At 39.1% G+C, this 72,089-nt stretch overlaps 1 protein-coding gene across 4 annotated transcripts; it reads right to left on the bottom strand.

Moving 5' to 3' along the window:
• Positions 1 to 18,048: 18,048 nt before the first annotated feature.
• LOC101616776 (glycine N-acyltransferase-like) lies at positions 18,049 to 39,449 on the bottom strand. Of its 4 annotated transcripts, XM_045142207.1 has the most exons (7): positions 39,333 to 39,377; positions 34,388 to 34,483; positions 34,045 to 34,101; positions 31,879 to 31,986; positions 21,596 to 21,722; positions 18,945 to 19,116; positions 18,049 to 18,545 (listed from the first exon to the last, which is right to left on the bottom strand). In XM_045142207.1, exons 4-7 carry the CDS (start codon positions 31,963 to 31,965, stop codon positions 18,143 to 18,145), a joined length of 789 nt encoding a protein of 262 aa, XP_044998142.1. In that variant the 5' UTR covers positions 31,966 to 31,986; positions 34,045 to 34,101; positions 34,388 to 34,483; positions 39,333 to 39,377; the 3' UTR covers positions 18,049 to 18,142. The 4 variants fall into 4 exon arrangements, with proteins under 4 accessions (XP_044998142.1, XP_004667759.2, XP_044998144.1 ...); XM_004667702.2 differs by lacking the exon at positions 34,045 to 34,101 and having other exon boundaries at positions 39,333 to 39,449; XM_045142209.1 differs by lacking the exons at positions 31,879 to 31,986; positions 34,045 to 34,101 and having other exon boundaries at positions 39,333 to 39,449.
• Positions 39,450 to 72,089: the final 32,640 nt, after the last annotated feature.

Raw genomic sequence — 72,089 nt, 5'->3', positions numbered from 1 at the left:
CAAAGCAACCTGCTAATGGGTTCCTACTTTGAGATCACTCAATTCAGTTTTTATCTTGGATGTCGTTCTTGCAAATCTTCAGTTCAGAAGACACTTTGCATGCATAGCAAACAGTAACATTCAGATAAGTAAATGGTGGCTGGAGGAGCCCAGCACACAGTCTGTTCCTTTGAAAACAAGCCACCTGGTTTCATGTTGGACTTCAAAGGGCGTCACACATGAACTGGCAGGGAATTATGGAGGTACTGAGCTCTCTGGGGATGCTCCCCAAGAGGGCATCTGCAGGTTCTCATTCCTAAGCATGAAGCAATTAAACTACCTGCTGGGACCAACCTGGATATGAGTGTGTCCACATTTTTATAACTTGTTACATTTTTCTATTCTAATACATATGTAACTTATAAATAGCAATATATAAACTTTCATATATACCTTAAATTTTTGATCAAATGTCCCTTCATGTTAGCACTACCATGATCACCTGTAAGAAATATTCTTCTTGCCGGGCGTGGTGGGCATGCCTTTAATCCCAGCACTCAGGAGGCAGAGGTAGGAGGATTGCCATAAGTTCTAGGCCACCCTGAGACTCCATAGTGAATTCCAGGTCAGCCTAGGCTAGAGTGAGACCCTACCTTGAAAAATAAAAATAATTAGAAAAATTTTTTTTTCTTTGTGACCAAGCCCTTCTCTACCCAGTGTACTTGGAAAACACTAAACCATTTTGTCCATATAATTTTGAATTGCAATAATAGCCTTAACTAGACTAGTGGTGTATGAACACATTTGCTTTGTACTTGTCACTTACAATATTGTGTTTGAGTTTTGTTTGTATTGTTGCCAAACTATAATATAATATAATATGATATGATTATAATATAATGAAAAGAAACACAGTCATCAGATTCACCTCAGATAAATATTTGACTATTTCCCTTCACGATAAAAATCACTCAGTAAGTGAGGAATACAAGTGAACACCGTAAACTATAAAGAACATTTATTAAAACACATGGCTGGGCTGGAGAGATGGCTCAGTCGTTGAGGCACTTGTCTGCAAAGCCTAATGACCCAGGTTCAAGACACTCTGTACTCATGTAAAACCAGATGCACACAAAGTGGCTCATCCATCTGGAGTTTGTTTGCAGTGGCTAGAGGCTGTGATGTATGAATTTTCTATCTCTCTCTCTCTTTCTGTTTCTGTGTCTCTCTGATTGCAAATAAATAAATAAAAATATTATTTTTAAAAAATAACCCGTGGCTAATGTTATACAAAAACTGAAAGGATAAAAACCTCTTATGTAAGATCAGGCATTCTCACTTTCACCATTTCTATTCAAACTTGTACCAGAAGCTTTAACCAAAACAAATAAGCAATAAATAAATAAATAAATAAATAAATAAATAAATAAATAAAAACACATCATTGGAAAGGAAGAAATAGAACGATAGCAATGATTGATCCTATGCATGAAAATCCCTAAAAATGTACAAACTATATTAGCTAAGACCCTCTCCTATCTGCCATTTCTGTATATTACTGATAAATAATCCAAGAAGAAAATTAAGGAAATTATTCCACCTATAGCAGAAGCTACATAAACAATACCCAGCCATAAATTTGAACAAGCATTTAAATAACTGCAAGAAATGATCTAAGTAAATGGAAAGATATTCTCTGTTTATGAATTGGAAAAATTAATATTGCAAAGTGACAATACATTTCATTGTAAACTATAACTTATGAACCCTTCATCAAAATTCCAACATGCTATCTGCCAAAACAGAAAATCCAATACAATAGTTTATGTTAAAGTTCAAGGGCCATTTACTAGACACATATTATTAAAACAAAGAACAAAGTATGCTGGCTCACACTTTCCAATTTCATAATTTATTATGAAGCCAACGAAATCATAGCATTATGAAACAGATCAACAGTAGAGTAATAGGGCAGGAGAGATGGTTTAGCAGTTAAGGCACTTGTCTGTGAAGCCTAAGGGCTCAGGTTTAACTCCCCAGGACCCATGTAAACCATATGCACATGGTAACACATGCATCTGGGGTTTGTTTGCAGTGGCTAAAGGCCCTGGTGCCCCCATTCTCTCTATCTCTTTCTCTCTCAAATAAAAAAATAACAATTTTAAAAAGTAGAGAAACCAGTGCAACAGAATAAACTGTACAGAAAAAAAGAATTTGTGCACTCTAGGCTACTGCATTTTTGACAAGTATATAAAGTTCATTTGATAGGAAAAGAATACTCTTTTCAACAAATGGGTTAAGGACAAGTGGCAATTAATGTGTAAAAGAATGAAATTGATCACTACCTTATATCATATACACAATGAACTTAAAATTTATTCAAGATCAACAAATTCCAGTTAAAATCATAAAATCATTAGAAGGCATAAGGATATAACATCATGATTTTGGATTTGGCAACAATGTTATAGATACAACACACAAAGAAAAAGAAAAACATAAATGCCCTGGACGTCATTAAAATTCAAATCTGTATTCATCAATGGGTGCATGATGGTTAATTTCCATGGTCAGTTTATTAGATTAAGAATTACCTAGAGCATTAAGTAAGGCACACCTTTAGGAGTAGCTGTGAGAGTGTTTTCAGAAAGGATTGACATCCCCTCAACAAGGACAACACCATCTAATGGACTGGGGTTTTGAGCTGAATGAAAAGTCATATGATTACGACAGTCCCTTCTCTGACACCTGATCCTCTCAGACGTGGGTAAGCAGACACATGTTCTAAATGTCAGCCAGGAAATATTCATACCACTATCATAGACTGCATCTTCAAACCATAAACCAAAATTAAGCCTTTCAGCTTTGTCATATATTTAGTCAGAGCAATGAGAAAAGTTCCTCATAAAAATTGTCAAGAGAGTGCAAAGATAAACAACAGGAGAAAATATTTGCAAATCACATATCTGATGAAGTTTAATATCCAGAATATATTATAAACATTTACATGTCAACAACCATATATACAATTTAACATAAAATGGGCAAGGGACTTTGGTAGACATTTCTCTAAAAATGACCTACAAATGGCAATGTATGGAGTTAATTTCAATCAAGTATATAAGAACAACATGTGTGTTCATAATTCTGATGAGTGTTAGCTAGGCCATTATTATTATGAGGGTGAAAAATAGACTGTTTTGTTTTAAAGATATTCTAGAAATTTTTTCTACCTCAACCAATAATCTTACTATCCTGTGAAAGGACACTCAAATGAACTCAACAATAACTAGAAAGTTGTTTTTTGAAAATATTCATTATGAAATGACTTCCTAGAATCATCAGAATCCATGAGCCTCAAAGATGAACAACTTGCTGTGGGACCCACCTCAAAGAAGAATAAAACATATGAAAGTTGTAAGAGGTGTTAGAAAAGAAATTAAGATATGAATATTATGGATGAGTAAACTGAGTCTTCTCTATCTTAATCAGATTACCATACTTCATAGCAATTGTAGAAGGACTGGGAAAAATCAAAGAATCTTCCTCCTATCTTTTCTTGTTATTGATAATGATGCTGATAGGTAACATTTATTATCTACTGTGATAAGATAAGTATATATTTCACTTTATATAACCAGCTCATGAAATACTTTTAAGAATACTTTTAAGTGTTTTCTCATTCAACATGTGAAAATTTTGTCAAATTATATTATGTTCACATGTAAAAGTCAATAAAAATTAAAACCTTCCATTTAAAGAGCTTATAACTAAATATCAGAATTCATAAGCTGAATTTAAAGTACAGTCCATCATTTTTCACTAGCATTTCTCAGCTATGGTCCAGAGTAATGGTTCTTATCACACATGGTCCAAGGAAGAGTAAGACAAGTCCACAAAGATTGTCTGATTTGTAAGATCGATACCTTAAGGTCTTATGGTAATGTCATCAACAACAGATCTTTTCCCTCCCTGTGGTCAGTTGAATGTGAAATATCCTTCATAGTCTCATGTGTTTATTATTAAAACTCTCAGTTAATCTCCAGCTGGTGGCAGTTTGAGCAGTGGAGCCTTGCTTGAGGAGGTGTGTTGCTGGAAGCAGTCTTAGGTGTATTATTGCTCAGCACCCCATTTCTAGGGATAGCTCCCTCTTGCTCCTACCTCCCAGCTGATGTGATAAGATATGATGCTCAGCCTCCGCTGTGCCGTGCCATGATAAAATTGCCCTCAAAAGTGTAAACTCAAATAAACCCTTTCTTTCAATAAGCTACTTCTGGTTGTTTTCTCCCAGCAATGAGAAGGTAACTGCAGCAGAAAATTGCTACTGAGAAGTGAGGTTGTTTCTAATATAAAGTTGACTATGTTGCATTTTGTCTTTTGGAACTGGTTTGCAGAATGAATATGGAAGGATTCAAAACTTTGGACTAAAGAAACCTTATAATATGGTAAGCAGAGCTTAATAAATCCTTCTGATAAGAGTTTGAAAGATCGAAACACAGAAACCACTGTGTACTGTGCAACCTTGGCTTATGAGGTTGTAGAGGGGCAAAAGGACTTTGTCTACACTAGACTAGAGTTTGTCTAGAGGCAGTTCATGTAATATTTTGATTATGTTTTGCCTATGTACTGAGTTTAATACAAGGAAATTTGTATATAAAAGTAATGGACTGGTGTGTTTGACAGGGAAATGTGAGCAGGTTAGGATCCCAGGCACAGAAACTCCTGCTTTAGCTGTGATAGTTTAGATATTACCACTATTGAGGATGGAGCAGGTTTCTTCACTGGGACAAGAGAAGGATCGCTGACTCCTTTGAGAGGCAGGTACCTGAAAGAAGAATGATAAATAAACTTCTTACTTCTCAAAATTGACTTTATCTACTCACGGATTTACAATTGTGACAGCTCACCTGATACTGGTTTTTGGAGTATGACAAATGCAGTAAGTAGGTCCATGGAGTATAGTCCAACACAGTGGGAAAGCAGGGTTATAGACGCTGCATGGAGACTCTGTGGTACAGAGCTATGAAGCTATGGGTTTCAATAAAGACTCCAGAATGATGGAGATGCCAGGGTTATGGAACAGCTGCAAAGCTGGACAAGTGGAGTTGTCAAAGCCTTATGGTGGAGTTTCAGGTGCATGAAAAGGAGATACAAGAATTTGACATTTTCCCTGCTGATTTTTTGTCTTGCATTAGTTTAGTTTTCCCTTGCTATGCCTCCTTTTTGGAAATTGGAAGAAGACTATGTTGAGTCAGATGAGACTTTCGACATAAGGCTTTTGAACAATTTTGGGACTGATAAAGATTATGGGTATTTTGAAGTTAGGTTAAATGAATCTTGTATCAGGAAATGGACCTGATTCAATGGAAACAAGGGGCCGAATGTGGTGATTTATACTCACTGGACTATGTCCGGCATAGCCTCTTGTGTTTGTGATTAAGCCAACTATTTAGTCCCCAGCTGGTGGCAGTTTAGAAGATGGAGTCTAGATGGAGGAGGTGTGTTGCTTGGAGTGGACATGCTGTAGCCAAGCTCTGCCTTGCCAAGATAGCTCACTCTTGTGTTGCCCAGCCTCTGCTCTGCCATGCCATGATGAACCTTCCCCTCAAAACCATATGTGGAAACAAACCTTTTATTTTCTTAAGCTGCATCTGGTCAGGTATTTTGTCCTAGCAATAAGGAGATAACTAAAACACTTCCCTTCCCCATGTCTACCTTCCTCAAGTGTCCCCAGTGGTAAGGTAAGCAATACCTTCCCTGGAATTTACAACTATAATGTAATGGATAATAAATATAAAGAGAGAGAGAAGAGATTTTATAAGGAAGCTGACAATTCCATAATAAAACAGGACTTCATGTCAATAGTTAGACATCAAAAAAACCTAAACAAATTGAAAGTTGACAAATGCTTTATTCTCCCTCCTTTGAGCATGTCTGCATTGTGGGCATGTCTTTCAGTGTTCTGTTCTGAAGTCTTCTGATTTTGGAGTATAAAGCAGGGTCTATTATTCCTTTTGTTCCCCTGTGCTCTTGGCAGTCAGATATTAAAGTCTCTTTCCCCATGCTGGTGTCATAGGTGTGGTTTCTTTACCTATGACTCCTATTCCTTCCTCAATGTCACAAAGACTATTTCCATGCTGACTGCAGGAGGACTTAGCTTGCACTCACATGGAAGTGACAGCTTCTTATTTTGATGTCCTAGAATTAGGATGTATGTTTTCAGTCTATACATGGAACCTTAATCACCAAGTCCTTTCTGCAATACAGCCATTATAAACATCAGTACCTTACATGTTAATTCTGTTGGTTTGCTGTTTATTTCCCAACCCAATATTCTTATTTGTACATATTTCTAATGTGGACATAATATGACTAACTAAAGTACAGAGCATAGAATATTCCTATCATTGACAGAGCCACTAAAAAAAGAACTGAATAAGTAAAAGACAACTTCCCTTTGCAGAGGTCTCCAACTTAGTTCCCAAAGAACTCTCATGACTGTAGATGGTAGATGTAGTTGACTTACAGTGATGTGAGTGAGGCTGTAGTCAGGCAGATAGAAAACTTGGCTGGCTCCAAGCCCTTGAATTTGGATACCTGGGAGACAGGAGTAATCTCATTCTGAGTATGAAAGTTTCTTCCGTTTTGATTTCAAAGACCCCAGAAAAGTCCACATTCTTGTTAGATAATAGTTAGCATTATGAGGTCAGTGTTTTCCTACTGAACAACACACCACAGATTGTCATATTTTTTAATCATTACTATAGCACTATTTATAGTTTGGGGAATATTTATTGTTTGAAAAATATGTTTATATTAAAGAATAACAATACTATTAAACTTAAGCAATTATTTCATTTCAAAATAGCATATTTAGCTATTATAATATTTGGTGATCACGAAATGCTTTTTTAAATGAATTAATTTATTTTTTATTTATTATTAACAACATATTTTGTATGGATACATCATGTGTTGGTATGCTCTTTTTCCTCATCCCTGCCCCTATTATGCTGGGGATGCCCCTCCATGGGGTTGTAGGTATTCTGCATGGGACTGTGGGTCATGCATTGTGGAAGCACCAGTAAGCTTATTGGGGGAGGCAATGCCTCTGTGTTTGACATCTGTGGTGTTTTGATTCAGGTGACCCCAGAAACTTAGGTGTTCTGAATGCTAGGTTCCCAGCTGATGGAGAGTTGGGAATTAATGTCTCCTGGAGGGAGTGTATTGTTGGGGGCAGGCTCCTGGGTGTTATAGCCAGTTTTCCCAAGCCAGTGTTTGGCACACTCTCCTGTTCTTATTGTCCACCTAATGTTGGCCAGGGGGTGATGTCCACCCTCTGCTCATGCCATCGTTTTCCCCTGCCATTGTGAAGCTTCCTCTCAAGCCTGTAAGCCAAAATAAACCTCTTCCCACAAGTTGTTCTTGATTGGGTGATTTCTACCAGCAATGTGAACCTGACTGTAATATCCCAAACTGTGCCTCTTATAATCTTTCCACGCCCCATCCATAAAATTCTCTGAGCCATGGTAGGTGTTTTTGTTCTAATCTACTTCAGTGATAAGCACTTAGGATCCTCTGGATCTCATCTTTGGTAGGTGTTGAGTATACTCAGGGTCTGTCTTCTTCACCCTGATTATCAGGTGTGGATTATCAGGTTCAGTATGGAAGCAGCACTCTTTATTTTAAAATTAGTTTTGTATTCAGCAAATACAGTCAGTTTGGTACCATTATTAGGCTCATCCGTGACCCACCCCCTCCCCATTGGCCCCTCCTTGCAGAGGTATATGGGTCATGCATTGTGGAGTTAGCCCACAGTTATTGGTATGATAAATGTCTCTGCATATCATGACCCAACATGTGGCTCTGACATTCTTTCCGCCCCCCTCTTCCGCAAAATTTCCCTGAGCCATGTTGGGTTCATTTTTGGTCTGCTTCAGTGATGAGGTGTTGGGGGCCTCTGAGGCTCTGGCTCTCTGATTTGGTAGGAGTTGATTTTTCTTTGTGTTGATCTCCTTCCCCCTTGAGCTGGTATTGCGTTCATCAGGAAAACCATCATCATCAGGAAAGCACCCTTGTTTGTTTTGCCAATTTTCCTTAGTTTCAGCCAGTGCCCTCTTGAGGTATGATGGGGTGACTGTCTCCTTAGGATTTACATCTATCTGTGAAGAGAAGCAGATTCTCCAATGGAGAGTAAGGTAGTCTGTAACTCCCAGTACCAGAAATTGGTTGTTACCCACAATAGGCTGTTGATCAGAGACACCTATGAGATCCTCAAAACAAGCCAGGCTTCAGGCAAACTTGCATACCTGCCTGAGGCAGAAGGTAAGACCCTACTGCTGAAGACACCACATGCTACCAACACAGAGCATGAAGAGACTTGCTGGGAATCTGGAAGAGAGCCAGTCCCCAGAGAGCCCATCTAGTGCTAGAAAGCACTACATGAGCTATTGGGGTAAAGTGGCTAACAATGATCTGAGCAAGCAGAGGTTTAAGCTACTCAGAAGCAAACACCCTGACAGGATATACTTGCCAGTGCAATAGTTGCACCCAGCCTTGGCGGGTAACCAATAGCTTTCTGATTGGCTAAGAGATCTGCTCAGTATAAAGGACCCATATCTGGGATTGGGAACCAGATCAGAATCCTATGGAGACAACGATTACGCTCTCCAGTGTCAAGCTCTCACTAGTCTTTGGCTAAAAGAGGGGTTACATACATCAAATTCCTCATAAATTAATAATTTTTGTACCACTTAAACTATGCTGATTTCACTCTCTGTTGAAGAATCTGTTTTTCTCTTAAAAAAATAGTGAGACCTGAGGATATTAAACTGCCCCTCATACTTCAGCCAAGCCATAGATGAAACCACAGAGGAATTGGGGAGACAAGTAAGAGTGCTGCTTCCGAGAGACCTACAAGGCAAAGACGATAATGATGGTGGTAGGGGAAAGGGAGGGTGGGGGAAAACAAAACAAAACTAAATCCAAAATGAAGTGGTACCATAATAACCTTTGTCTCTGAAGATAGACTAAAAGATATAACACTCAACAGGAATAAGGGGGAGCACCTGAAAAGAAGGAGCCTGGAGAGGGTGGGATGAAGCCTAACCTTAATTTCTTTCTTTCTTTTTTTTCGTCTTTCCCTGAGTTGCCTATCAGGGATGCCAGCAACTCGAGCTGGTACAGGTTAGGAACTGCAGATGTGAGAGACCATGCGATGTTTGTCTTTCCGTGATTGTATGAGTTCACTGACTACGACCTGTTCCAAGTCTGTCCATTTTTCTACAAATTTTATTGTATTGTTTTTCTTACTGCTGAGTAGGATACTTCACTATCCATTCATCCAGTAATGGGCATCTGGGTTGATTATGGTTTTTAGCTATAATGAATTGAGCAAATATAAACATGGTTGAGCAAATATCTCTGTAGTGAAGCATGGAACATTTAGGGTAAGTGCTCAGTAAGGGAATAACATGGTCTGTTGGTGGCTCTATATTCATCCTCTTTAGGAACTTCCATATTGATTTCCAAAGTGGTTGCACAAGTTTACATTCCCACGAACAGTGAATGAGGGTTCTGCTTTCCCCATATCCTTGCCATTGTTGCTATTCAATTTTTAATAATTACCATCCTTAGTGGAGTAAGGTGGAATCTCATAGTTGTTTTAATTTGCATTTCCCTAATGGTTAGGGATATTGAACATTTTCTTAAGTGTGTGTTTTTGCCATTTGTATTTCTTCCTCTTAGAACTCCCTATTCAGTTGTCTGCCCCATTTTTCAAGTGGTTTGTTTGATTTTTTTAAATTGTTTAGTTTTTTGAGTTCTTTGTAGATTCTAGATATTAGGCCTCTGCCATCATAGAGCTGGTGAAAATTTTCTCCCATTCTGCAGGTAATGTATTGGCTCTGCTTATGGTATGCTTTTAGCTTCATGAGATCCCATTGGTTGAGTAATTGTTTAATTTTCTGGTTTGCTGGTATTTTGATCAGGAAGTCTTACCACATTCCTATATCATGGAGAGTTCCTCCTAATTTTTTTTCTTCCAGTAGGAGAAGAGTTTCAGCCTTATAATGAGGTCTTTACTCCATTTGGACTTGATTTTTGTGTATGGTGAGATGAGTGGGTCTAGTTGCATTTTTCTACGTATATTTATCCAATTTTTCTAGCACCCCTTGTTTTAGATGCGGTCTTTTCTCCATTCTACTTTATTGGCACCTTTGTCAAAGATAAAATAGCTGTGGTTACTTACCCTAAGATCCAGGTCTTGAATTCTGTTCCATTGGTCTATCTTTCTGTTCTTATGCTGGCATCATGCTGTTCTTGTTACTATTGCTTTAATGAAATAAATTAATGAAATAATAAAATAAAAGGTGTAATACAGCTTTAGTTCAGGTATGGCAATATCTTCAAAGGTGTTTCTTTTGCTGAAGATATGTTTGCATATCTGAGGCCTACTGCCATTCCATATTAATTTTGACATCATTTTTTCTATGTCTGTGAAGAAAGATCCTCTAATTTTTATTGGTATCCCATTAAATCTGTACATTGCATTTGGTAAAGTTGTCATTTTCACAATGTTAATTCTACCTATCCAGGAGCATGGGAGGTCTATCTATCTTCTCAAGTCCTCCTTGATTTCTTTCTTGAGTTTTTTATGTTTTCATTATATAAGTTTTTCACATCCTTGGTTAGTGTTATTCCAAGGTATTTTGTTCTTGTTGCTGCTATTGAAAATGTGACAGCCTAACTGATTTCTTCCTCTGTATATTTGTCCTTTGCATATAAAAAGGCTACTGATTTTTATGTGTTGATATTTTATCCTGCCACTTTACTGAAGGAATTAATCACATTTGGAAGTTTTGAGATGGAGGCTTTTGGGTCACTTATGTATAGGATCTTGTCATCAAAGTAGGGCTAACTTGACTTCTTCCTTTCCAATTTATGTCCCTTTATTTCTTTCTCCTGTCTTCTTATTGGGCTAGGACTTCTAGTACAATGTTGAAGAGCAGTGGTGAGAGTGGGCACCCTGTCTTGTTCCCAATCTCAGTGGGAACTCCTTGAGTCTTTCTTCATTAACTCTTATTTGGACTTTAGTTGCTTTGTATATAGCCTTTATTGTGTGGAGATATAAACACTCCACACCTATTCTCTCCAGCATTTTGATCATGAAGTGGTGTTGTATTTTGTGAAAGGCCTTGCCTACATCAATTAAGATGATCATGTGTTTTGTGTGATTAAGTTTATTTATGTGGTGAATTACATTGATTGATTGTTGTGTATTGAATCATCCTTACAACCCTGGGATGAAGCCTACTTGATCAAAGTGGATAATGCTTTTGATGTGCTGTTGAATTTAGTTTGCAAGGATTTTGTTCAGGGTCTTCACATCTAAATTCATCAGGGATATAGGCCCATAGTTTTCTTTCCTTGTATTTCTGCCTGGTTTTCGTATTAGGGTGATGCTATCTTCATAAAAGGAGCAAGATAGAATTCCTTGCTCTCCTCTTAATTGAAACAGTTTGAGAAAACTTGGTTTCAGTTCTTCAATGAAGGTATGATAGAATTTGGCTGAAAAGCCATCAGGATCTGGACTTTTCTTTTGTGGATGTTTTTGATTACCTTTTCAATCTCCATAGCTGTCATAGGTTTGTTTAGAAGATTAATCTACTCTGAGTTTAGTTGTGTTAGGTGGAATATGGCTAGGAATTCATCCATTTCTTCCAGGTTATCCAATTGTGTGGCATACTATGTCCTAATGATTCTTCCAATTGCATTGATGTCTGTTGTGACCTCTCCTTTTTCATGTCTGATTTTGTTAATTTCATAGTTCTCTTTCTTGGTTTTTTTTTTTTTTTTTTTGCTTTATCAAATTGGCCTGCTGTTTATTTTTTCAAAGAACCAACTCTTCATTTCATTGATTCTCTTTATTGTTTTCTTAGTTTCCAATTCATTAATTTCTGCTCTGATCTTGATTATTTATTTCCATCTGGAGCTCTTAGGGATTTATTCTTCTTGTTTTCCCAACACCTTTAGGTGGACAGTTAGGTTATTAATTTGGAATTTCTCCATGTTTGTTATGAAGGCATTGGTGCTATGAACTTTCTCCTTAGGACTGCCTTCATTGTTTAAAAGTGTGCTGTTCAGTCTTCAGTAGCTGGTAGAATTTGTGATGTGTTTCTTGTTGTTAATTTCTAGCTTTAAAGCATTGGGATCTGATATGATGCAGCAAGCTATTTCCATTCTAGGTCCTTCTGGCTACCAGAGTTTCTATTGAGAAATCTGAGGTAAATCTGGTAGGATTGTCTTTGTATGTAGTGAGTTGTTTTTATCTCTTTTTATTATTTTTCAGTTTTTAGTTTTTTTCTAGGTAGGGTTTTACTCTAGTCCAAGTGACCTGGAATTCACAGCATAGTCTCTGGGTGGCCTCAAACTCATGGTGATTATCTTACCTCTGCCTTCCAAGTGCTGGAATTAAAGGCATGTGCCACCATGCCCAGCTTAGTTGTTTATCTCTTCCTGATTTTAGCACTCTCTCTTTGTTTTCATTGTTTTAACTATGATATCCCTTGGAGAGTTTCTTCTTTAGTCCTGTTTGTTTGGTGTCCTGTATACTTCTTATATCTGGATGGGCCTCTCTTTTGTAAGATTGAGAAATTTTTCTTCATTAATCTTGTTGAATAGAACTCTATGGCTCTGGCCTGGATTTCCTCTCTTCTGATGATCTGAATGTTTAGTAATTTTTAGAGTTATTCTGTTTGCATGATTTCTTTTTTTTTTTTTTTTTTTTTTTTTGGTTTTGCAGGGGTAGGGTCTCTTTCTAGCTCACGCTGACCTGGAATTCACTATGTAGTCTTTAGGGTGGCCTTGAACTCATGGCAGTAATAATACTTCTGCCTCCCAAGTTTTGGGATTAAAGGAATGTGCCACCACACCCAGCTATTTGCATGGTATTTTGAATTTAGCAAAGTTTTTTGGCCTCCCAATCAATTTCTTCTGTCTTTGTCCCTAGCTCATGGGTTCTATTTTCCATATGAATGACTGGTAGTGAAGGGTTCTAGAGTGATTTTTAAAAGCTGTATTTGTTTTCTGTTATTTTAAATCATGCCCATTTTTTTGAGGTATGATTTCAGCTTGAGGTCTGATTTTCTTTCTTTTTTAAAATACTTTATTTTTATTTATTCATTTGACAGAGAGAAAGAGGGAGAGACAGGGAGAATGAGAAAGAATGGGCATGTCAGGGCTCCAGCCACTGCCAACAAACTCCAGATGCATGTGTACCCTTGTGCTTCTGGCTTACGTGGGTCCTGGGGAATTGAGCCTGGGTCCTTTGGCTTTGTAGATAAATGCCTTAACTACTAAGCCATCCCTCCAGCCCCTGAGGTCTGATTTTCTCTTTGCTTCCTGGAATTCATTCTTGCCTTTGATAATGTCTTCATTTAGCCCAATCAGCTTGTTATTGAGATCCTCTATTTGATGACTCACCTTTAATTCATTTATATCTCTTTTTAGGCTTTTCTGGTTTTCTTCAAGGTAAGCCTAGTGAAAAAAACTGAGTGCTTTAAGAAATGATTTAGCTCAATTTCATTGATGTGATTTTTGGTTTCTTGATGGTTTGCTTCAAGTTCAGCAATTATTTTGATCTGTCTTACAACACTTTTTTTTTAATTTTTGGGATTCAATTTCTGTTGTTTTCTCTATGATATCATTGGATGCTTAAATTGTGGGACTAGGCATCCTTGGTGGAGATGCCTGTTTTCTGACTTTATTGTTTTCACATTATGGTCTATCTATGTTGGGGGAATCTTTTATCTTATTGATGGGGAAGCATGTATTTGATCTTGTAGGATCTTCAGAGGGTGTTCTGTTTTAAATGTGAACTGGATTGGTGGTGAGCAGCAAGAGTTTTGGGACCAGGGAACTGTGAGGTAGGAGATGAGCTGGGAGGTTTGGCCTATTACTTTGGGAGTGTGCATTTTTTTTTTTTCCATTGGTTTTTCAAGGTAGGGTCTCACTCTAGCTCAGGCTGACCTGGAGTTCACTATGTAATCTCAGGTGGCCTAGAACCCACAGTGATCGTCCTACCTCTGCCTTCCAAGTACTGGGATTAAGACGTGTGCCACCATACCTAGCTTGAAGCTCTTCTTTTTAAGTAAGCCCTCTTCTATTCTGAGGTGAAGGTGATCACTTTGTTTGCCCTCCAGTTATGCAGCTCACTGGCTCACAGGTTCCAAGTAGCCCTAAGCCAGCATCAGGGAACCAGGACCAGGCAACTGGGAGGTGGGGAAGGAATTGGGAGCTCTGGCCTACTCACTCCGAGCCTGCATCCTCTGGAGGAGGGGATCACAGAGTTGGGGACCTACTTTTTCATTATTAAAAGTGTTTCCCCTCCCCCCCCGTGTTTTCTAGTCAGCAGACTTCATGATAAAGTGGCACAAAGTAGTTGGGCATTCCTAAGTATTAGTACCAAAAATCACATTGAAGTAGATTTTTAAATCATACTCTGAAAACTATAGAAGTTGGGAGCTGTCTGTTAACCCTTTCTTGCTTTCCCCACATAATCATTCTTAGAGCTTAATAATGACAATAATATATGTTTACCACAACTATCCTATAAGTTGGGGAACATTTCATAGCTGAAAAAATTGTCATGGTTGAGTCAATGGCAAACCCCATATGTATATCTCTTAGAAGACTGACCTGGTATTTCCTACTATACAATCTTATTACACATCCTTGTAAATGATGTGTGAATGTTATCATAATTGATGTATAATGTGTCAGTAAATGACTATGGAATATAAACTCCAGGGAGATCTTTCTTTTGTATATACGTCCCGTGTTTGTCACATAATAAAACTAATAGCTTAATGATTCTGAAAGATCTGGATATATGTTGCCAACATAGGGAATGGCACTTTATAAATGAAAAGCAAAAAGTTCAAAATGTGCCTTGACCCTTACCTTTTCAGATGAAGAAAACAAGTTTAAGGAATCAGGCATGGTGGCACATGACTATAATCCAGTTTGGGGGAGATACAGATAGGAGGGTCAGGAGTTAGGCAGCCTAAGCTGTATAAAATCCTATAAGAAGGAAAAAAGAAGGAAGGAAGGAAGGAAGGAAGGAAGGAAGGAAGGAAGGAAGGAAGGAAGGAAGGAAGAAAAGAAAAGATAAAAGGAATGAAGGGAAAAAACAAAAATAAAAGCCTTGGCTCACTACCAAAAAAAGCTAAGGCAATGATGGTATTACAGTCAGATGAAAAACTTTGTTACTGGGACTGGAGAAATAATACAGTGGTTAAAGGTGCTTGTTTGCAAAGCCTGATGGCCTGGATTAGATTCCCCAGTACCCATGTAAAGCCAGATAAAAAAAGTGGCACACATGTCTGGAGTTTGTTTTACAATGCCAAGAAGCCCTGGCATGCCTATGCAATCTGTCTGTCTCTCAATCTCTCAAATAAACAAATAAAAATCTTTTTAAAAATTTGTCATCAAAATGATGCTTTATAGAACTTTTTAATTTAAAAAAAATTTTTAATGTCAACTTCCATGATTATAAACAATATCCCATGATAATTCCCCCCCCCAGGCACTTTCCCCTTTGAAACTCCACTCCCCATCATATCCCCTCCCCCTCCCAATCAGTCTCTCTTTGATGTTGATGTCATGATCTTTTCCTCCTATTATGATGGTCTTGGGCAGGTAGTGTAAGGCAATGTGAGGACACGGATATCCAGGCCATTTTGTGTCTGGAGGAGCATGTTGTAAGGAGTCCTACCCTTCCTTTGGCTCTTACATTCTTTCTTTTTAGAAGTTTTTATGAAATAAGTTCATGGATCAACTATAAGTTGCTATTGTTACTACCAAAGTAAAATTAGGTATCAAGTAAAGCAGAATAGAATATGAAATTTCATCTGTAGCCTGGGGGATAAGACATGTTCTGTTACTTCCCTAAACAAATGACTCTCAAAGTGTAGTCACTGGAAAAGTCATTAGAAATGTAAATTCTTGGGGCTGGAGAAATAGTTTAGCGGTTAAAGGAGCTTGCTTAGAGTCTTCCCACTCTGGTTTGATTCTCCAGTGCCTATGTAAAACCAGATACACTATGTGGTGCGTGCATCTGGAGTATTTTTGCAGCAGCAAGAGGACCTGGCATGCCCATGCTTGATCACTGTCTCTCTCTTCCTCTTCCCCCTGTCTTTCCCTTTCTTTCACACTCCCTACCCCTCCTTCCTTCCCTCTCACTCCTGCTCTCTTTCTCTCTCTCCATCCCTCCCTCTCTATCAGATAAATAAAAATATTATTAAAGAAGGAATGTAAATTCTTGGGCTCTTATCATGTTCTATTATGTCATAGATGCTCTGCAGTGTGTTGCAACAGATCTTTACTTCTTTCCCACCATATTTTCCTTCCTCCCTCCTTCCATCCTACCTATATTCTTCTTTACCTTCCATTATTCTTTCCTAGCTTCCATTATTTGGTTACAGACCACAACTGAACTTGTCTGTTTAAGGAATCCTACCTCAGCCTCCTGAGTAGCTTGGACTACAAGTGTATACCTGTACCTCTACTATGTCAGGCAATTTTGATGAACAAATAAGTTTGAAATCCACTGCTACTAGCCAGTGGTTTTCAACTAGAGGCAACTTTGCCTGCAGGTTATATTTGTCAATATCTACAAACATTTGCAGTTATCAAAAGGGTGATGGAATATGGTATTGTCATCCAGTGGATAGAAGCCAAACTGCTACCATCCCACACTGTGTAGATCAGCCCCCAGCACAGACTGAACCTCCAATACCTAGACTTCTATGAAATTCAACCTTAGCCATTACATTAACCTCGAATTCCATAGGCTATTGCAAACTTAGGAGACAAAAAAGAATGATATATATATATATATATATATATATATAAAATTTTTATTTGCAAGGAGAGATAAAGAGAGAATATGGGCCTCTTGTCACTGCACACCATTTCCAGATCTTGTACCATCTTGTGCATCTGGTTTTTACATAGCTGCCGGGGAATCAAACATGATATGGCAGGTTTTCCAACTAAGTGCTTTTAACTGCTGAGCCATCACCCCTAGCCCCATGACTGAAGTTTCATTTTTAATATTTTATTTATTTATTTGAGAGAGAAAGAGAGCGACAGATAGTGGCAGACACAGAGAGTGAACATGGGTGTGCCAGGGCCTCCTGCTGCTGCATATGAACCCCAGGCACATGTGCCATTTTGTGCATCTGGCTTTACATGGGTACTGGGGAATTGAACCTAGGCCATCAGGCTTTGCAAGCAAGCACCTTTAAGCACAGATCCATCTCACCAGCCCATGAATGAAGTTTTGAACTCAGGTGGTCACCTTCATTCCAGAGCACTTTTTGCTACTCAGTGCTATTGATGGCACAGAGGACTGTCTTAGCACACGCGTCCCAACCTAGAAGAGCTCTCTTGTTGTTTCCACCAACAACAGCCTTCCTCATGAGACGGCTTTCTGCACTGCATAGAGTTCAGGCATCCTGGAGTAACATGGCAAGGTCAAGGGGCACAGCAAGTATCCTTGGTGTATTTCATGTTCTCTCAGATCCTTTCTGGGGGTTCCTAAGTTCTACTTTACATATACTCTTGTGCTCTCCCCATCATAAACTATTAGCTTATACTGTGCACCAGCCTCAAAATCTCTTTACTCCTTCACAGTTGCAATGGTATAGGAAACTAAGTCTTTGGAAGCAACATTAGATCATTTTGCCTAGAATGGGAGCTGGGAGAGAGCAGGTTAACATCACAAGTTAGTCTTTTTGTTGTTGTTGTAAGAAATAACATGCTATGTTATCTCATTCTATCCCTCTTCTCTCTAGCTGTCCCTACTTGCAAATAAATAATTTTTTTTTAAATAAAGAAGTGCTGGTGAGATGGCTCAGCATAAAATGCTTGCCTGTAAAGCCTAACAACTTGCTTTAAGCTGAGTAACCTAAGGCAAGGTCATAAATAATTTGAGACCTGGGACCAGTGCGGGTTTGGTGACCATTCAATGCTTCCCCAGAGTACAAACCGAGTCCACTCCTTTGCTGCTGACTATAGTTTATTCTTTCTTTGTGCCCACCTTCCACGCCCCCAGTTACATCCTCAGGCCCACCAGCACCACCTTGTGTTTGGAGCGGTTTCACAGAGGAATGCACTTCCACTGGTTCCAGGCACAAGGCATGGGAACATGACGCACTTGGTAACTCATTTTTTGCATCGCTTTGTTGCTCTTATCTACGTGAGAATAAATAGGAAAGCCGAGTTTCTTCATGGCCTGGTGCTGTGAATAGACGACATAGGTGACGAGGCCTTGGCCCCGGTACTCAGGTAGTGTGCCCCCCATTCTCATCTCTCCGGTCTGGTCCATTAGGGTCCAGGATGCAGGCGTCCCCTCAGGCCCAAGGACACAGGTACTTGGAAAGTTCTGTAAACAGCGCTTGATAAACCTCTGGCTCCTCTCATTGCCTCCAAAAAGCCAGAATTTATCCACCAAGGGGACATGCGTAGTATCCAGTGATGACAGTTTAAACATGCTTTCATTGCTGGGGGGGGGTCCAAGAAGAAAGCAAAGGCCATGAGTATAATAAGGATATCATATCTGTTCTCACCTCTATCATTTTAAGAGACAGCATAGATGAAATAACAAATGCAAACTCCTGGCATATGAGTGAGCTTATGATTATAGAGGTGCAGACAGGCCAGTGTGGCTGCAGGAAGAGGGCAAGAACAAGCAAGTGAAAGTGGCCGGCGGACTAATTCCCAAGAAGCAGAGACGTGGTGGAGGCTCATGAAAGGGGGAGGACTGGTCTGAGGTCTGCAGTGACAAAAGCCATTCTAGCTGTTGTTTACAATTCTAGGAAGACGACAGTGAGGGCAGGTGGGAGCTCTGAGGCTGTGACAGAAAGGCATGAGGAAAGTAGATGGCTTTTTATGCAACTCACATGTCCTTAGGCTTGCTACCACTGGGCAACAAGTTCTTTGTATCCACCAGGGAAGGGCTCAGTTCGTTGGCTGTGTCAGCTGCTAGGAACAGAATGTTTTCGGAATGTATCACTTGGAAAGATTTAGTGGTTGCAAGATCCTGTATTGCCTCATTCAGGCTGGACTGAGAACCTAGAAAGGTTTATGAGGCGACATAAAATGAGCAGGAAAAGAGACTTATAATGGATTAAACACATTCTAGGGAGATGCTCTCCCATGGCATAGGAAAGTATCAGAAGTGATGTGAGAAAGCCTTGATTCTGGTTTTGATGCTATCACTGTGTGAAGATAGTCATGACTAATGTAAATGTTCCTGTGTTGCATAGATAAAAACATGACCAGTATGCCAGGCATGGCGGCACATGATTTTAATCCCAGCACTTGGGGGGCAGAGGTCGGAGAATTGCCATGAGTTCGAGGCCACCCTGAGATTACATAGTGAATTCCAGGTCATCCTGGGTCAGAGTGAGACCCTACCTCAAAAAACAAAAAAATGAACAAACAAACAACAACAACAACAAAACATGGCCGGTGATGGATTTATTCACAGTCATGCTGTTAGTGGTCCAAGAATGGAACCAAGTTTTCTGAGCTGCATAACCAAGAGTTATAAAAATGCTGGCCAAAATCTTGTGAGCCATGTTCCCATGATAGATTTACTGTGATAATGACTCACAATCTAAACCTTATCTCCTTATATCCATTCTTGGAACTGTCCCTTGATGAATTCCATCTGACCAATGGGTATAGAAAAATTCATACAAGGAGAGACTGAACATATTTTTCACCATTTTGACTTTGGTGATCTTGAGACCAGCTTCCAAAAGACTGGCTTCTGCTAGCTGGCTGGAGTCACATGCTCTCATCCTCATATCGTTTCAACTGAGAATTGGGAGTGCCTAAAAACCAGAACCACCACCACTCAGACATGTGAGTGAGGCCATAGGAAGTAACCAGTGCTGAGTCTTCCCATGAACTCATGATACGTGAATAAATCCAGTAATGACTAGTAAAAGAATGACCTGCAAAGCCCAAATAACACCATTATTTCATTCAACTACAAGTTTTGTCTTACAGCAAAAGATAACTGACATGTTTCTAGCATGATATTAGGCAATTCCTATTTGAAAGTTTCATCTTTCCAGTATCTTCTGTTTGTAAAGAACATGATCTCAGAGACAGCAGGTCACTTTGGTAGGGTCACAAGACAGGGGCAGGCAGAGGCTATGCTAGGGCATCTAAGTACATGGGCATGCTTGTAAGCAGCGCACTTGTCAGTGGAGACTTGTGGCGTTCTCATTCCAGGGATAAGAGGACAGAGGCAAAGCTTTGCTCCCACACCCAATCACCGTAAAAGCTCAGAATATAGTTCCGTAAAATATGCCATAAATTTTTGGTAGCAGGAATTATATTTCTTCTTGAAATATTTGTGTATTTATTTATTTGCAAGCCAAGGGGGTGGGAAGGGAGGGAGAGAGGGAAAGACAGACAGACAGAGACATAGAGGGAGTGAATATGGGCTTTGTTCATTTGTCTTTACATGGGTACTCTGCAATCAAACCTAGGCTATCAGGCAAGCACCTTTAACTGCTGAGCAATATCTCCAGCCCAGTAATATATTTCAGTTCTTTTTATTTCAAGAGAAAAATAGAAACATTTTATTAAATTTTACATCTACATGGGGTCCTCACAAGAGGATAATGATACAAGAAGTATTTAAGAGTTGAGACTTTATATAGATAAGATAAATGAATAAATTATGAAAGAGTAACAAAACAGAAGTCTTGGGCTAGGATGTTTAATTGTGGAAAAGTAACAAGAAAGATAAATTTTACTTTACAAGATCATATAAGCAATGTTTTCTGAGCCTCTAAATTGTGTCAGGAGATAAAAATGTTATTTTTCATCCAGTAAAGAAATGGGCTTCCTCTGAACAAGTTTTAAAAAACATTTTATTACAGCCAGGTATGGTGGCCCACATCTTTAATCCTTTAATTGCAGCCTTCTGGAGGTTAAGGTAGAAAGATCACTGTGAGTTTGAGGCCATCCTGGGACTACAGAGTGAATTCCATGTCAGCCTTGGTTAGAGTGAGACCCTACTTACAAAAAACAACAAACAAACAAAAAATACTCCAACATTTATTGACAGCCCCCACATATATACACAATGCACCTGATCATAATCCTCTCCCACCACCATCCATTGTGCCCCCTCTAATTTCTCCACTGAATCTCTCTCTCTCTCTCTCTTTACCTGAGGTAGGGTCTTACTCTAGCTCGGGCTGAACTGGAATTCACTATGTAGTCTCAGGTTGGCCTGGAATTTACAGTGATCCTCCTACCTCTGCCTCCCAAGTGCTGGGATTAAAGGTATGCACCACCATGCCCAGCTTGAGCCTCTTCTTTTTATTTTTTAATATATTTTATTTATTTATTTGAGAGTTCTGTCACTCTACAAAATTCTGCACATACATCCCTCTTTACAGGCATAGACATAGCTTAGTCAAACCATGGACAGCAGGTGGAGGATATGGTGGATGAGGTCTGGTGGAGTGGGGACTTCATCAGGACTCAACAGTTAGTCAATCCAATTCTCACTGCTCTTACTTACTTTGAATCTGCAAATGCTGCTGCCAGTTTATAACTTCTGGAGAGTCAAGGAGTTTCTGACAGTTTTGAGGGTCCTTGGAGTAGATTTGGTAAGTATTTGTGTAGTGATCAAGGTCATCTGTCATGTCCTGTTATCATTGGGAAAATTACAGATATTCCTTATACTTTATGATTGTAATGTTATATTCAGTATACTATGATGTTTTTGTGTTACAAAATATTGGTATTCCAGCCCAAGTAAGAATGGGCAGAAAAGCGATAGAGCAGGACACCCAACACTCCCTTCTGCTACCACAGGCTAGCACACACGGTGCCACATGGATTCATACAGATGAATACACCACATACCTTACACATGTACACACATACCACCACCATCACCAGCACATCACGCAAACACACACACACAAAATGAAAGAAAAGCAGTTGATGAAGAAAAGCTTCTGTGGCAAGAATATACTTTACTATAGTTCACATTTACTCAGAATATACAACTATAAGCATTACAGTAATAGATAGCAAATAGATAGCAAATGATGAAGGATTAAGGTTTCTAACCATATATATATACACATATATATGGTTAGAAATATATAAATATATGTATGTATAGAATATATATGCATGTATTAAAATCAAACATGAATGTCAAATAGAAGTGCTTCCTTTGAAACCACTTTGAAACTGTGGTCAAAGTATAGTTTGAGAAAAACTTACCATGTACTCAGGAAGACTCCTTTATTAACAGATAAAACCATCTTATAAAAGGTTACAGAAAACAATATTACCACAACTAGAGTAGAATTAGAAACTTTTTATTTATTTGTTTGCAAGGAGAGAGAGACAGACAGACAGACAGAGAGAAAGAGAGAGGAGGAGAAAAGAGAGAGAGAGAGAGAGAGAGAGAGAGAGAGAGAGAGAGAGAGACAGAATGGGCATGCTGCAAATGCCCTCCAGATGTATTGTCACTTTGTGCATCTAGCTTTGTGTGGGAGCTGGGAATCAAACCCAAGTTGTTAAGCTTCGAAGGCAAGCATATTAACCACTGAACAATCTCTCCAGGCAGAGAATTAGAAACGTTTTATACAGATACTTAGAAAATTCTCCTCCAAAACACTCTCACAAGCCATCAATGACATGATATATTTTGTTGCTTAAGACATGTATAAAGCATCAGTTTTATTTCAGTCCAGTTTTTGTATTAATATGAGTTTCTTTCTGTACCATTATGTAGTGATTTTTTGAATGCCTTGCTTGATATAAAAAGCATAATGTGGGCTGGAGAGATGGCTAAATTCTGAACAACTCTGCTGTTAGCATTTGCTATTGAATGTTTTTGTTTGGTTGTTTTAGGGGATGAGGTATTACTATGTGCTTCCCTGCCTCAGCCTTTAGAGTACTGGGTGCCACCAAGCCCAGTTCGCATTTTTCATTGCAGTTATTAAATATTTCTTACAGGATTCATTTAAATTTTTTACTTCATACATTTTATTAATTTTTATTATAATCACTTATTATGACTTATCTGTTCATATTCATGCCATTGAATTGTATATTTTTTAAATGTTTCATTTATTTATTTACTTATGAAAGACAGAAAGAGACAGAGAGAGGGACAGTAGGCACCAGTAGGCACCCTAGGGACTCCAACCACTGAAAATAAGCTCCAGAAGCATTCACCACTTTGTGCATCTGGCTTTATGTGGATCCTGGGGAATTAAACCAAGGTCCTTAGTTTTTGCAGGCAAGTGCCTTAACTACTGAGCTATCTCTCCAGCCCTATTTGTGTGTTTTTAAAGTTTGTTGTGCTTCCTCTAAAAAAGGTATTTGAGGGGTAGTCTTAAGGTATTTCAGTTGTTTCTAAAACATTACATAGAATGTTTGCAAAGATACGAAGAAGTCTATGCATTAACAGCTGAAAGATCTTTGATTGGGTCAAATCAAATCAACATGGGGAAAGTTGAATTTTTATGATTGGTAAAAGAATTTGAACTGAGATTGATTTAGCAGGCTCTGGTAATGCTGCAATGTTTTCAGAGAGCTGAGATTCTTCGATCCATACAATGGCTTTTTTCTGAACAACAGAGCAAACAGATAGGAGGTAAAACCAAGAAAGTGGGCAGCGCTTCAAGTAAACCTCCTGAAACACTGGCTGCCTTTCCTGGTGTGTGCCAGGAAAAAGTAGACAAGCCACACACTGCACCAACCCTAGCCACCAAACCTATTAGAACAGAACCAATCAAATCTTGGGCAACCAAAACTGAAGAAACAAAGAGGCTTAAAGGCTGTGTGGTTTATTGCAGAGCATTGAGGAGAGAGAGAAACAGGGAGATGAAGTCAAATGATGGCAGCAGTGACAGTGGTAAAATGGTCTGTAACATTATCCTGTCTGGAGCCTGAAAATGCACAAGGGACATCAGCATTCTGCACTGGCACAGCTGTTGTAAGGTTGTGCCAGCTTGTACCTACTAAATGACATGCTCAGCTGAGGGCCATGCATCTTCAGTTTATCACACACCTGGAAAAGCCAATGCTGCCACTGATGTAGTACATACTCTTATTATTGGTCCTTTTATATAAGTATAATATATATGTGCACACATATAACTAAATTTTTTGAAACATTAGCTTACTGTCAACTTTGGGAAAAAAATCTCAGTTTACCATGTTGAGTTGGCACTATGCATAAATTAACAGCCATAGTGCTCTAAAAATATGAAACTGAACTTTAATCTACTTCTACAAAGATAATGCACTATATATAAATATGTATGGTCTTAGCTATGTGAGTGTGATTGCAGAAATGAATAAAGTATTCTCTAAATCAAATAGCCATTTTGAACTCGTTGTCAGGTAGTTCATACATCTCCATTTATTTAGGGGCAATCAGTGCACTTTGGCATCATCTTTGCCTGAATTTGATCCTTGTGAGCAGAATTCAATGTCCATGTTTTGAAAGTAGGAACTTATTCTAGTCTTTGTAGGCACACTTCCAATGGTTAGTACTTCCAAAGATCTTAAGCAAGCTGACCAGTGTGGTCACAAAGCATCAGACTGCTGCAAGCTCTCATGATGTTGGAACACACTTTCATTTCAGGACCACTATGTTGAGTTAATATCCGTACATCAACAGAAACCCTAGGTGTACTATGGCTCATGTGCTGCTGGGGCTGTCTAGCATGGAGAACCACTGAGATAAATCCAGTATGGGTCAGAGATCAAGTCTACCATCCTGGCCAAGAGCCTCAGGTTACGACTGATTCCAGGCAGCAAGCAGGTCTGTAGGCTCAGTACTATGACCAGCCTGGAATCAAGGCTCTTGAGGTCTACCTGGTGCTGTTTGTGGTTGTTTGTTTGGTTGGCTGTGTGGTAGTTTGAATGTATGGCCCCAGACATATTCAGTGTTTTATCAGTTGGTAGTATGGATATCCAGCCACCTGGCTGGAGGAGGTGTCACTAATCTCCATGTGTATATGTGTGAGTCGGGGCACATGCATGACGACTTTGGGGTCAGTTGTACCCTTTGCACTTTGTATGAGGCAAGGGTTCTCTCTGGATTCACTCTCTGCTCTCCTTTGTTGTGCTCACCACGAGCTTCTAGGATATGCTCCTATCTCCACCTACCAACTCTTCATCAGCAAGTTAGGATTACAGAAGCCTATCATGGCTTCTGACTTTGTTTGTAGGATCTAGGGATCAATTGAACTCAGGCACTCTGGACTGAGAAATGAGTGCTTTATCCACTCCCTATTTCCCCAGCTACTCTTTACACTCTTCACTGTGGACTCTTGTTACTGTGCTACAACATGCACTGTGATTTCTCACTTGGTTTTCTTATCTCTTATGAATACATTTTCCAGCACCAATATTTACTCAAATTGGCATTTCTGTGTGTGAAGGATTAATAGAAACATGCTATATCATCTTATCATCTTGCTCCAACTCTTCCACTATTGTTGGATATTGTAAAATAACTTCATGGGGCTGTAAGGATGGCTGAGTAGTTAACAAAGTGTCACATGCATCTGGAGTTCATTTGCAGTGGCTGGAGGCCCTGAAATAACCATTCTCTCTGTCTCTCTTCTCTTTATATATCTGTGCTTGAAAATAAATAAATAAAAATATTTTTAAAATAACTATAAATTCTTATATTTGAAATATACTATTTAGCTTCATCAATTTTAGATCTTTCTCCTAAATGCATATGGAAATGTTAACCATTGTAGTTTAGTTCTTTGTGATTCCTCTAACTCGTTTTTCTACAGCATACTTTCATAGTTTTTCTCTTTCTAGTACCTCCAGTTGGATTATCCACTTTCCTTGATCAGCTATCTTAGAGTCTCAGAGATCTCTGTCCATCCCCCTCTCTCTGCCATACCACCTGGCCCAGGCTAGCCTTGAGACTATAGGGCTGCCTCCTGGTTTGGTAATTGTTATAGTTATCTTTACCTTGCTGGGACAAAACACCCAATGAAAAGAAGCTGATGGAAAGAAAGGGTTTATTTTCACTTACACTCCTGGTGGCAGAAAAGATGTTAGAGCAGAGGATTGACATCACTCCTTGCCACAGCAGGTGAAAGAGACTAACCTGAGTTCTGAAAAGGGATGGGAAATCAGCTAGTGCTCCAAAGCCCATTCACAGAAACACACCTCCAGCAAGGCTCCACCTTCAAAATTGCTACCAGCTATGGACCAAGCATTAAAACTACATGAGTTTATGGGGGACATTTGATTCAAACTAGCAGAGTAATTGACAATTCTTCTCTGCTAAGGAGGGAAAGCCACCTTTCCCCAGACCATACCTCTTCACATCATCCAAGGTTTCTCTCTTTCCAGGCAGTTTCTCTCTTCTCCCTGCCCCTCACTTACTCTCTTTCTTGCTCTCCTTCTCCAAGTGCATACATATTCTCCCTCAGCCTCTGATGCATGCACCTCCTTTCTCTCTCCTTTCTCTCTCTCTCTCTCTCTCTTCTTACTGGTATATGTACCACTCTGTGTGTCCCTCTTTCTCTCTGTGTCCTTCTCCCTCTTCCCAATTACAGTAAGATGTTAAGATCAAAGAAACTGTCTTGGTCATCTATTGTGAACTCTAAAACCTAACATATGCTACAAAACCTAGGATCACCAAGACTGACTACCTCCTTAGGCTCTATCTCTCTTCTTGTTCTTCCTTCTTTTAGCCAGGGCTTTCCCTACATTCAACACTAGCCTAAGTCCTATGCCCCAGTACCCACATAAGCCAGATGGACAGGGTAGCACATGCATCCTGAGTTTGCAGTGGCTCGAGTCCCTGGAATACCCATTCTCTCTGTCTGCCTCTTTCTCTAATAAATAAATAAATATAAAAATGTGGCTTTTAAGAATTGCCTCATCCCATTTTCTAGCTTCTCTTTTGTGCCTCTTCAGTTCCACCTTCAGGATTTCCAACATGACTCGTTTTCCCAGAGAAATATACCTGCGATCAATAGCCACATGGTAAGACAGGGACTCTGTTCTCTCCCTGAGTGGACCTACATTTGCTGGTCATAAGCAGTGGCCACATGGATTGTTCTTTATGGTGCCATGGGAAGTTAATTTGACATGCACATCAACTCCATGATGCACACCTTCTCTCAGGACAAGCAGGGCTTTTCCACATGCTAGAGCTTTCCCAGAGGCAAAGAATGTAATTCAGGTTCAACTCTTTTTAACAAGTTGGTAAATTTGTTTACATTGTAATGTCTCATGATTTCAAGGTTAAAATTTACTTTGTTGATACTGATCTACTTATAATAACATTTACAAAAACTGTTTTTAAATGTTCAGTCAAGATACTATATTTTCTATTATGTCTGTCTGTGTTTTTAACTACTGGGGAACATGAGTCTTAAAAAACCAAGGTTTATTTAAACTGTGGCCAGAGAAGGGCAGTGTTGTTTAAGTTTTACCTAAATGGTACATGAAAGCCAAAAGCACAATACTAGTGACATTGACCTTCGGATGTTAAATAAGATATTGGGATACCTTTAGAGGGTCCCACAGTTCCATAAATCCACAATCAGATGGACCTACAATAATATAAATTTATCTATTTGGATCTCCTTTGATTGTTTCCAAGGCCTAAAAGTCAAGAAAACAGTAGGAACCCTAAAAACCTCCCTTATTCCCACTACAGCCTGAAGTAGCTAGATCAAGTCAACACCCATGAATTTGTATTCTAAACTTCTGAAGGGGAGAGTGGTGGATGTTTAGGAAGACATTAGAATTGGAAATCATTAAAGAACGAAGAAATTTCCTTTTTTAACGTTAGAAAGAGCCATTGTTGCCCAGTTTGAGGATTGGTCCTGAATGTAGATTTAAAAGATATAAAAATCTAAATTAAAAGGTTTGCTAAAAAAAATTGAATTAGGGCTGGGGAGATGGCTCATTGATTAAAGGGGCTTGTGTATAAACCCTCACAACCTGGGTTCAATTCCCCAGTACCCACATAAAGCCAGACATGTAATGGCTCATATGTCCAGAATTTGTTTGCAGTAGTAAGAAAGTCCTATCATGCCCATACTCTAGCTCTCTCTTTGCACATAAATAAATAAATAAATAAATAAAAATTGGATTAAGGGCTGGAGAGATGGCTTAGCAGTGACGTGCTTGCCTTCAGTTCGAGGTTTAACTCCCCAGGACCCATGTTAGCCAGATGCACAAGGGGCCACTCGCATCTGGCGTTTGTTTGAAGTGGCTGGAGGCCTGGCACACCCATTCTTTCTCCCTCTCTCTCTCTCTGCCTCTTTTTCTCTCTGTCTGTTGCTCTCAAGTAAATAAATAAAAATATTTTTTAAAAAAGAAATGAATTAACTCTATTAAATTTAAACTAAAAATGATGATGTTATGATTAAAGGTTATTAAACTTATAAAGTAAAAGAGATCAAGTGTTCTTAGATATGGTTCTGTACTTAGTAATGTTTCAAAATACACAATCTGTTAACATATTTGTTAAATACTGTTCCATTCCCATTGGGTAAAACTACTTGTTTAACATAGAAATTATTCCAACAGGTAAAAGTTGGGCCTAGTTGTACAAAATGTTATTGCCTATAATTAAATAAACAACTGACAATAATAAATTGTTAATGTTAATCAAAATATTTTAGCTTTTTCACCCTGACACACTTTCATTAGTTCTTCTAAGTCTAAGACCCCTTTTTATCTCTATACAAAGTAAGTAAAAACTATGACTCATATGTATTAAGTACTGGTTTAAGGAACGTTTAAACCTGATGACTAAAAACTTCAAAATTGGTTAATTCTTAAATTGTTACATATTTAAATAATTGAAGTTTTCCAAGATATTTCAAATGTTACTTGATATTTTAAAATGGGGCTGTTCTTAATTTAAATTAAGCCACCAATAAAAATAAGTTTCTTAACGTTCTTTAATAAGCTAAGTCTTCATATTTACAAAAATTTTAAGTAACTTTTCTCCTAGAAATTAAAAAAGTCTACTTCCTTGTTTCTTTAACTACCTCCTACATTAGTTACTATTTTCAACTTTATTTATTTTTTATTTTTTATTTTTTTGGGGGTAGGATTTCGAGGTATGGTCTCACTCTAGCCCAGGCTGGCCTGGAATTCACTATGGAGCCTCAGGATGTCCTCGAACTCACAGTGATCCTCCTACCTCTGCCTCCCGAGTACTGGGATTAAAGGCGTGCACCACCATGCCCGGTTATTTTCAACTTTAGATGTGATACTCCTATAATGTGTCACTTGTAAATGTCAAAGATCTTTATATATACATACACATATACAAAGACAAGATCATAGTGACTAATAGATTAATGTGGGCCAGGAGTTCCTTTCCTGATAGCTCTGTTAATTATCTCTTTCCAGAGGACTGCTCACTGCCTATTCAGTTTCATGTACAGTAGGCCCTAGGGATGGAGAGTTAGGGATAAGACAGCTTTTTAGAGGCTGTTAATTAGGGGCAGAAGCCAAAAGAAGGGGATGTCACTTCTTCCTTGCAATAATGGAACTTGCCTCTGATCCCACCTCATCAAGATGGCTACCAGCTACACTCCCCAGCAGAAACTTCGGCTTCTTCCTCAGCTCAACTTCTCTGGGTCAGCCCTGGGCCACAAACCAATCAGATGCTGGGCCCTCCTGGGTCAGCACGTTGAGTCTGCAAACCAATCAGGTCTCTTCTTACACACCTGAATCTGATAACAAGGCTCACCCTAATTAGATGTCTGATCCAATATAAAGGAGGTTGGCCACACGCACCCTTCCTCCCTTTTCCCTGTGAGCTGGCCTTAACATGCAGGTAAGTCTGTCTTTTGTCCTGGTTATGGCTTTTGCTTACCTTCTGTCTGTGTCATGCTTTGGGGTACGTTCTCACTTTTGACTATATGATATTACTTTGACCTCCAAGTCTTTCACTATTTTTTAATTCTCTCTGGTCTTTTATTTGAAGGAGATCTTTTGGTGCTTACGCTTTGCCTTCTACATGTGGGTACATGTGCCTCTGTGATCGATATTGTCTCTATATTCCTCTCCCTTTCCACCCCAGAAAGGAGAATTTTCTCCTCTGGCTTGAGTCTGAGCTAGCCTCCTTCCTAGATCTTAATCTCCCCTACCATAAACTTCATAATTCATGTTTTCTCCCTAATAAACTTAATTTGTAATTTACCTTTGTCTGAGCCTATTTTATCAGTTTTTTTCTAAAATACAGTAAGGACCCAAGCACACCATATGGACTTCTTTATCCTCCTGATGCAAGAATGCAAATTTGAGGCTGGAGAGATGGCTCAATGGTTAAAGGCACTTGCTTGCAAAGCTTGAAGGTCTGGGTTCAATTCTCCAAAACTCCCAAGTAAACCCAGATGCATAAAGCAGACTGTGTCGGGAGCTTGTCTGTAGTAGCACTAGGCATGACCATATCCATTCTTGCTTTTCAATCTTTCCCTCTCTATCTTTCTCTCTCTCTCTGTCTGTCTCTCTCTACTTGCAAATAAGTAAACAAAATTATATATAAAAATGAATACACTAGTGTTGAGCTCTCAGCAGCTTCTGGATTTAGACTGTAAGAGGCACCCCTCCCACACCTGACAATGACTGACTGCTGATCTTACAATTTATAACCCACAATCCCATGGTGAATACCAGCAATCCAGATGAGGTGGTCCCTCAGTGCACAGGGGCAGGGAAGAAGGAAATTATGGTACCCACACATGATGTGTCCATACAAAGTTTCTACTTAACTTAAAAAAAATCCCCTGATTCAGACACCCTGAAAAATGAGGAAGGCTCCATCTCAGCACAGTGTTTAATTTCAGAGAAAAGTAATTAGATGTATGCTCATGCTGTCCATAAACCCATGAGTCTACCCCTTGCTCCCTTCCTAACATTTGTCTTTGTTCTTTATTTATGTAAACAAAGATGCTGGAATGTTAGCCTTTCAGAGCTCTATACCTGTCCCCTTCTCCTGGTGGGGTTAACCCTGGAACTCTGGGACTGCCTTCTTTATAATTGAGACTCTGAGTTCAGGGGAGGGAAGGCACCTCTCCCTAGCCAATACCTCTGCATGCCACCCAAGACCCCTCTCTTGAAGGGAAGTTTCTCTCCTATTCTTGGTCCTCACTCTCACTTTGTTTTCAGCTCTCCTGTTTCAGGTACATGTATACTACTTTCCCTTTCTCTAATTGGTAACTGAGATTTCAAAGAGAGTTTTCATTTCTCCTCTCCCCACATACCCAGACTGGGTCTGAATTCCTAGAATCCCTACTTACTATTATACTAATTGACTGAGCCTTTCTGCACCCATTAACTTATTTATTGTCTCACTTTACCACAAAGTTCAGCAGGGGTTTAAGCAGGCAACTACAGACACCAGTCAATCCTCCTACCCCACACTTTATGAAGCAATGCAGAATCTCCCCCCTCTCTACCCTCCCCCCTAAGTAGCTTGAAAACCTTCCTGTCCTCCTCCTAGGTGGTTTGGAATACCCTTTCCTCTTGCTGTGTTTGTTTCTCCTCACTCTGAACCTACTCTATGTCCTCCACTTAAATAAAACCTTGGTTCCAATTAGCTTTCTCAGAGTCATGTATTGTGAGCCCCAAACCTGATATTGTACATCTCCTGTTCCTTCACTCACCACATTTACCTTTGCTCTCCTCCTGGTGGTGAACCTATTGAGGACCACAACATGTTTGCCAACACTATGATTCATTTCTCTACCCCTTGATTTTTACCAGACTGCCAGGCCTATGGTAAGCACACAGAGGCACGCTTGTTCCAGTCTGGCTTCTTACCATCTCCTGAGGGCGGACAACCACAGTATTAAAGTCGGGCCACTTGTCTACTAAGGCCTTTAGCTTGAATGGGTTTCCATGGTTCATGTGGTAGATGGTCCCATAAACCTGAAGGACTCAGGAAAGTGAGAATGTTAGTTTATTAGTGATACAGATTAGGAGCAAGATAGCTCTCTCTAATAAGTAGTTAGCTAGGGACTGGCCCAAAGAAGTATAGATACCACTCTGCATTGCAGGACAAGAAAGCAAGTTGATCCAGTCACATCCAAGATGGCTGCAAGCAGCAATAACCTCCAATGCCTTCCTCAGCAACAGTTTTCATTTTCTTCCCCCAGTGATATAAGTTCACCCTGTGGGTAGGCCCTTCATGAGCCAATGGTCCTCCAGGAACAGCCAAAAATCAGGTTCCTCCCTAAACACCTGAGCTGGTGATGAGGCTCATTCTAACTGGATGCCTGATTCATATAAATGCACCTGAGTCACATGTGAGAGACCCTTCTCCCACAGGCTTCTGAGAGTTCTATTCCCCACGTGAGGAAAAATTCTTCCCTGGTCTTTTCTTCTCCCTTCCAAACACTGCCGAGAAAAGGTGGAATTCCTTTTCCTGCTTTTTTTTTTTTTTTTTTACTCTCTCCTGTTTTTATCCTATCCTTAATAAGTTCTCATAACTTACCTTTCGGTATATCCATATTTTTCAATTCTTTGATAACTTGGACAAGGACCCTAATTCTAGGGTTCATGAGCCTGGGTGGAAGGGTCTCTTGTACCATTATGGAGAGTTAATCCCTCCCAGAGCTCCAAGCCTGCAACATTAGGAAAAAAATGGCGAAGTGCCTTTTTTGATCAGGACATGGGTAATTTCTAAAAAATTGTGACATTTTGTGAGGTAAAAAGAGACAAAGAATCTATGTTAATCTCCATATACTATTTTTTTTAGCTATAAAGAAAACCCTCAATTTATAGGAAATTTTTCTTTTCAAATGTGAATCAAAATGCACATAAATCTTCATAGTCTTCGGGCAAGCAAAATGCATGATTTTAGGGACCATACTTTTTATTCTAGGATTTAATACACTTTCTAATCATTTTCTAAACTTCTGTTCATACAGAGATATGGAATTTTATAAAATTAAAATAGTTGATATATGCTATTCATTATTAGTTTTACTTTTGTATGAATGATACACATGCATGTGTGTATGTGTGTTATTTATGCACGTGTGTGTGTGTGTGTGTGTGTGTGTGTGTGTAAGCCAGAAGTTAACATTGGGTGTCTTCGTTAATCACTCTATAACTTGTGTTTTCTGAGACATAGTCTTTTAGTGATCCTAGAGCTCATCAATTTGTTTAGACTAGGTAGCCAACAAGCTGTAGCAACCTCCTGTCTCTGGCTCGGTACTGGGATTACAGCCATGGACTGCCATGCCTGGTTGTTACATTGGTGCTAAAACTCTGAATTTGGGTCCTCGTGCTTGTATAGCAAGCACTTTATCAACTGAATCATACATGATAGGTAGTTGGTTCATATCAGTGGGGTCTACCAAAGTGGGTGAATTAATTCAGGGTGGGGAGGTTAGTAAAGAACACAATTCAACTTCTAAAAAATGGAAATTAAACAATATAATCGACAAATAATGCTGAGACTTTTTTCTCCTTTATAAAAGGAAATAAAAATCTGTTAGAGAATGAAGAAGTGTGCATTTGGTAAGGATGCCCTACAGGGAAGTACAAATCTGGAAACATCTTATCCCTAAACACACACACACACACACACACACACACACACACACATGCATCCATGTACGCACCCATGCACACACCACGTTGTACTGAAGTTCAGTGAGAGAGGACCACGCTGTTTTATTGTTGATTAAAAAAACAACATCAAGGATCAGAATCTATCATTAGAGCTTCTTTTGCCCAGGTCAGGATACATACATTTATATGTTTATGTTTTATTCAATTCTAAGATTTCTAATGATTTTTTCTTAGTTGTGGAGAATATTTGGGAGTCAGCCCAAATCAGTCCAATATACATTAGGTTCGAAGCAACTGAGAAATTTTAATTAAAATATGAGTGAACTGTTACTAATTTCAACCAGACTCAAGATGGTTCATCTTTTATTTGGCAAACGTTCTTTAGAGTAAACAAATCAAATGTGTTACCTAGCAAATTGTGGAGGAAAAACTCAGGACAAATTTCAAGCACTACTGGGAATGATCCTTGAAAAACAAAAAAGGAATAATTTCTTTAGTCAGCATAGGGCAAAAAGGTGGAGTTTGGACTCAGGTAAAACTGTGTTGACATTGCTGCACTGCAACTCACTACTGGGGGATAGCTGGGAAATAACTGATCTTGCATATTCCTAATCAATGGGCTAATGCAAGTTGAGTAAGAGAAAATATGAAATAGGGCTTGGCACAAAACAATGCAACATAAATGCTAGTTTCTTTTGCTTGTTTTTTTCCACAGCAAATTTCTTCCTTCCCTTGGCCCACTTCATGTCACCTTTAAGGATTCTGGAAGACTGCTCCTTAGGGCCTTCTCCAGCATCTGCAGCATCTGCCTGCCTTGCAATGGGAACATCATGGAGGACACCGGAGCCTGGAGATAACCAAGGAATACGGATGATGGCGAGGAGGGGAGTTTAGAGAAGATTCTGAAGCAAAAGTAGCAAGTTCTGTATCTTCCTCAGTATCTTTTCACTGAAGTCCTTGCTAGCTCTACCGAAAGACAAAACTTGCACAAAGAATGCCTCAGTTTCCTTTCTTTTTTATTTTTGTTGTTGTTGTTGTTGTTGTTGTGTGTGTGTGTGTGTGTGTGTGTGTGTATGAGAGACAGGGAAAAAAGAGAGAGAGAACATATATTCTATAATGCATGTGTGGAGGCTACAGGACATTTTTCGGGTCTGTTCTCTCTATCTCATTTGAGACAGGGTTCTTCTCTCTGGATATTGCCTTTATCCTCCTTAGTTTCTGTTCCTTTTCTTACCCTTGGATTAATTCCAGTCATTCACTTCACCTCAGATTAGAAAACACAAGTGTACTTCTGAAATTTCACTGTTATCAGTAACTTTGACTTCGATAGTAGCAGTGTTACTTGGAAAAGTTGCCCAGCCTTTCTGTGCTCTGGCTCCCTCAAAAGTAGATGAGATAATAACACCATCAAACTGACAGGATTTTGTGGGAACTAAATGAGTGAATAACATTGAAGGTGCTTAGTAGAGAGTCACATAGAAAGCTTTGAGATTGAGCATATATGCTGCTATTATGCTTTTATTAGGATTCCTTCTAACTTAAGTAAAATTGATTTATTTTCAATAATAATAACAATAATGCAAAACATTATTGCATGTTTTGATGTACTCACTTTAACATGGGCATTTTGATGTGTTCCAAATATAAGCAACTAAACTCGTTCTTTAAAATATTTTTATTTATTTATTTATCTGCAAGCACAGAGAGCTAGAGAGAAGAGAGACAGAGAGATAGAGAGAATGGGCATGCCAGGGCTCCAGCTGCTGCTAATTTCTGATGCATGTGCCACTGTGCATCTGGATTTCTGACAATACTGGGGAATTGAGCTCAGGTCATTAGGCTCTGCAACAAAAATGCCTTAGATACTGAGTCATCTCTCCAGCCCTGCTTTTTTGTTTCTTGACAGTATTACTACCAAGTCATATTCCAAACTAGTTCTCTCAGTCTAGCTATTTTCCAACCATACTTCATCTTTAAAGCTGAATCTTAAATATGTAATACATATTATAGAAATTATCACCTAATATAAAAACAATGTTTAAAAATGCCTCTTACTGACTTGGCATACAGAAATTGAAGTGGGAGGCCAAAGTGGAGTTTGAGAGGTTAAAAGATAGTAGAGGAAGATAAAAGTGAGACAGAGAGTAAACATAACAAAGTCTAGAATGAAAGGAAAAAATACTTTTAAAAGACCAAAATAGGGCTGGAAGATTGCTCAGTGGATAAAGGCACTTGCCTTCAAAACCTGTTGATCCAGGTTCTATTCCCCACATAAAACCAGATACACAAAGTGGTGCATGCATCATTTCATTTGCAGCAAGATGTCCTGGCACACTCATTTTCTTTCTGTCTTTGCCTCTCTCCCCTCAAATAAAAAACAAAATATTTTTAAAAGCTAGGATAGAATTTATGGAAATGAAAAAGGCACCATTTAAAGTGAAAACCACACAGGATGTGATTACCAGTGCATTAGGTAGTGAAGGAGAAAAGGTCAGAGACATCAAAGATAGATTTACTGAAACTCTCTGCAGTGATCCACAGAGGTGGGAGATCAGGCTTATTATTATTGTTAAGATGTCACTTCTCCCCAGGCTGATGAAGTCAGTCTCAAAATGCCCTAGGGGATTTTTTGTTGTTTTGTTTGTTTGTTTGTTTGGTTGGTTGGTTGGTTTTTCGAGGTAGGGTCTCACTCTAGCCCAGGCTGACCTGGAATGCACATGGAGTCTCAGGGTGGCCTTGAACTCATGGCAACCCTCCTACCTCTACCTCCTGAGTGCTGGGATTAAAGGTGTGCGCCTCCACACCCAGCTGAAAATGCCCTAGGTTTTATTTGTAGAAAGTGAAACAGCTGTTGAAGACACTCACAGAAGTGTAAAGCTTGCTAGAAAGTGACCAATGCAGAGTGAGCAGGCATAAGCTAAATAAATAGATCAAAACTCCAGGCTGGATATTTGCTGGGAACACAAGTTCCCAGAGGGGGAAGAATATAAAACCATGCTTATCTTAAAGCTTCTAGAAGGCTGGTTAACTGATAACTTCATGGTTATGGAGAATTTGAATGCTGCATATCCAGAACAAAATCTATGACAGGCTGTCTTTAGTCCCCTGGAAAGACATTTATTGCTTACCTCTATGTCTGATCTAGTATCCTTTTAATATTTTGATATTTTGGTTGTCAAGTGAAACATTTAGCAATGTGTTACCTTAGCAGAACACTAGCATTCACCAACCTAAAACCCAAGAATATCATCAGGTAGTATCTGAGTACACTGCATAGACTTTTTCCAGTTCACTATAAACTGCTTGCCTGCCAGATATCCCTAGTGATACATTTTGAAAATGCCTTTCTGATGACTTTCGTTTGTTCTGTAACTGCAGAAACTTCATAGGGCCATTTCCATGTTGGGACTTGGTCTCTGGGGGTAGCCTGAATTCTAGTTATTGGGCTACAGTCACTCACATTTGGCTCAAGAATAAACCATCACTAATTCCTTTTGATATATGAGCTGTGTTTTGCATGGACATTGTGGTCTATTGATTTTCTACTTAGATGTCTATGCAATTCTCTGGAGGTGGAATAATAGCATCTTCAATACATGGTGATGATTTGTATTGTTAGCAGTCAAGAAGACCACGGATGGGCTATACAGTTGTGAATTGCTCAGCATGAAGGTTTGGGGAGGTCACTGTAGTGGATTCCTTTCTGCTGCTTTCTGTCCCCCTGAATCATCATTGATGAAAGCTTTATTCTCCTTATCCTTCTTAGGTCATTTAAGAATTGAGAAAGCAGCCAGGCATGGTGGCACATGCCTTTAATCCCAGCACTGGGGAGGCTGAGGTAGGAGGATCACTGTAAGTTTGAGGGTACGCTGCGACTACATAGTGAATTCCAGGTCAGCCTGGGCTAGAAAACTAGAAAACAAATATGCATCATTTTAACAGATAAAGATACTTTTGTTCATAATGGAGTAAGATCAAAGACAAAACAAAACAAAAACCTAAGAGCACTCCATAATCAATTTTAAGCACAAACAAAAACAAACAAATAAATGAGATTCTTCTGAAGAAGTAGCTATCATTCCACACCCAGGTAATATCTCCAGTTAACTTGTAACTATCACCTCTCCAGCCCACAGCTTTACTTCTACTCTGTGGACAAAGTGCTAAGGAAAACTATTCTGATATCTGGCAGAATCAAAGCTGGGCATGCCTCCTTGAATGCTTCTCCAAATCACTTAAACACAGGATGTGATATGCCACACTCTTCCGTGACCATGCTGCTTCTCTTATAGGGACAGAAAGCAAACACACTTTTGTCACATTATATGCATGCTCCAGATAGTCAAACACACCTTACCATTGAGCCCTGAGGTATCACTTTCTACTGTTTGCCTTGCCTTCCCAACTCAGAGCTATCTCTTTTCAGTGTGATTCCTGAGAAAGTACCACTGATTACTTCAGGGTACTTGAGTGCAGTATGCAATGTTAAATCTATGAGGTGTCAAATTAATGGGTTTCTTGAATGGTCTAGTTTGCAGCCACACCTAAGGATGTACGCACAAGCAACAACTAAGCGCAGTACCAAAAAAATAGGGTTGATTCAAAACTATAAGAATGAGGTTTTCATGAAAACCCGACACCCTAGCCAGCAGTACCATGCAACTTGTATGTGAACTTCAGAATCTTTGACCTTGCCATCCTAGAAATGGAATTTAATCCAGTGAAAGCAATTCCAAAGCACAAAACAATTCTACATAGAATGTTATACAGCCACATAAACCAGCACCGAACAAAATTCCATTGTTCAGAAATAGGAGACAATGTAAGTATGATATAGAAGATTAGGCAATGCTAATAATACACACAGGCACGTTATGCAGTAAATATAATCCTGTGCTGAATGTTATATTATGATCAGAAAATAAGACATAAACCACCCATATAAAACATAAGCATTCATTTAAAGAAATCATACATAAATTCAAAACTACACAATTGTAGTAGTATTGAAGGTGAAATCTTTTATATAATATTACTAGTCTGGTGTATATCCCTGTTATTTCCTTTTCTCACTTTAAGCTCAAAAACCTTCTTACCAGTTATACTTGGGAAAACCTGCTTACGCTGTGAAGAAACAGAAGGATTGAATGCAGTAATGCTTATAGTACCTCTACACACCAGGTACTGCAGTCACCCACTTGTTTCTAGAAATTCACTCAAACCTCTCATTCATTCATTACTGCCAAGAAGACACATCTAACAGTTTTTTCATTATATTTGGTAAAGTGCCCTTTAGAAAGAGTTGATGGATATATGTTTCTCCCATTGAAGTTACTCTTTTTCCTCAGGCATGCTTGTCTGCACACTCTGGGCATAACGCAATGTGAGCTCTTTGATGTCATTCACTGGAGAGGAAGGGACTGCTAGGAAGTGAGGTTTTCCTTCTAAAACATGTTACAGTGACAGGATGTCACATGGTCTTGTAGGTGCATATAGCAATAATAAGAAAGCAAATTAACATACTCCATCATGTCGCAGAGATAAGTCAAAGTTTTGACATAAAAAAGCAACTAAAATACACTCATTCAGCATGCATCCCATATATAGCAGACATGTATTGCCTGTAGCTCTTACGTTACATTTGACCTCCAGCCATGGTCATACTACCTATCTGCTACTTTCAGATGAAGCCTCACCAGAAAGCTGCCTCCACAACCAGTCTTCACAGAAATAGATTTCTGGGAGGTGAGATCCCCTTCCAATGCTACTTGAGGAGTGACTGAGTTTGGTATGTATCCCCCAGAAATAACAGAGCAAGGCTCACAGAGTGGACCTTGTACTAAGTTGGCAAATACTTGTAGATGTCAGCACTAGTGAAATCCAGCCCATCCCTTTGTGGTCTCTTATTGGAGGAGTTGGCATTGCAAAGGAGAGAGGGAGGTTTGTGTTGGCCTCTAAGCTACTCTTTTCATAACATCACGTTGCTCTTTGCCCCACAGGCCCTGCCATCACTAAGTAAACCAATGCTTAGTAAATCATCAGGATGAATACTGGGGGCAGGGTCATGTTATGCAGCCAACCCCCCCCTGCTTCCCATTCTCAATTTGTATCTAGGGGAGCAACAAGATAGCCAGAAAGATATAAATGAGGTCTGATTGGTAAAGCTCAAAATCTGATCTCTTCTATTGATTGCACACTGCTGAAAAGGAAATTACTTGCATGGAATCACTAAAGCCATTAGAATCTCCTTTACTCTCCTCCTCCTGTTCTTTTTAGAGTAAATTGTGTCCTTCCTTCTAACCTTTTGAGGTTACACTTAAACATCCGTGACTCAGTGTGAGGGCCTCTTAGTCTCACTTTTTTTTGTTGTTTGTTTGTTTTTTGAGGTAGGGTCTCACTGTAGCCCAGGCTGACATGGACTTCACTCTGTATTCTCAGGGTGGCTCAAACTCATGGTGATCCTCCTACCTCTGCCTCCTGAGTGCTGGGATTAAAGGTGTGTGCCACCACGCCTGGCCTTAGTCTCACTTTTATGGAGAAGAAAACTGAGGATTGGGCTGGAGAGATGGCTTAGCAGTTAAGGTGCTTGCCTATAAAGCCTAAGGACCATGCTCCACTCTCCAGATCCCACCTAAGCCAGATGCACAAAGGTGAGGCAAGCACAAGGCCGCTAGGTGACGCAAGCATTTGGAGTTCGATTGCCTTGGCTGAGGTCCTGGCACACTAAACCCCCCCCCCCATTCTCTCTAAACTAAAAAAAAAAAAAAATTTTTAAATCCTGAAGATCCTTGTGATGGAGAAGAGCTAAGCCCAGATTTTCATTCTTCTTTAAAAAAAGTGTGCAAAAGCGGTTTCATTATGTCATTTCCATGATGTACATGACATACTATGGTCATAGTCACCCCCTTCAGTACCTTTATCTTTCCTACCCTGCTCCTTTTCTCCTTCCATATCCTTCATAACCCTCATTTAACTTTTCTATCTCCTCTTCATCTTCCACATGAAATAAAATGTTTCATCTATGTGGGATGGGTTGATGATTTCAAGTGAGACCCATTTGCCTATTTCATTCCTTTTATGTCTAAATAATGCTCTATTGTGTGTACTTAGCACATCCTCTTTCCATTAATCCATTGATAGTCACCTAGGCTGAGTCCATAACCTCACTATTGTGACCAGCATAGCAATGCATATGAGTATGAGGCTGCTTTGACAATTAGACTTGTTTAAGAATATTGGGCTGGAGAGATGGCTTAGTGGTTAAGCACTTGCCTGTGAAGCCTAAGGACCCCAGTTTGAGGCTTGACTCCCCAGGACCCACGTTAGCCAGATGCACAAGGGGGCACACACATCTGGAGTTCATTTCCAGTGGCTGGAAGCCCTGGCGTGTCCATTCTCTCTTTCTTGCTGCCTGTTTCTCTCTCTGTCTGTTGCTCTCAAATAAATAAGAATGAACAAAAAAATATTTTAAAAAAAGAATATGGAAGATTATAGTCTGAAATAGTGATTTGATTTGAAAAAAAAAAAAGTTCTACCTAGTCTTTCTTTGTATCTGCTCTGTCTGTTTCTTTCTTTGTAGTTCTGGGAAATCAACCTAGGGTCATTCTTTCTTACTTTTTATTTTGTGGCAGGGTCTCACTAAGTTGTCTAAACTGTCCTTGAACTCATTCTGTAGCCTGGCCTTGAAATTGTGATCTTGTCTCAGTCTCCAAAGTAGCTGAGACCACAAGCTTATACCATCAGGTCATCTGAAAAATTCTTCCAATTTGGAATTTATGAGCATAGGTCCACAGAAAATATGTACACAGAAAAGGTTTGGATAGAACTCATAATCTCTAACTGTTAATGGATAGGTGATACTACATGTAACTTCTCCTACCAACATGAAGTGTGTACAATCAATAACACTAAGTGTGTGCTATTAACAGTACCAAGTATGCAATATCTATAGCAAAACTGAAGTAAAAATAAATTTTTATGTGAGTGAATTTAAGTAGTTATCAAACTAAACATATTATATGTGTGGTTGCCACAAATAAAATACCTCATGCACATACACAAAAGAAAATAATAAGGATATTGAAGCATGTCACAGCAACAATAGTGTCATAGGAAACTGCATCACAAAGAGATGGCACCAGATATACAGTGGAGAATCAGAAAATTTATTCATGTTGACATGGACTCAGTGGAATAACTTCCAAAGACCTGAGTCCTGAGCTCTGATTGTTCAGAGTTTTTATAGACAGTATGGAAGGCCAGTCTGATATCATCTTGGGTTTTTCATAATATTAGTGGGTTACAAGTTTCTAAGGTTACATGATTTGAAGGAACGAACAGAAAATTCCTTAGCAATCAGTCAGTAATATGAAAGTACAAATGTAGAACAGAAAGCTGTTAGTTGAGGGGTGTCTGTGCGTATGGCTGGACTAACCATAGATAAGCAAGATGCCGCTGTGAGCTAGGGAGGAGACTCGGGGTCGTGCTGTATCCCTGGTAAAGAAATAAAGTGGAAATAAATAAATAAAAATGAATAAAATATGAATTATGTTTTAGAGTATCATTTGGGCCTGGTTTCTTTGCTAAATTTTTTCTACCACAACAAGAAGACACACACACACAAAAAAAAAGCGATAAGAGGAGAAGAGAGAGAAAAGCTACAAAAAAACAATGAAAATTAATAAAAATTAGGCTGGTGGGCATGATTGCACATGTCTTTAATCCCAGCACTTGGGTGGCCAAGGTTAGGAAGATTGCTGTGAGTTTGAGGCCAGCTTGAAACTGCATAGTGAATTCCATGTCAGCTTGGACTACAGTGAGACCCTACCTTAAAAAAGCAAAAACATAAGCAGTGTGTGATGGCACACACTTTTAATTCCAGCACATGGGAGACAGACTTAAGAGAATCACTGTGAGTTTGAGGCCAGCCTGGAACTACAGAGTAAGTTCCAGGTCATCCTGGACTACAGTGAGACCCTGCTTCCAAAATAGGGTATCTTTCTACAACAATTTCAAGCACAAATGAAGTACTTTTTTTTTTTTAATTATTGTTTTGTTTCTATTTTTAATTTTTTTTAATTTATTTTTATTTGAGACAGAGAGAAAGGGAGAGGGAGAGACAATGGGCACACCAGGGTCTCTAGCCACTGCAGAGGAACTCCAGACACATGTGCCACCTTGTGCATCTGGCTTATGTGGGTACTGGGGAATCAAACCTGGGTCCTTTGACTTCTCAGGCAAATGCCTTAATCACTAAGCCATCACTCCAGTCCTGAGTACTGTTTATAAGAAACTCACTTTATGCTTAAAGACACCCAGTAGATGAAAAACAAAAGGATGGTAAAAATATATTCAAGTGGTAATCCAAATGGAACAGGGATGATGTTGTATTCATCCTGGCTAGGATGAACTTCCAAATAGACACAGTTTATGTGAGAAATGGAATTTATTGCAGGCTTATAGATCCAGAGAAAGTCCCATAGTGGTGGAAGTGACTGGTTTTTATTGTGGAAGGTTTTCCTTTCACCATTCATTATGAGGAATACTTTCACTGAGTACAGTAGTTTGTGTTAGAAGCCATAGATTTTTAGACTTTGTAGTGCTACATTCCAAGCTCTTCTGGCTCTCAGGGTTTCCATTGAAAAATCTGAGGTAATTCAGCTGGTATTGCCTTTGTATGTTATGAACTGTTTCCCTCTTGTCAGCTCTATGATTATGTGAACACAAAGCCAAACATACAGAGAACACTTCAGGGAATACTCCACACAGAAGAGTCAAAAAACCAACCTCAATAGCCTACAAAAGAAAGAACACATTAACCAAAACTATAGCAACACAAAAACACTCAAAGTCCAAGAAATCACCAAACCCCATAAAACCTCCAACATAGCGAAGATTAAATCAAATCTCACAGTTGTAACATTAAATATTAATGGTCTTAACTCACCCATCAAGAGACACAAGTTAACAGAGTGGATCAGAAAAATGGATCCTTCCATTTGCTGTCTTCAAGAAACCTACTACTAAGGAAAGAGCCTCCACAGGGTGAAAGAATAGAAAATGATTTTCCAAGCAAATGGAAATAAGAAGCAAGTAGTTATGGCTATATTTATACCTGACAAAATAGATTTTAGGGCTAGAGAAGTTTCTCAGTGGTCAAGGCTCTTGTCTGTAATGCCAAAGGACCAAGTTTTGATTCCCCAGGACCTACATAAGCCATATGCATAAAGTGGTGCATTCATCTAGAGTTCATTTGCAGTGGCTGCATGCCCCAGCATGCTCTCTCTCTCTCTCTCTCTCTCTCTCTCTTTCTCTTTCTCCCTCCATCCCTCTTTCTGTCTTTCAAATAAATAAATAGAAATAAAAATATTTTAAAAATAGACTTCAGCCAGGCGTGGTGGCACATGCCTTTAATCCCAGCATTTGGGAGGCAGAGGTAGGAGGATCACTGTGAGTTCGAGGCCACCCTGAGACTCCATAGTGAATTCTAGGTCAGCCTGGGCTAGAGTGAGACCCTACCTCAAAAAACCAAAAAAAAAAAAAAAAGACTTCAAACCAAAAATAAAGAATGACACCTTTTACTCAACAAGGGAACAATTGGACAAGAGAACATCACAATAATACATCTATAACCACCAAACACTGGTGCACCAACCACTGTTTATAAAGCAAAACTTACTTGACAACAAACCAGAAATAAAGCTCAATATCATCATAGTAGGGTATTTCAGTACCTTACTATCCTCAGTACACAGCTCATCCAGGAAGAAAAACAATAGGGAAATAATAGATCTTAACAACACCATAGATCAATTAGACCTAACAGACGTCTGCAGAATATTCCACCCTAATTCTCCAGAACACACATTCTTTTCAAGAGCCCATGGAACCTTTTCCAAAATGGATCATGTGTTACAGTGTAAAGCATACCTCCATAAATTCATGAAAATTGAAATAATGTCCTGCATCATCTCAGATCACAATGCATTAAATCTAAAACTAACAAGAGAAACAGCAGAAATGATACCAGCTCATGGAGATTGAACAACACACTATAAAACAATGAATCAGTCATGGAAGAAATCAAAAATGAAACTGTAAAATTTCTAGTACTGAATGATAATGAAAACACAACATACCAAAACTTATGGAACACAATGAAGGCAGTCTTATGGGGAAAATTCACACCACTAAAATGCTTTTATAACAAATACAGATCTCAAATTACTAATCTAACCATCCATATAAAGGCATTTGAAAATCAACAACAATCCAATCCCAAGAGTTCCAAACACAAAGAAATTATGAAGATCAGAGCTGAAAGTAATGCATTGAAAACTAAGAAAATAAGACAATTGACAAAATGAAGATATGGTTCTTTGAAAAAAACAAGTAAGATTGATAAACACCTGGCCAATTTCATCAAATGAAAAAAAAATTCTCAAATTAGCGAAATTAGAAATGAAAAGGGAAAGGTTACAACAGACACCAATGAAATTTGAAGAATCATGACAACATATTTCTAAAACCTCTACTCCACAAAATTGGATAACCTGGAAGAAAATTGATGAATTCCTAGACACATTCCACCTACCAAAACTAAATCCAGAGCAAATAAATCACCTAAACAAACCTATTGGATCTATTGAGATTAAAAATGTAATAAAAAACTTCCCCCAAAGGAAAAGTCAAGGACCTGATGGATTCTCAGCCAAATTCCATGAAACCTTCCTTGAAGAACTGAAACCACTTTTTATTATGCTATTTCACAAAAATTGAGAACAGGGAATACACCCCCCCCCCAACTTCTTCTGCAAAGCTAGCATCACCCTAATACCAAAACCAGACAGTGATACAAGAAAAGAAAACTATAGACCAATATCCCTGGTGAACTTAGATGTAAAAAGTCCTGAACAAAATCCTCACTCACCAAATTCAACAGCACATTAAAAGCATTATATATGGGCTGGAGAGATGGATTAGCAGTTAAGGCACTTCCTGCAAAGCTAAATAACCCAGGTTTGCTTCCCCAGGACCCACATAAACCAGATGCACAAGATCGTGCATGAGTCTGGAGTTCATTTGTAGAAGCTAGAGGCCCTGGTGTGCCCATTATCTCTCTCTATCTGTGTCTCTTTCTTTCTTTGTCTCTCTCTCTCTCTCTTGCTCTCTGCCTCTCTCAAATAAATAAATAAAAATGAACAACAACTTTTAAGATTTATTTATGTTAAAAAAGCACTATCCACCTTGATCAAGTAGACTTCATCCCAGGACTACAGAGATGGTTCAACATATGTAAGTTGATTAATGTAATATACCACATAAATAATCTTAAATACAAGAACCATATGGTCATTTAAATTGATGCAGAGGAGGCATTAGACAGAATACACAGCCACTTCATGATCAAAACACTGGAGAGACTATGCATGGAGAGATTATATCTCAACATAATAAAAGCTATATACAAAGCACCTAATGTCCAAATCATATTTAATGGGTAAAGACTCAAGGAGTTCCAATTAAGATCATTAACAAGACAGAGGTGTCCACTCTCACCACTGCTTTTCAACATAGTATTAGAAGTCCTAGCCCAAGCAATAATACAGGAGAAAGATATAAAAGGGATACAAATTGGAAAGGAAGAAGTCAAAATAACCCTATTTGCAGATGACATGATACTGTATGTAAGTGACCTGGAATACTCTACCATAAAACTTCTAAAGGCAATAAATTACTTCAGCAAAGTAGCAGGATACAAATTCAACACACAAAAATTAGTAGCCTTCCTGTACACACTCTCGTGTATAAAGAGAGAAAGAAGTCAGTGAGGCTATCTCATCCTCTACAGCCACAAAAAAGTGAAATATGTTGGAATAACACTAACCAAGGAAGTGAAAGACCTATATAATGAAAGTGTAAAACACTTAAGAAAGAAACTGACGAGGACATGAGAAGATAGAAAGATCTTCCCTGCTCCTGAATGGGTAGAACTAATATTGTGAAAATGAAAATTCTACCAGAAGAAATATACATATTTTTTAAAGTGTTTGAGAGAGAGAATGAGGAAGAAAGAGGGAGAGAGAGAAAGGGCATGTCAGGGCCTCCAACCACTGCAAACTAACTCCAGACACATGGGCCCCCTTGTGCATCTGGCTTCTGTGGGTCCTGGGGGGGGGGAATGAACCAAGGTCCTTTGGCTTTGAAGGCAAGCACCTTAACCACTGAGCCATCTCTCAAGCCTCAATATTCATATTTAATTCAATACCAATAAAAAATCCTAGCATCATTCTTTGCAGAGATTTTTTTTTTAAGTAATCTCAAAATTCATATGGAAGGGCTGGAGAGATGGCTTAGTGGTTAAGGCATTTGCTGGTAAAGCCAAAGGATCCCAGTTCTATTCTCCAGGACCCACGTAAGCCAGATGCACAAGGGGGCCCATGTGTCTGGCGTTCATTTGCAGTGGTTGGAGGCCCTGGCATACCCATTCTCTCACTCTCTCTTTATCTTTCTCAAATAAATAAATAAAATATACTTTTAAAAATTCATATGGAAGTTGGGTGTGGTGGCACATGCCTTTAATCCCAGCACTTGGGTGGCAGAGGTAGGAGGATTGCCATGAGTTCAAGGCCAGCCAGAGACTCCATAATGAATTCCAGGTCAGTTTGAGCCTGAGCTAGAATGAGACCTTACCTTGAAAAACCAAAAAAACAAAACAAAACAACAACAACAACAAAACATACAGAATGGCAGAAGGTCCTGGATATCTAAAAATATCCTCAGCAAAGAAAACACCTCTGGAGATATCAGTATACACAATCTACAGCCATACTACAAAACCATAGTAACAAAAACAGCCTGGTACTGGCAATCCCTCAAGCAGTTGGATCTAATGAAGCTAAAAAGCTTTTGTACAGAAAAGCATGCCATAAACACAACAGATTACACAGAGGATGGGAGAAAATCTTTGCCAGCCATACCACTGACAGAGGCTTAATATCTAGAATGGGCAAAGAACTCAAAAAAACTAAGCAATAAAATAATTAAACAATTTACTTAAAATGTAGCAGAGGGGCTGAAGAGCTAGCTTAGCAGTTAAGGCATTTGCCTGTGAAGCCTAAGGACCCAGGTTCGATTCCTCAGTACCCACATAATCCAGATGCACAAAGTGGTGCATGTGTCTGGAGTTCATTTACAGTAGCTAAAGGCCCTGGCATACCTATTCTCTCTCTCTTTCAAATAAATTAATAAAAATTTTAAAAGATTTACAGAAATATGGGGCAGAGAACTGAATGGGGATTCTCAAAGAAGAAATAAAGCTACTATTCACTTAAGAAAATGTTCAACATCCCTAACTATCACGGAAATGCACGTTAAAACAACTATGAGATTCCACCTTACTGCAGAGAGGATGGTAATCATTAAAAAAATCAAACAACAACAAATGTTTCTGAGGATGTGAGGAAAGAGGAACCCCTCATTCACTTCAGCAGGGAGTGCAAATTTCTGCAACTACTATGGAAATCAATATGGAAACTCATGAAAAAGATGAAAATAGAGCTACCAACTGACCCAGCCATTCCTCTACTTGGCATCTACCCTAAAGGCTCCACTCTTCACTGCAGATATATTTGCCCAACCATGTTTATAGCTGCTCAATTCACAAGAGCTAAGAATTGAAATCAACCTAGATGCCCATAATTTCACAAATGGATGATGAAAATGTGGTACATTTACACAATGGAATTCTACTCAGCAGTAAGGAAACGTGACTCAATGAAATTTGTAGTAAAATGGACAGACTTGCACAGAAAGATAAACACTACATATTCTCCCTCATCTGTGGTCCCTAAACTAGAAATGCTTGAGGCATATGTGACAGACAACTTAAGGGACAGAAAATAGGGATGGAAGGGTACAGGGCATGAGGAACAGGAGGGTACAGGATATATACAGAAAACCAAATCCAGAGTGAATTGTTAGCATAGCAACCTTCCACCTGGATAGTAAACTAAAAGATATAACCCTCAATAGGAGTATGTGAGGATTATCTGGTAAGAAGAGCCCTGGAGAAGGTAGGATGAAGCCTAACCCTAAAACACCTGGCTCTGGCTTGTAAATCCCAGAACCAGAAATTGATTGCAGCCCATGTTGAGTTGTTGATCAGAGAGACCTATGAGATCGCCCAAAACAAGATAGGCTTCTGTCAAAGCACTCAATTACCTGCCTGGGGTAAAAGGTAAGACTCTATTGCTGAAGACACCTCATGCTGCCAATGCAGAGCCTCAAGAAGTATGGTTGAATATGGGATCCAGTTCCCAGTTCTTAGCCTATATAGTGCTGAAAAGCACCACAGAGATGCTGGAAGAAAATGGCCAACAATGTTATGAGCATTGGACACTGCTATATGAAAGCAACCAGCCTGAAAAATTGTACACTCCTGTGCAATAGTGGCACACAGCCTAGGTGGGTAACCAGTGGCTCTCTGATTGGCTAAGAGTGTTGCTCAGTGGAAAGGAACCCACAGCTGAAACTGGGAACCAAGCCAGAATCCTATGGAGACCAAGATCATGGACTTCAATGAAAAACTCCCACTAGTCTTTGGCAAAAAAGTGAGGCAACACCTATCAAAATCTTTAAACTAACAATTCGAATCCCCTTTAACCTATTGTGATATCACTCCCCAGTGGAGAAACTTTTTCTTTTACAGAAAGCAGAGAGGAATGTGTAAAACCATAATCTATCAACAAGACAAGAACAGATAACTAACTCTGGCAGGAGATGAACCACCCCTAGCACAGCAGCTAAGGCCCAGGTGAAATCACAGAGAAATAGGATAGAGGAGCAAGAGTGCTGCTTCTATAGTGAACCTGAAAACCCGTACCACAGTGATGGAGACATACACTGAGGACACTCAAAACATACCAAAGTATAAATCTAGAAGCTGCTGAGAGCTCAACACTAAAGGAGACTTAACGAACACCCACCAAAGCTCAAGAAATTTTGTGGAAGAGGGAGCAGGAAGGCTGTAAGAGTCACAGGGTAGGAGGGAATAACCAGAGGCATTGACCCCTCCAATAATGACTGGCTGCTCCTGCCATAACTCATAATCCACAACTCCATGGTGAATACAAGCAGTCCCACTAAGAAGAGTCCTCAGTGGAGTGGGGGCAGGGAGGTGGGAAACAATGGTACCAATACATGATGTATCTGTTCAAAGTTCCTACTTAATAAGAAAGATTGAAATCTTTTATTGTCATACTATCCACAATTATAACAATAAAGGGTGAATGAGATAAACAAATCTATTTTCTAAGCATGTATGGGTGCCTTTAACAGTTTTGTGGGGTATTTTTTTGTAGTACTGAGAATTGAATATAGGACCTTATACGTGCTAGGCAAGCACTCTACTACTGGGCTAATTCACTAGTGCTGCTGTGGTGGTTTGATTCAGGTGTCCCCCATAAACTTAGGTGCTCTGAATGCTAGATTCCCAGCTGATGGAGATTTAGGAAGTAATGCCTCATGGAGGTGATGTGCTGTTAGGGGTGGGCTTATGTGTATTATAGCCAGTTTCCCTTTGCCAGTGTTTGGCCCACTCTCCTGCTGCTTTTGTCCACCTGATGTTGGTCAGGAGGTGATGTCCACCCTTTCTCTGCTCATGCCATCATATTACCCTGAAATCATGGAGCTTCCCTTCAAGTCTGTAAGCCAAAATCAACCTTTTTTCTCCCCACATACTGCTCTTGCTTGGGTATTTTCTGACAGCAGTACAAACCTGACTACAACAGCTGGGCATCCTTTCAGTTTAGATTTCAGTCTATGTCTAGGCTAACTCTGTCATTTAGAATGTATAGAATACTGAACACATACTTAATTCTTCATTGACTTAGCTTTACTCATATATAAAAGGCAATGACTTTAGCATTTAATTCTTTGACAAGTTAAGACATTAAGTAAGTTGATGACTATCAGGAGCTTGAAATTGGATCTAGGGCACAGTAAGACCCTAAGGATTATGATTTATATTAGTCTTTGTAACTAATTTCATTTATGTGTTTTTGTGTTACCAAGCTGAAAGCCAGTGTCTCATGCACACTAGGCAAACATTCTAGCACTATGCTATTTCCTCAACTTCATTATTTTAATTTATAAAATTAATGTTGCACTGTGTGATACAAGTATGTGGGTGTAATAAGCAAATTGGGGTAGTGAACATTTCCATCTTTCTTTGACAGAAGCAGCAGTTAACCCACACACTTAAAATACTGACAGTACTTTGAGTGACTTTTCTTCTGACAACTACTTATGGATTTGCAATGAACCAAAAAGGATTAAATTGGGGCTGGTCAGTCTATGGAATGTGGCACATGGTAAATGAGATAATGTGCTCCAACTCTACAGCAACAGGTCAGCATATCTATTAGCGTATCTATTACTGGCATTATTGCCTAAATAAAGAATGTTTCTTGATAAGAGAAACAAAAATAAAGAAAAGTAAAAACATATATTCCTTGAAGCTGTTACAGAAGGGATATAATAATGACATAATGTAAATCGCCAAATGTGATAATGTGTTAGAACATTGTTAAAATTTTACATGCATACAGATATATAGGCAGGCAGATATTCCTTAACCTGTTCCAATTGTTTTCTATTTTGATGTTATAGCAAACTATATTATAGAAAAGCTCTTCAGAGTCTTTGTAGTATTATGATTCCATTTTACTGAGACTTTTAAAAAAGCTTTTTTGGAGGTAAGATTTCACACTAGCCAAGGCTGACTTGGGGCTCACTCTGTAGTCCCTAGCTGACCTCAAACTCATAGCAAACCTCCTACCTCTGCCTCCCAACTCCCAAATTCAGGGATGAAAGGTATGCACCACCACACCAAACAGTGCAAAATTTATATCTGGTAAAATTCACCAGTTTTGAATTAATAATTTTGCATATTTCAGCAAGTATGTAAATGTGTAACTGGCACCATAATAATTCAAACCATTTTTAACACTCCCCCAAAGTTCACTTCTGTCCTTTTGCCATCAATCTTTTGTCCTGTCTCCATGCCAAGAAACTGTCAATTGTTTTCTGTTCCTATAATTTCCTTGTACAAAATATTAAGTGCAATGATGTATAGTTATATATTAAATGTGTATCACAATTATATATTTATTATACATTGGGATTATGTGCAGGTTTATTTTATTCATCAAATCTAAGTTATATATTTTAAGAGTATATTCCTTTGTAATTTCTCAGAAGCATTCCACCTCAGGCATTGCAGGCCTATATCAGAATTTCTTTATTCATTAATCTAGCTGAAATGGTTTATTTGTAGTTTGGAAATGGTTATTAATAAAATTGTTATAAACATGAATGTCCTAGTCCTTAAAGTTCACTTTGAGAATTATATGGAAAGTGTGCATCTTTACTTTGCAAGAAAATGCCTATCTTGTTTTATAAAGTAGATGCATAATTTTACATTCTTGCTGTGGTGCATAAGAGTTCCACTTGTTCTATGTGCTCTCCAGTACATCTGTAGGTAAGGCTCATATAGAGCCATATTTGAGGATTATTGATATAGTAAGCAAAACCCTCAACTCTTCAAACTGGTGCTCAAGAAGTCTTACAGAGGTAATTTCCAAGGTAGGACAAACAGTTAAGGCCAATGTGTATTTTAATAGATAGAGTCATCTGAATCAGTGACAATGTTGAATTTAACCCAAGCCCGGTGACTGAGCAAAAACAAGGTTTCAGTCTGTTCCTGTGAGCTCTTGCCTGTGCTCTCTCATTTGATGTCCATTTCCTTTTCTCTAGAGCCTTTTCTGTGTACTTCACTCTTCATTGAACAGGAAGAAGTAGCCATGTAGAAACTGAATAGGCAGCACACATGCTTGCATAAGATTAAGTGTCCATGATGAATCTCCTACTTCTGCTTCTCTGTTAGGACCACGGTTGATACTGACCTGGTCAGTTCTCTGAGCAATGTGAACTCAAGACAAAGCATATAGTGTTTCTTCTTGTCTAAGACCTCATAGTAAGGGAAATAATGCATGTGCATAGGGCTGGGGAAGTGGCTCAATGGTTCTGAGTTCCTGGCTTCAGTCTCTAGCAGCAGGAAAAAGAAACATAACTAAAAAGTATCACAGGGCTGGAGAGATGGCTTAGCGGTTAAGCGCTTGTCTGTGAAGCCTAAGGACCCCGGTTCGAAGCTCAGTTCCCCAGGTCCCACGTTAGCCAGATGCACAAGGGGGCGCACGCGTCTGGAGTTCATTTGTAGAGGCTGGAAGCCCTGGTGCGCCCATTCTCTCTCTCCCTCTATCTGTCTTTCTCTCTGTGTCTGTCGTTCTCAAATAAATTAAAATTAAAAAAAGTATCACAGACAAAGATTAAATCTGTATGTGTATAAAAAACCATTGCTATGGGCTTCATAATGTTTTCAAAAAGTTTTTGATGCAATATTTTTTCATGTGACTTAAACATGTCATTATGCTTTCTTTGTATCACTAAGTGATACTTGAGTCATAGGATTTCTCCCTATCCCCAATTATCATCTCTTCTTGAATGCCTAAACCTGAGTCAGATGTGTATAGTGCATACTCCTGAGTAATACAAAGCAATGTTTCTGCATTTGACCCACTTTGTCAAACCTCATTTATCAAGTAGGAATCATACAAGCTATATACTGTAAGGAAAGTGAGGAAGAAAAGCACAAGAAGGGCTAGAGAGATTGCTTAGTGGTTAAGGCACTTACCTGCAACGTCAAAGGACCCAGATTCAATTCCCCAGGACCCATGTAAGCCAGATCTACAAGGTGGCACATGCATCTAGAGTTTGTTTACAATGGCTAGAGGCCCTGGTGTACTCATTCTCTCTCTCTCCCAAATAAATAAGTAAATATATTTAGAAAAATAATAAAAGTGCAAGAAAAATACCAGATTCAATCAAAAACAGACAGAGACTGTTTATTGAAGCACAGAGGAGGCCTGCAGCATTCCCACAGGATGGAGGCTGAAGCCCTGAGTTAGGATAGGGTTCAGGCTTATAAGGAAGGCCTTAAGGAATGCAGATAGGACCAGGTGGAATTTTCTAGGGAAAGTTGATAAGGAACTATTTGTGTCTTTGCTTGGAACGAGTCAGAATAAGCTGTTTCTGCGAGCCTGTCTATGGCAGGATGCCACCAATAGTTTCTGTTCCATCAAGTCCTTTGAGCTAAGGGTGCTTCATCAATCAAGGGAGCTGTTGAGCTTGTCTGGGACTGAATGCCTCCGATGTTCCCCGGACCCTATGGCTTCAAGAATAATCATTAACCCTTCAGATATATACAAGACATTTCATCCAAATGGTACAGAATATACATTCTTTTCAGCAGCACATGGAACATTCTCTAAAAAAGACCATATATTAGGAAACAAAGCAAATCTTAACAAATTCAGGAAAATTGAAATAATTCCTTGCATTCTATCTGACCACAATGGAATTAAACTACAAATCAGTAGCAAGAAAGGCTATAGAGCATACACCAAATCATGGAAACTAAACAATACACTACTCAGTGATGAATGGGTCAATGAAGAAATCAAGAAGGAAATCTAAAACTTTATAGAGTCAAATGATAATGAGAACACAACATACCAAAATCTCTGGGACACAATGAAGGCAGTTCTAAGAGGTAAATTTATAGCCTTAGTGCCTATATTAAGAAATTAGAAAGGTTGCAAATAAACGACCTAATGTTTCACCTTAAAGCCTTGGAAAAAGAAAAACAAGACAATCCAAAAATCAGTAGATGGGAAGAAATAATAAAGATTAGGGCAGAAATTAATGAAGTGGAAACAAAGAAAACAATCCAAAGAATTAATGAAACAAAGAGTTGGTTCTTTGAAAGGATAAACAAGATTTATAAACCCTTAGCAAATCTGACCAAAAGAAAGAGAGAAGAGACACAAATTAATAAAATCAGAGCTGAAAAAGGTAACAGCACAACAGATTCCAGAAAAATTTTTTTAAAAAATCATAGGGACATACTATAAAAGCATATACTCCACAAAGTATGAAAATCTGAAAGAAATGGATGATTTCCTTGATTTATATGACCTACCTACATTAAATCAAGATGAGATTAATCACTTAAATAGACCTATAACAAGCATGGAGAACCAAACAGTTATCAATAATCTCCTGACTAAAAAAAAGCCCAGGCCCAGATAGAATTTTACCAGACCTTCAAGGTAGAGCTAACACCATTGCTTCTTAAGCTTTTCCAGGAAATAGAAAAAGAAGGAATTCTACCAAATTCCCTCTATGAAGCCAGCATGATCCTGATACCAAAACGAGGCAAAGATAGAACAAAAAAAGAAAATTACAGACCAATCTCCCTCATGAACATAGATGAAAAATTCTCAACAAAATATTGGCAAACAGAATACAAGTATATATCAGAAAGATCATTCATCCTAACCAAGTAGGCTTTATCCCAGGGATGCAGGGATGGTTCAATATATGCAAATCTATAAATGTAATACATTATATAAATGGATCGAAGGACAAAAATCACATGAATATCTCATTAGATGCAGAGAAAGCGTTCGACAAAATCCAACATCCCTTCATGATAAAAGTCCTACAGAGACTGGGAACAGAAGGAACATATCTCAATATAATAATAGCTATTTGTGACAAGCCTACAGCCAACATATTATTAAATGGGGAAAAACTGGAAGCTTTTCCACTAAAATCAGGAACAAGACAAGGGTGTCCACTGTCCCCACTTTTATTTAATATAGCTTTGGAAGACTTAACAATAGCAATAAGGCAAGAGACACACATAAAAGGGATACAAATTGTAAAGGAAGAGATCAAGTTATCATTATTTGCAGATGATATGATTCTATACATAAAGGACCCTAAAGACTCTACTAGCAAACTGTTAGAGCTGATCAAAACCTACAGCCATGTAGCATGATACAAAATAAATACACAGAAATCAGTAGGCTTCATATATGCTAACAACAAACACACAGAGGATGAAATCAGAGAATCACTCCCATTCACAATTGCATCAAAAAAAATAAATAAAATACCTTGGAATAAACCTAGCCAAGGAAGTAAAGAATCTCTACAATGAGAACTTTAAAACTCTCAAACGAGAAATTGCAGAAGACACTAGAAAGTGGAAAAAAATCCCTTGTTCCTGGATTTCAAGAATCAATGTTGTGAAAATGGCAATCTTACCAAAAGCAATCTACAAATTTAATGCAATCCCTATCAAAATTCCAAAGACATTCTTCATTTGTAATCACAAAAAAACCTCGAATATCAAAAATAATACTGAGCAACAAAAATAAGGCTGGTGGTATCACCATACCTGATTTTACCCTATACTACAGAGCCATAGTAACAAAAACAGCATGGTACTGGCACAAAAACAGACATGTAGATCAGTGGAACAGAATAGAGGACCCAGATGTAAGCCCAGGTAGCTATAGCCACCTGATATTCGATAAAAATGCCAAAAACACTCATTGGAGAAAAGACAGCCTCTTCAGCAAATGGTGTTGGGAAAACTGGATATATATCTGTAGAAGGATGAAAATAGATTCTTCTCTTTCTCCATGCACAAAAATTAAGTCCAAATGTATAAAAGACCTTAACATCAGACCTGAAACTCTGAAACTGCTAGAGGAACAAGTAGGGGAAACCTTCAACATATTGGTCTTGGCAAAGACTTTCTGAATACAACCCCAATTGCTCAGGCAATAAAGCCACAGATTAATCACTGGGACCTCATGAAATTACAAAGATTTTGCACTGCAAAGGACACACTGAAAAAAGCAAAGATGCAACCTACAGAATGGGAAAAAATCTTCGCCAGCTATATATCTGATAGAGGATTAATATCTAGGATATACAAAGAACTCAAAAAGTTAAATAATAAGGAATGAAATCAGCCAATCAATAAATGGGCTATGGAGCTAAATAGAGCATTCCCCAAGGAAGAAATACAAATGGCATACAAGCATCTAAAAAAATGTTCTATGTCACTAGACATCAGGGAAATTCAGATTAAAACTGCATTGAGGTTCCATCTCACTCCTGTCAGATTGGCTACCATCATGAAAACAAATGATCATAAATGTTGGCGGGGATTTGGAAAAAGAGGAACACTTCTACACTGCTGGTGGGAATGCAGTCTTGTCCATCCATTGTGGAAATCAGTGTGGAGGTTCCTAAAACAGCTAAAGATTGATCTACCATATGACTCAGCTATAGCACTCCTAGGCATATATCCTAAAGACTCATCTCATTTCCTTAGAAGTACATGCTCAACCATGTTTATTGCTGCTCAATTTATAATAGCTGGGAAATGGCACCAGCCTAGATGTCCCTCAACTGATGAGTGGATAATGAAGATGTGGCACATTTATACAATGGAGTTCTACCAGCAGTAAAGAAAAATGAAGTTATGAAATTTACAGAAAAATGGGTGGATATGGAAAGGCTTATACTAAGTGAGGTAACCCAGGCCCAGAAAGCCAAGCGCCACATGTTCTCCCTCATATGTGGATCCTAGCTACAGATGATTGGGCTTCTGCATGAGAAGGAAAATACTTAGTAGCAGAGGCCACTAAGTTATAAAAGAGATATAAAGGGAACAGAAAGGAAAATACTTAGTAGCAGAGGCCAGTATGTTGGAAAGGAGAGAAAGGAAGGGAGGGGTGTACTTAATAGGTTGGTATTGTATGTATGTAAGTTGAATGATTGAGATGGGAAGGTAATATGATGGAGAATGGAATTTCAAAGGGGAAAATGTGGGGGGAGGGTATTACCATGGGATATTTTTTATAATCATGGAAAATGTTAATAAAAATTGTGAGAAGACAATGCTATATTGCTATAAATCAACAAGAAAAGACCCATCAAGAATCCCAATGGCATGGAAACTGAACAGCACACTCTTAAACAATAAATGGATAGTGGATGAAATAAAGAATGAAATTGCAAAATTCCTGGAATTGAATGACAATGAGAACACATCATACTGAAACTTATGAGACACAATGAAGGCAGTCCTTGGGAGACAGTTCATAGCACTCAATACCTTCATAAAAAAGACAGAAAGATCCCAAATCAATAGCCTAACCATCCACCTAAAGGCACTTGAAAAACAAGAAAAATCCAACCCAAAGAACTCCAGAAGGAAAGAAATAATTAAAATCAGAGCAGAAATTAATGAATTGGAAACCAAGGAAACAATTAAGGCAATTGACAAAACAAAGAGCTGGTTCTTTGAAAAAATAAACAAGATTGACAAACCTCTGGCCAATTTGATCAAGCAAAAAAAGGAGAGGCTCCAAATTAACAAAATTCAAAATGAAAAAGGAGAGATCACAACAGACATAAGTGAAATTGGGAGAATCATCAAGACTTATTTCAAAAACATCTACTCCACAAAACTGGAAAATGTGGAGGAGATGGATAAATTCCTGGATGCATATCATCTACCAAAGCTAAACTCAGAGAAGATTAATCACCTCAATGAACCCATCACACTCATGGAGATTGAAAAAGTAATAAAAAACCTCCCCAAAAAGTAGAGTCCAGGACCAGATGGATTCCCAGCCGAATTTTATCAAACCTTCATGGAAGAATTCAAACCAATCTTTCTAAAACTGTGCCACACAATTAAAGAACAGGGAAAGCTACCCAACTCCTTCTGTGAAGCTAGTATCACCCTAATCCCAAAACCAGGCAGAGATGCCACAAGAAAAGAAAACTACCAGCCTATTTCACTAATGAACATAGATGCAAAGCTCCTGAACAAAATACTTGCAAACTGAATCCAACAACACATCAAAAGCATTATCCACCTTGACCAAGTGGGATTTATCCCAGGAACAAAAGGGTGGTTCAACATACAAAAATCTGTCAATGTAATACACCACATAAACAAGCTTAAACATAAAAATCACATGATCATTTCGATAGATGCAGAAAAGGCCCTTGACAAGATACAACATCACTTCATGATCAAAACATTGGAGAGAATTGGCAGGACTGGTTCACATCTTAACATAATAAAGGCAATATACAAAGCTCCAAAGGCCCAAATAATACTTAATGGAGAGATACTGGAGGAATTCCTATTAAGATCATGAACAAGACAGAGATGTTCTCTCTCACCTCTGCTTTTCAATATAGTTCTGGAAGTCCTAGCTCAAGAAATAAGACAGGAGAAGGAAATAAAAGGGATACAATTTAGAAAGGAAGAAGTTAAGTTAGCTCTATTTGCTGATGACATGGTTGTATATTTAAGAGACCCGAGAGACTCCATCCCAAAACTCCTGAAAGTGATCAACTCCTATAGCAAAGTAGCAGGATACAAAATCAATGCATAAAAATCAGTAGCATTTCTGTATGCAAATGACAAAGATACAGAAAAAGAAATAGGGGACATAATCCCATTTTCAATAGCAACAACAACAAAAATATCTTGGAATAACGTTAAACAAGGAAGTAAAAGATCGATACAATGAAAATATAAAATCTCTCAAAAAAGAAATTGAGGAGGCCTTGAGAAGATGGGAAGACCTCCCATGCTCCTGGATAAGCAGAATTAACATTGTGAAGATGACAATCCTACCAAAGGCAATATATAGATTTAACGCAATTCCAATTAAAATTGCTACAGTGTTCTTCACAGAGGTAGAAAAAATGATCTCAAATTTCACATGGAAAAACAGAAGGCCTCGCATATCCAAACATATCCTCAGCAAAAGAAATACCTCTGGTGGCATCACCATACCTGATCTAAAGCTATACTACAAAGCCATAGTAATAAAAACAGCATGGTACTGGTATAAAAACAGGAGTATAGACCAATGGAATAGACTTGAGGACCCAGATTTTGGGTCAAGCAACTATAGCTACCTGATATTTGACAAAGGCCTGAACCATATAGGCTGGAAAAAAGACAGCATCTTCAACAAATGGTGCTGGAAAAACTGGATAACCACATACAGGAAACTGAAACTTGATCCACACATTTCACCATGCACTACACTCAAATCCAAATGGATCAAAGACCACAACATAAGACCTGAAACTCGAATACTACTGGAAGAAAATTTAGGAAGTACTTTCCATGATATAGGAATGGAAAAAGACTTCCTGAACAAAACCCCAGTGGCTCACATTCTTAAACAGTCACTCAACCAATGGGATCATAAGAAGCTGAAGAGTTTCTTTACAGACAAGCATATAATAGGCAAAGCCAATAGAATACCCACAGAATGGGAGAAAATATTTGTGGGTTATCCAACTGATAGAGGCCTAATCTCTAGAATCTACAAAGGACTCAAAATTCTAAACAATAAGAAGACAAATACCCCACTCAAAAAATGGGGCACACAGTTGAACAGGCAGTTCACAGAGGAAGAAATACAAATGGCAAACACACACTTAAGAAAATGTTAACCAAAAAAAAAAAAAAAAAAAAAGAGCCGGGCGTGGTGGCGCACTCCTTTAATCCCAGCACTCGGGAGGCAGAGGTAGGAGGATCGCCAAGAGTTCGAGGCTACCCTGAGACTACATAGTGAATTCCAGGTCAGCTTGAGCCAGAGTGAGACCCTACCTCAAAAAACCAAAAAAGAAAAAAGAAAAAGAAAATGTTCATCATACCTAATCATCAGAGAAATGCAAATTAAAACAACTATGAGATTCCACTTTACCCCAATAAGGATAGCCAACATCAAAAAATCAAATGAAAATAAATGCTGGTGAGGATGTGGAGAAGCAGGAACACTCATTCACTGTTGGTGGGAATGTAGGATGGTACAACCACTTTGGAAAGTAATATGGAGACTCCTGAAAAAGCTGACTATAGAGATACCAACAAACCCAGCTATACCCTTACTGGGCATCTACCCAAAAACTGTCAAACCACAGGCTAGAGAGATTTGCTCAACCATGTTTGTAATGGCTCAATTCATAATAGTTAAAAGTTGGAATCAACCCAGACATCCATCATTAGAAGAATGGATAACTAAGACATGGTATATCTACACAATGGAATTCTATACAGCACTAAGAAAAAACAACACAAAGAAATTTGAGGAAAAATGGTTAAACCTGGAGCAGATCATTCTCAGTGAAATTACCCAATCACAGAAAAAAATTGGCACATAGTCTCACTTATCTACAACACCTAACCTGCATCTACCCAAGATACCTTACATACCCAGCAAGCACCTCATGGACTAGACACTAGGATGGATGGGGAGGGAGAGGAGGGCATCAAAGGGGTGGGAAACACTGATCTGGACCCAAACGGCAATGGTACCATAAAATTCTACTTCCTAAAATGCAGACCAAATGGCTGAACCTTACTAGACCCTTATAGGAAACACCTGAACCACAAGACACTGGAGAGGGTAGGATCAAGACTAACCTAAATCTTCTACATATTCCTTCCCTCTCTCTCCCCCTCCCCACCTCTCCTCTCTAACTCTTGTATATTAGTTATGTTTTTCTTCATTTTCTTAGTGGGCACTGACCTGTAACCCCCACTACCAGCTTGGGGCTATCATCCACAATGAGCTTTTGATCAGAGAAACCTACAAGGTTTCCCAAAACAACGACAGACTTCTGTCAGAGTACTTGATAACCCACCAAAAGTCAGTGGTAAGACCCTATTGCTGAAGACTCCATACGCAGCTGACACGTAAAATGAATGGCATGGCTGGAAGCCCGGAGAGAGTCAGTCCCCAGACAGTCAGCGTGTCTAGTGCCAGAAAGTGCTACATGGGCGACTGGGGGAAATGACCAACATCTGTCCAAGCAACTCATGGTCTAAGCTGATTAGCAACAAATAACCTGATGTGATGCCCACACAAGTGCAATAGTGGCACACAGCCATGGTGGGGAACCAACTGCTCTTGATTTGGCTAACTGATTCCCTCATTGGTACGAGACCCATAGCTGGAGCTGGTAAACAAGTCAGAACCATATTCAAACATATGCCCACTCTCCAAAATCAAGCTACCATCCATCATGGGGTACAAGAGGGCCTACACCTATTATACTGTCTATCAAAAAAGTAAATGTTATCTCATTTTCCAGGTGCTAAATTACTCTTCGTTGGAGAATCTCCTTCTCTTTTTCAGATAGATGCAGATCCTAAGGAGAGAGCTGCCCCAACATACCTCAAAAGGGGCCCAACTGAAACTAAGGGAAATTGGCGAAACAAGCAAGGTGCTGTTTTCCTGATGAACTGGATACCTGCACAAAGGGGAAGGAGACCAACACAGAGAAAAATCAATTCCTACCAAATCAGAGAGCCAGAGCCTCAGAGGCCCCCAACACCTCATCACTGAAGCAGACCAAAAATGAACCCAACATGGCTCAGGGAAATTTTGCAGAAGAGGGGGCGGAAAGAATGTCAGAGTCACATGTTGGGTCATTATATGCAGTGACATTTATCATACCAATAACTCTGGGCTAACTCCACAATGCACGACCCATTTACATCAACAAGGAGGGTCCATTGGGAGGGGTAGATAATGGATGAGCCTAAACAATGGTACCAAACTGCCTGTATTTGCTGAAAAGAATACTAATAAATTAAATTTTAAAAAACTGTGAAAAGATAATAAATAAATAAATAAATTTCCCACCTTGAATTATGTAAACAATTATGGTGAGAGAAATACAGAGGATCAACTTTTTTGGGAAGGTAGGCACATCTTATTCTTTAAATATCTTATAGCTATAAATACGGGCAGAACATGTTATCAGTCTTGAAAATAATATTTTTAACAACAAATCTACACCAAATAATTTAACTTAGAAATTGTCAGGATAAGGCAAGTAAGACAGCATAATGTCTTGGCATCTGTATTTGAAAACATATTTGTTTAGTTTATATACCTGTGTGGGTACCAATTACTCAGGAAGGTTGGAAATGGAGCCAGAGAGCTTGAAATCATTTATTTCAGATGAAGACCATTGTTAGAGCATGGGGCTGTACCCTGAGGTAGGGAATATGTCTTATGAGTTAATTTACTTATGAGCAATGAACTTGAGATATGAGAAATGAGACAGTTATTTAACAATTTGATGGTTCGTAAAAGAGCAAAATCTGCTCATTGCTGAACTAAAACAGATGGGCTTTAATACAACCTCTGAAAATTTGTTTTGAAAGAGAAAATACTGTTGGATAACTAATGTTTTAATTTAAATAAAATAGAAGCTGTTTTTAAATTTTAATGTTTTAGTATGAGAACCTTATTTTGGGAAATCAAACACTAATACGTGAACCTTTACTTTAAGATTCAGTTGTCCAAATAGTTAGAGCATCTCTCTTGATCTTCCTGTCAGTTAACAGTTCCTGGAAACCATCAGAGTCTAGGGGGAGAAGTTGTCAGGAGTATCCAGGTTGCCTGATGTCTTGTCACTTCTTAGTCCTCCCTAAAGACCATCTTTTTTTTTCTCTTTACTGTTTACATCCTCACACCTTTTTACAATTGTGTTGACCTTTTTTAAAAATTTTATTTTTTTTTAATTTTAATTTTTATAATTTTTATTAACATTTTCCATGATTATAAAATATATCCCATGGTAATTCCCTCCCTCCCCACCCCCACACTTCGTATTGACCTTTAAATCTTAAACATCTTTCTTAACATACTGTGTATCTATTATTGAAAACCTCTTTTATCTTACCCTTTACTGATTACATCTTGTCTTTCACAAAATTTTAGCCATCTTTTTATAGGACTATTAAGAGAAACTTCACCAAATTACCTTATCCTATTACCAACTGACATAGAAGCAAGTAGTCCAACATCACAAAGTTAACCATTGTATTATTGGAAATCTGTAGAGAAACATCCTTAGCAGAAAAACTTAGAATTTAAAGTGAGAAATATGTCATAAACCTGGTCTTAGTAATTTAACATCATAAAATATAGGCATAAGCATCCAAATACTGAAAGACCATGAGCACTGGAACAACTAATACTTATGAGTTTAGTCACACATAAAGATAGATTGTGGGAAGCATACAACATATTATTGATATGACAAAGAACATGAAACATGGAGAGATGTCCATTTTTATGATTTTAGTTGTTTTAAACTGGTGAGGACAATCTTAGCAATACTCAGTGGTTTGAGTTTAAAGTTTACAATTTTTTGTGGCCATTGGCTACATGTAAGGGTTCACTTAAGGGATAAGATTTTGTGTACAGTGATTGCCTTGCCTCCACTGTGGGTTTCTCTTTGGCAGGTAGTAATGAAAAGAAAGCCTCATAGCAATTTTAACCTTTAGCAAGGAGAGGAAAATTAAGTATCCATATGTAGAAGTTAGAAGCCCAGTAAAGACAGGAGTCTCCTTTTTGGAAGCAGAGTTTGTATTTGATTTAGTGGGATGGCTTAAATTTGATGTGAGAGGGAGACACCTTTACAAGTTATGGCCAACTGACAGAACCATGTGTGTGAGTTTTAGGGAGGGGAAGGAGCAGAGGATATAGGGAATCTTGGGCCATTTGCTATGTCATTGGAGAAAGTTATTTGATCAGTGATAATGTTGAAATTGAAAGTACCAAGCTCTACCCAGTGACAGCCATTATCTAGAGAATGTCATGGCCAAATTCCAATACAGAGTAATTTGGTGGGTAGGAGTTCAGATAAGCCAAGTTCCTTTACATTGTCCTTAAGGCATGCCAATGGGGTGTCTTTTAGGACAGATAATTTGGAACCTATTTTGAGGAACAAGGACTAAAGTGGAGTGGCTGATTCCACCACCAGGGACATCTCCAAGATTTAGGGAAGGCTGTGCAGAGTGACCCAAGTATTAGAAGGAAGCATCCTCACATTTGTATTTTTTGAGGTGTCTGGTGGAACAATAATTATGGGGTGCTCCTGGAGCCTCTAATCATTCTTGGACAGAGGAAAGAGTGAGGAAACTGCTGGAGCTTCTAGGCTGTCAGATGGTGCACTCCGCCACACACCAGGTATGTGTACCTCATCTTGAAGGCTGGAATTTGATGAAGGTGTAGACAGAACTCAGTCAAACAGTGAATCGCCTCTCATCTAGAGTTCAAAAGTCCAGGAGGGGAGTGAGAAGGAAGTATGAACGGGTGGATTATCTAAAGGGCTGTCAGATAAGCTCAGAGAAAGATTTTGGATATTCATCAAACTGTAGCCCTGGCCAGAATTCCTCCAAGCTCATGCAATAATGGGGTCAGGATAAGAAAAGGAAGAAGCCTCCAGCTATCAATCTGGATTTGCACAGAGCACCAGTAAGTTTTCCTGAACAGAACTTGAATCACTCATGTAGACAAAGCCCACAAGGACTGGAAGTCTCAGGTCACAACTGTGGCTGTTTAGTCCAGAATTGTGAGCACAGCGAGCGTCTATTGTCTCCAGTTACGAAAGATCTCACTCTCTGTTTTTGGTGGTGGTGTTGTTGTCTTAAAGTTTTGTGAAGTGCTTGGGCTAGTGAACCTTCCATGTGTTTTCCTTTCCCCAAGAGTTTTTTTTTTTTTTTTAAGTATTTCATTTATTTTCTATTTGAGAAGGGGGGATGGCACACTGGGGCTTCTAGCCACTGCAAATTTAACTCCAGACACATGTGACACCATATGCATCTGGCTTTACATGGGTGCTGGGGAATTGAACCTGAGTCTTTTGGCTTTGCAGGCAAAGGCATTAAACATTAATCTTTCTCTTCAGCCCTGCCCAAGATTTTTAATCAATTATTGCAGGAACTATAACAGGCAGTTCATTTATCCTTGAGCACTCTAATGACCTAAGAGAAAGTGAGTCTTAACCAGAACCACTATGGCAGAACTTATGTGCTGAGCTGCGCCTGGTAGGATTCACTAGGACTTTGTGATTATTTTCAGTGCTTGCGGTCACAGTGAGCACAGACACTGCCACAGGCTCCGTTAACAACCAAAGCCCTATGCAGATGATTTTTGTTTGAACCACCATGGTCAGGTCTATTATTCTGATACACAGAATCTCTTTTTCATACAAAATGTTCAGTGAATGATCTACTTCATACCACATATGCTTTAGTATCTCTAACTTTTCATTTTATTTATGCTTTATTTCAGCACTACTGTTAAAACTTTGTTTTGGATTTCTAGGAAGATGGGGGGTTAGAAGCTAGAAGCTCATGTAATCTGGTGAAGATAGTCAGAATAAGAAAAAAATAATAGGGCTGAAGAGATGGCTTAGCGGTTAAGCGCTTGCCTGTGAAGCCGAAGGACCCCGGTTCGAGGCTCGGTTCCCCAGGTCCCACGTTAGCCAGATGCACAAGGGGGCGCACGCGTCTGGAGTTCATTTGCAGAGGCTGGAAGCCCTGGCACGCCCATTCTCTCTCTCTCCCTCTATCTGTCTTTCTCTCTGTGTCTGTCGCTCTCAAATAAATAAATAAAATTAAAAAAAAGAAAAAAATAATAAACTCTGTTCCAAAGAGAGAAATAGAGGAAGAGCTTTGGCAATCCACCAAGGAAGTGAAAAACTACCTGAGAGTGCAGAGTGCAAGGCTGGCAGCATGCTGATAAGAAGTACACAGAACACAGTTAATCCCTGCAGCAGCCTGGTGAGCTGGATGTGGGGTGGGTGGGGGGAAGCAACCACTTCCAAAAGGTAAGCCAAGTAAGAGATGGACATTCATATTATGTCTCTCTCTCTTTGCAAATAAATAAAAATGTTTTTTTCTAAAAAAAAAAAAAAAAACTAAATTGGGCTGGAGAAGATTGCTTAGTGGTTAAGGCACTTGCCTGCAAAGCCAAAGGACCCTGGTTCAATTCCCCAGGTCCCATGTAAGGCAGGTGTACAAAGTGGCACATGTGTCTGGAATTCGTTTACAGTGGCTGGAGGCCCTGGTGTCTCCATTATCACTCTCTGTCTCTCTCTAATAAATAAATAACATATATTTTTTTTAAAAAAATAACTAAATTGGAGGATGGTGGGCAGACTTCTGAGTAAGATGGCAGCATAAGAGCCATGCCAAACCAGCCTAGGGAGGAACTTAAGCAAAATACACTCTTCTTCTGAAAAGTGAAGGAGTATAGGTTATTCATAGACACAGTAGAGAAGCGGGAGAGACCAAGATCCACCAAAAAGGAGGAAAATGGCCAGAATCCCAATAAGGCACTTGTGGCCCCCAATCCACATGATCAACAAACCTGCCTGGCACCACCTGCCAGGCATGCCAAGCAGCAGCAATAGACACCAAACAAGGGGATTTTCCAACCTCTTTGCAAAGTCAAGAAATCTGAAAAGACAGCTGAGATCAAATAAGGAGCTACTGAAAGGGATACAGGCGGAACTGCATGAATAACTCCAGGCTTTCTGCACTCTCCTATCTCCCAACCAGCAGAACCTCAAACCTCCAGCACTCAGCCCCTGGAGGCAGCACACCCAGCACAGCGGAACAGAGCTCCAGCTCCACAGCACAGCACAGAGGGACTGAGGTGGGCACTCAGCATTGGTGATATTGGAAGCCACCCCAAAAGGCAATGAGTGTGATTGACCAAAAAGAAAAGAAAAAAGAAAAAGAAAAAGAAAAAACTGGTACATTGGCCTGCATTGGTAGTGTTAATATCTCTTTCCATGTCAGGGCAGGTTATGGGTTAAATATTCTTGGTTGGCTTTACCATTTACAAATAAGCTGTATTTGGGGGTTGAATATTGTTGCCTTTGGGTGCTTTCAGATTTATAGGGCATTTGTCTTTTGCTTCTGGCATTATTGGGGGCAGGGTCTGATTCAGATCCAGGCTGACCTGGAACCCAATTCAGAATAGAATTCTCTACCTTCCAGCTGTCAGGACTAAGGGTGTAGAGCAAAACATACCCTTAGAGATTGTGGCTATATAAAGCTATCAGCTTGTTTTAATTCCCATAATTGCATACTCTGTGCTGGTTTTTATTGAATGTGTATATTGTTCAGTTGAAGTTTAGAATTTTCCAGTAAATTGTTCCACCCAGTCCACTGCAATATTTCCTTAGGAAGCAAACTCAACACCTAGGATTACTTCTGTGTTTGGATTGGGGTACAAAAGCTAGACTTGGCACCTGAAACACATATCTTGAAAGAAAATAAAGGTGTATCACCACATCGAAGAGCTCTGTAGATAAATAGAAAACCCAAACATCAAATCAATTCAGGATGCAAAAGTTACTACATTATAACATAAGAAACACAAAGAATCAAGACAATACAGTCCCACCCAAAATTATAAATCCATCAGAAATGATCACCAATGAGACTGTTTTAGATGAAATGCCTGACAAAGATTTTTAAAAAATGATTGTATCTATACTCAAAGAAATCAAAGAAGAAAACAAAGGAATTAAAAAGAAAACAAACTCCTGAAAGAGAACACAGAAAACCAGCTTAATGAAATAAGGAGGTCATTACAAGACATGAGTAAGGAAATAGAAATACTGAAGAAAAACCAAGTTGAAATCTTAGCTATGAAGAACACAGTCAGTCATATAAAACCCTATGTGGAAAATCTCACCAGTATAATGGATGAAGAAGAGAACAGAATATCTAAATTAGAAAACCAAGTGGCAGATATAATACAATCCAACAAAGAGAAACACAAGCTAATAGGAAGGTATGAATGGGAATTTCAGGATATCCAGGACACTATGAAAAGATCAAACATAAGAATTCAGTATATAGTAGAAGGAGAAGAATTTCAATCTAGAGGCATGGTAGGTGTTTTCAACAAAATCATGGAAGAAAATTTTCTCCATATTGAGAAATAAATGTCAGTGCAGATACAAGAAGCTTTTAGAACACCAAACAGACAAAACTTGGAAAGAACATCTCCTCACCATGTTATAAATAAACTACTAAACACACAAATGAAGAAAATACATTGAAAGCAGTTAGAGAGAAGAAAGCAAGTCATCTGCAAAGGCATGCCCATCAGAATAACAGCAGATTACTCAATACAAACTTTAGAAGCTGGAAGGGCTTTGAATGATGTATACCAAGTTCTGAAAGATAACAACTGTAAACTGAGATTATTTTATCCTGCAAAGCTATGTATCCAAATTGATGGAGAAATAAGGATATTCCACAACAAAAACAGACTAAAGGAATTTATGACAACTAAACCAGCTCTACAAAAATACTTGAAGGGATCCTTCACCCTGAGGAGAAAGAAAAATGCACACAGGAAGAAATAGGATAATAACAGACAGTAGTCAAAAAAGCTGGAAAAAGAGAGGAAAAGGAAAACAGGAAGCACTACAAAATAAAAAGGATGGTGAGAATAAATACAAACCTTTCAATAATAACTCTTAATATCAATGGTCTCAATGCTCCAATCAAAACACATAGGCATGCAGACTGGATTAAAAGACAGGATTAGGCCATTTGTTGCCTCCAGGAAAAGCACATGGAACATTCTACAATATAAACCATATATTAGGTCACAAAGCAAATCTTAACAAATACAGGAAAACTGAAATAATCACTTGTACTCTATCTGATCACAATGGGATTGAACTACAAATCAGCAACAAGAAAAACTACAGAGTATTCAGAAATTCAGGGAGACTAAACAGTTGACTAAACTATTTAGACTAAACTAAACAGGAGACTAAACTATTGAATGATGAATGGGTCATTGAAGAAATCAAAAACAAAATAAACAAATTCATAGAATCAAATGATAATACAAAATACCAAAACCTTTGGGAATTCTAGTCAACTCCTTCTATGAAGCTAGCATCACCCTGATACCAAAACCATACAAAGAAAGGACAAAAAAAGGAAATTACAGACCAATCTCCCTCATGAACATAGATGCAAAAATTCTAAGCAAAATATTGGCAAGCAGAATACAAGAATATATCAAGGGCTTCCCATCAAGATGGCATCCATCTAACATTCCACAACTCTGGGGAAGGAGAGGCAAGGAATCAAGGGGTCACTGGGACTTTTAGAGGAGAGCAATATCTAATAGATCACCAGTGGGAGGGTGAGGATGGGCAAAAGAGAATCAGCTGATTCCTATGCTCTCAGGTAACCTACCAGTCCCCCAATCACCACAAGCAGTGTCCTAACCATAGTCCCAGCCTCAGGCTACTCTCCCAGTAAGAGACCCAGGCCAGTAGTTCAGTTCCACCTGTGCCCCCAGGCACAGGCGATTGCTGTGATCCATCACCCTATGTGAGGTCACATATCCCCACACCCCTTGCGTGTCTTCAGACCCCCTCACAACCCTCACTTCCATCCTTCTCCACCCCACCCCCACCCACCCTGACTTTGGAATTCCTCCATCCTGCCCCACCCACCCCTTGACTTCCACCCCGTCTGTTTGGCCAGGTACCTGCCTGGAACTTTGCAGATGACAAGATTCTATATGTAAGAAAGAGACCTGAGAGCCTCCATTCCAATAATCTTAAAGTTGATAAACTCCTTCAGCAAGGTAGAAGGACACAAAATCTATGCACAAAAATCAGTCAAAAAAATCAGTAGCCTTTCTATATGCAAATGACAAAGATACAGAGAAAGAAATAAGTGACGTTATCCCATTTTCAATAGCAACAACAACAAAAAAAGTAAAATACCTTGGAATAAAATTAACCAAGGAAGTAAAAGATCTATAAAATGCAAACATAAAAACACTCAATAAAGAAACTGAGGAGGACTTAAGAAAATGGAAAGACCATTCATTCTCCTGGATAGGCAGAATTAACATTTTGAAAATGGCAATACTTCCAAAGGCAATTCCCACCAAAATCCCAATATCATTCTTCACAGAGATAGAAAAATTGATTTCAAAATTCATATGGAGGACTTCCGGCCAAGATGGCAACCACCTGTGCTGCAAATCCTGGGGAAAGAAAGGCAGGACATTAAGGGTACGCTGGGGCTATTAGGGGAGAGCAATCTCCAATAGATTGTCAGTGAGAGGGCATGGGGGAGACAGGTAATCACAGATCCCCTCGCGGGCAGGTAACCCACCCCTCCCCCCAAATAGCTGCCATGTCCGCTGCTGCTGCCACTACGCACCAATAGATCCCTGCGTTCAGAAGCTTAGATGGTCCTGCACATTCGCCCATTTAATGCTATGGACACCATGTGTCCAGCGAATCCTGCAATAACAGGTAATCCCTGATTCCCTCAGGAGCTGGTAGCCCACCCCTCCCCATATCCACAGCGCAGCTGCATGCAGATCCATCCCTGTGCATGGAAGTTTAGACTGCTCTACCCACTTGCTTGCATACTGCCCCTGCCGCTGCATGTTCAGGGAGCCCAGTCCCACAGCAACTGCCACACAAGCTCAGACTGCGTCTCTCGCTTGCCTGAGCTCAGGTGCCATCCCCTACCTGTCTGCCACGCCAGCCATCAGCCATTGTCCTGTGGTGGGGAAGCACAGACTGCTTCCGGGTCCCAGTGTTCCCAGCCAGAGTTTGGGCTGCTTCAGTGCTTAGTACTTCAGTGTCCCTCCTAGCTCAAATGCAGACAGCTTTGGTACATTACTGCTTGAGAATTCAGGCAATTTTGGTGCCCCTGCCAGGCAGTAGATAAGCGAGCGGCTTTGGCAAGTGAAAGCCAAAGCCCAGGCTGCTTGGCAACTGCCCCAGGCTGCCTCTGATTCCCATTGCACTTGAGCCCAGGCTGATCCACCCAACTATGTGCCCATACACTGTCATGGGAAGACCACAGCGCAAAATAAATAACATGAAAAATCAAATGCAAGAAAATCCAGTGAGATCACCAAGTCCTACAATGAATACATCTAACCAAAGCATAGAAGAGTCATTAGGATTAGAACATCAAATTGAAGCTATGAGCAATGCAACACTGACCAACCTACTAGTAGAACTTGCAGGAAAGCAACAAAGGACCAATAACCTTGTGGAAGCTGCCATCACTAAACTAGAATTAATAGATAAGAAATTGGAAGGAGTTCAAAGAGAGTTAATAATTTAAGGGAGAATGAAAAAAAGACCTTAAAAATCAGCTGGCCATGCTAAATGAAGACATAAAGAAATGCAAGGATGATTTCCAAGAATTATCAAGAAAATCTGAAAATGATGTGAAAAGGGAGCTTGACAGGGGGATGGAAATGATACATAGAAAAGTAGTAGAAAATACAAACTTAATTGAACAAGTTCAAAATTGTCTAGAAGCCCTCAAAAAGAGAGTCAGCCAAGTGGAGGATGGAAACCCTGACCTGGAAGACAAAATGGAAGAAACAGTTCAAGAGTTCAAAAACTTCAGTAAGTTCAAAAGTTCCTGTGAACAGAACATAAGGGAATTGTGGGATACACTTAAACATACTAATATCAGGATCACTGGAATACCAGAAGGAGAAGAAATTTAGACCAAAGGCATGGAGAAATTATTTAACCAAATAATTGAAGAAAACCTCCCCAGTCTCTTAAAAGGCCCATAAAGATACAAGAAA

The sequence above is a fragment of the Jaculus jaculus genome, chromosome 1, assembly GCF_020740685.1.
Source record: "Jaculus jaculus isolate mJacJac1 chromosome 1, mJacJac1.mat.Y.cur, whole genome shotgun sequence".
Taxonomy (NCBI): Eukaryota; Metazoa; Chordata; class Mammalia; order Rodentia; family Dipodidae; genus Jaculus; species Jaculus jaculus.
This window is presented reverse-complemented; position numbering and strand designations above follow the sequence as displayed.

Excerpts from the sequence above, each read along its gene's own strand:
- LOC101616776 (XM_004667702.2), bottom strand. The coding sequence starts at position 34,468 with ATGATGTTCCCATTGCAAGGCAGGCAGATGCTGCAGATGCTGGAGAAG. Across the intron at positions 21,723-31,878 it reads TTGTCCGCCCTCAGGAGATG|GACATGACAGATGACCTTGA; the intron begins GTAAGAAGCCAG and ends CAATGATAACAG. Across the intron at positions 19,117-21,595 it reads GCAGCATTTGCAGATTCAAA|GTTCTCAGTCCAGCCTGAAT; the intron begins GTAAGTAAGAGC and ends AAACCTTTCTAG.